This window comes from Bos indicus, chromosome 7, assembly GCF_029378745.1.
Source record: "Bos indicus isolate NIAB-ARS_2022 breed Sahiwal x Tharparkar chromosome 7, NIAB-ARS_B.indTharparkar_mat_pri_1.0, whole genome shotgun sequence".
In the NCBI taxonomy this organism is placed as follows: Eukaryota; Metazoa; Chordata; class Mammalia; order Artiodactyla; family Bovidae; genus Bos; species Bos indicus.
In genome coordinates, this window is record NC_091766.1 from 35,396,350 (window position 1) to 35,468,438 (window position 72,089).

The window sequence follows — 72,089 nt, forward strand, 5'->3', positions numbered from 1 at the left end:
ACTTTATAAGTGATATCATGTGATATTTTTCTTTGCCTAACTTCACATGATATGATAATCTCTAGGCCCATCTATGTTGCTGCAAATGGCATTATTTCATTCTTTTTTATGACTGGATAATATTCCATTGTGTATATGTATGTGCAAAAAATATGTGTAAACATATACATATGCATGTATACACACATATATATGCCACATTTTCCTTACGCGTTCATCTGTTCATGGACATTTAGATTGCTTCCATGTCTTGGCTATTATAATAGTGCTGCTGTGAACACTGGGGTGCACATACCTTTTCACGTTAGAGTCTTCATCTTTTCTGGATATGTATCCAGGAGTAGAATTGCTGGATCATATGGTAACTGTTTTTGTTTTTTAAGGAACCTCCATACTATTCTCCCTAGTGGCTGCACCAATTTACATTCCCATCAACCATTTGGAGGGTTCCTTTTTCTCCACATCCTTGCCAGCATTTGTTATTTGTAGACTTACTGATGATGACCACTCTGACAAGTGTGACATGATACCTCATTTTAGTTTTGATTTTCATTTCTGTAATAATTAGCATTGTTGAACAAAATCTTTTCATGTGTCTGTTGTCCATGTCTAAATCCATTTTGATACCAAACTATATGATCTCATGTTATCACTTCAGCAGCTTTTCTGAGGTAACTCTCCAGTACTCTGTCCTTTACCTGCTTAACTGTGTTGTGTCTGCTCCCTTAACCTTTGTTAGGTTATAACTGACTGCTCATTTGTGTGTAACCCTGACTAAACTGTATGGGGCTTCCCTTGTGGCTCTGCAATGCAAGAGACCTGGGTTTGATCCCTAGGTTGGGAAGATCCTCCGAGAAGGGAATGGCTACACACTCCAGTATTCTTTCCTGGAGAATTCCATGGACAGAGGAACCTGGAGGGAAACTGTCCATGGGGTCACAAAGTGTTGGACAGTCCTGAGTGATAGAACGTAAACTGCTTACTCTTTAAAGGCAAACACTATATCTCATTCTTTCTTTTATCCCCAGCTTCTAAAACAGTACCCAACATATAGCAGGTATTCAACAAATATTTTTAATATTACTAATGAATATATGAATGAATAAACTTCTAACTAGGGGACACTTTATCATCCAAAGTTCTAAATACCTTGTTTGGTTACCATTCTGGCATCATCTCTAAGTTTTGTTTTGTGCTGGCTTCTGAGATACTAAGACTCTTTGGAGGGAATTTTCTACACCAGTTCCTTCTCAGTACTATCGTTTCTTGGGTTAGATAGTGGAGGGCTTCTGCCTGAGACTTGAAAACTCTAAAGATACCTCTGGTTCAGTATATGAATCAACTCTTATTCAAGGATTACCAGATGAAACAGTGTAACAGAAAGCCAAATCTGAAATGTCATACATGGAAAGCAAAGCAAACAAAACTCTGATGAATGTAGTGTTTCGTAGGTTATACTTCATGATTACTTTTCTATGAGAAGAGGTCCTTAGGTGATTATGGATTACTGGGAAAGAAATATACAATCATATTTTCAGTACCAATTCCATCTATCTTGCAATAATTGAATTTAAGGATAATGAATACTGTATTGTAAACATCCTGTGACATTTTATATCACTTTAATGCCTAAATTCCCTTGTTTCAAATAAATAAAATACACTGCCCTGAATACTGGGAAAAAAAAAAACATTTCAAAACAGATTCTCCACTACCTACTTTAATAAATTATTTCACACTAGGGATGCATAAAATAAGTACCTTTAAGAAACAGCAGTTTTGTTTTAATGAAGTTTTATTTATTTATTTATTTTACTGAACAGAAATGTGCTGCTTTACCAGTTTACACTTGGGATTTATTTATCCTTTTGAATTAGTCAATTTATTTAAATTTTCTGCTAACACTGTGAATATAAATTTTATTAATGTTTTATTGTACTTTTGTTTTAACTTCAGGAATGATGGATCTAAAATGAGAACTCTGGGTGGTTGTACATGCCTCTTATGATCTCAGTTCAGTTCAGCCACTCATTCGTGTCTGATTCTTTGTGACCCCATGGACTGCAGTATGCCAGGCTTCCCTTTCCATCACTAACTCCCAGAGCTTGCTCAAACTCATGTGCATGGAGTCATTGACGCCATCCAACCATCTCTTCCTCTGTCGTCCCCTTCTCCTGCCTTCAGTCTTTCCCAGCATCAGGGTCTTTTCCAGTGAGTCAGTTCATTGCATCAGGTGGCCCAAGTATTGAAGTTTCAGCTTCAGCATGAGTCCTTTCAATGAATATTCAGGACTGATTTCTTTTAGGATTGACTGGTTTAATCTCCTTGCAGTCCAAGGGATTCTCAAGAGTCTCTTCTGACACCACAGTTCAAAAGCATCAGTTCTTCGACTCTCAGCTTTCTTTGTAGTCCAACTCTCACATCCATGTATAACTATTGGAAAAACCATAGCTTTGACTAGATGGACCTTTGTTGGCAATGTCTCTGACTTTTAATATGCTGTGTAGGTTGGTCCTAGCTTTTCTTCCAAGGAGCAAGCATCTTTTAATTTCATAGCTGCAGTCACCATCTGCAGTGATTTTGGAGCCCCCCAAAATAAAGCCTGTCACTGTTTCCATTGTTTCCCCATCTATTTGCCTTGAAGTGATATAACTGGATACTATGATCTTAGTTTTTTGAATGTTGAGTTTCAAGCCAGCTTTTTCACTCTCCTCTTTCACTTTCATCAAGAAGCTCTTTAGTTCTTCTTCTTCACTTTCTGACTTAAGAGTGGTGTTTTCTGTGTATCTGAGGTTATTGATATTTCTCCCTGTAATCTTGATTCCAGCTTGTGCTTCATCCAGCCTGGCATTTTGCATGATGTACTCTGCATACAAGTTAAATAAGCAGGGTGAAAACATACAGCCTTCACATATTCCTTTCTGGATTTGGAACCAGTGTGTTGTTCCATGTCCAGTTCTAACTGTTCTTATGCTGTAGCTGGTTCTAAAAGAATCTGTTTAGTCCCACTGCCTCTTTCAACCAGTGAGCATAGCTAAAGGAAGTTAATTAAAGAACTTTGATCCTGAGTGCATAGGTCAGTTTGCCAAAGTGATTTTCACTGAACAGCTGTTTCACTGAACTAAAGTTGTACTTTAGAACTAAAAGAGTAGTTTCACTGAACTAAAACTGAATAGTTGCTACTTCTGTGGGTGAAATGTTACTTTGATACAAGTATAGCAACAGAGGAAGGGAATTTTAGATTAACTACTGTGCTTCAGTTTCTCAGTAGCTGAAGGCCACGCTTATAGTCAAGGCATAGAGATAGGACCAAGTCAGGCTGTACTCTCTTTGACAGAACTGTTTTAAATGCATGGGAATTACTGACAGAGGGAGCACAGGAGACTGAAACTTCAAAGGTAGAGAGACATTTTGCTTCCATTTCTGTCTGGTGGGTTTCTTCATCCCATCCAGGAAACTGGGCTTCAGATCATATTATTTAGCCATAAAAAGGAATGAAATTGTGCTTATTTGCAACAACATGAGTGGAGGGTATTATGCTTCGTGAAATAGACAGAAAAAGAAAAATACTCTATTTACCACTGATATGTGGGATCTAAAAAAGAAAATAAATGAATGTAACAATATAGAAAGAGACTCACAGAGAGAACAAATTAACCTGTGGGGATAGAGGAGGTTGAAGAAACAACATAGGGATAGGGAATTAATAGCTACAAACTACTAGTACAAAATAAACAAGCTATAAGGATGTATTTTACCACACAGGGAGTATCACCAATATTTTATAATAGCTTTAATCTAAAAATGTTGAATCATTATGTTGTACAACTGAGACTAACATAATAATGTGAATCAACTATAATTTTTTTAAAAGTTACAAATCAGTCTGTAAATAAAGGATCCCAGTCATATATGTTATTAGGTATACTAAGTTCGAATTCTGGAACAGAAGCTAGAACAATTTAATTTCTTAAAAAGACCTCAACAAATATACTCTTGATTAAATTAAAGCCTGCTTTAATGAACCTATTTGAATCATTCTTTATGACCACACATGTATTTTACATGTACATTCATACTAATATGCACACACAAACACACACACCTTATTCAGTTAAAGTTATATTAAAAGGAAAGACTGTGTTTGTAATGACAGGCAAGCTATTTTTAAAATGTCTACAAGTGCATTCACAATCTTTCGAGTCAAATCCATATGACAAATGATACTTATAAAAGAAATATCTTGCAAATGTTTATGCCCTTCTCTCTGTAGTTGTAAAAGTGCTAGCCAATGTTTAGCAACTGGCCATAGTTTATGGAAATGTTAGGCAAGCAAGTCTTCTGCTATTATTGGCCAAAGTAAATACATACTTTATTACCAGTGCTTCAAACTAACATTTTCATAAAGGTGCATTTACCAAGGAGTAAACATCTGCAGTTAGAACCTGAGACAGGTATGTGACTGGATAAAGTAGATTTTTTAAATTTTATTTTGTCATTGTGTGATTTATAGGCATATTTTCATGTTGTATAAAAGAGTGCATATAAAACTTTAAGTTACATAGCAGGGTGTTTGTTAATGATTCACTTTCTCTTGCATATCAGAGATGAAAATGATAAAATTGCTAGGCTTATATACTTTACAATCAGCCATCCTTAAGGAATTATTCCCCAAACGTACATTACTATGATCATCATCGAGCATGCTAGATAATTTGAGTATGATTTTTGCAAATAAATGTTTTTTATTTTTAAATCTGTCTTACAAGTTTTGGTAAAATTAGCCACTTGTGCATCATTTTACATTTCTATTAAATCTTGTCCAGATGATGGAATAATTCTATGTTTTCTTTGCTTCATTGCCACTTCTGAGACAATAACAAGATGGAGAGATTTAACAGCTAGAATATTTAGTGAAATATAAACCTTTCTAAAGTTTTGATGTATGAGAATTGGGCAGTGATTCCATTTTTCCCCTCCCTGACCAATCAAATGATAGAAAAACAATAACAACTGTTATTCTTTATAAAATACAAATCATACTTAAATCTCTGGTTCATTTTGTGATATGTATAATGAAAAGAACAGAAACTAATTTAGGATTAATCACATGTCATGAATTTCTAACTAGAATAAAATGAGGAAATAGTACATTAGGATAGTAGGTAAGACAACTGCTATTTTAAGTCCACGTTAATTTTAGAGAAGGTATATCACTTTGTGGATTAGATTCTTGTTTCATTGCTATGGAGAAATAGCTAATGAGTTAAAGATTTAGCTTAAAATCTATGGACTGGTTTGGGAATTTCCATATTCCTGGACACAGAGCTCTATTTTCTATTTTAAACTCACTTTCTTAGCCCACAGATAGGGAACCTGCGATGTTATCAATGAATTACCTACACTTAAAATATTGAGTCAGTTGCCAATGTTTATTACTCTGGGGAATTACCTCTGCCTACCTTTTTTCCTAAGAAAGGAAAAAAGCTCTTTCTCTGAAATGTGTTTCTCTTGAAGTCAGCATTAAATCTGTTGATGTCAATGCCTCTTATGATTCTAATAAATTATGACCCAAAAGGCAGTAGTCTCTTTCAATGCATGCTAATTCTTGCATCGTGTATCTAGTTCATCTAATGCTATTGAAACTCAGTGAAGAGTTAGGACTGAGAAGAAGGGATGCCTATGAATGTGTCAGTAATTGCTTAACACCTGCTGACATGAAAAATAGTTGGACTGGTGGTGGCTTGGCAGTTGAGCCTCCAGGTAAAGATGCTTTCAGCTAAAAAGTAGTAAAGCTGGGATGACACCTGAAAGCCTGCAACTGTGTTGGATTTGGAATGAACAAGAAGCATACAGATTCTGTGTGTGTGTGTGTATATATAATGCTTTTTGTTCATGCCTCCTTTATTGTGATGAAGTCAAGCCTTCTTCCCTTCTATTTGTGACTTTTTATTCTAATGATGCTTACCTATGCCTGAAGAGAGCATGAGCACTTTGTTCTCAAGTTTTTGAAATAGCAAGAGAAATGTTCTTGTTCTACTAAACTCAAACTGACAATTATAATCCCTTAGAACAATACTTCTCCTGGGGAAAAAGCATCACAATAGAAATTTTCTTCTGAATATATAGCTAAAAAATGAGTGAATCTTCACTTATGTTCAGCTTTTCTTAGTTCATTCATCATCATCCTCATCATCATTATCATCATTATTATAATGATGAGAATGACCCTATGAATGTAAAAGAACAACTTTTCACAAACGAAAAAATACCAGAAAATTTTGACTGAGGATGTATTTCTTGTTTGATTACCAGTGGAATCACAATGAAAAAAAGAAAGGAAATTCTTCCTCCCTTACGGAGCATGGCTTTGTGTTCTAAGTAGGGCTAGCAGGCTGTTTCTGAAAGTTGGACTAAACTATACCTGGGAAATGAGTCACCATGTTACCCAAGTCATAGAAGGAAAAAGGGTGATATATTCAATTGAAAAAGTGTGTTCTCCTATGGAGGTGAGTGTCAGAATGGGGAAAGGGCCATTTCTAGGATTTTTCAGGTGGTACAGATTAGAACTCTGGCCAGATGCTGTGTCTTTTGTAGATGGGTGACTGCTGAGTAGGTGTTTGGAAGACCTGGCAATTAAATAATGTGACCTTGGGCGCCATGCCCATAACTTGAAAGGGATTGCTGAGTGGGCACTGTGGCAACAACTCAGAGGGATGGGGTCTGGGAGATGGTGATGGACGAGAATCCAAGAGATGCAGTGTATCACAGGACCTGAGTAATGCAGGAACACTGCGGCCTGAAGCCAGGGTCCTCCTCTCTGAGTTTTCCAGGATATCCTCAGTCCAGGAATTCACATTGTGTGATCTGATGGAGACTGAAAGGAGCTCAGGTAATGCCTGAGTTCGGGCTTTGTGACGATCTTGATTTATAGGCTGTTAAAGCCAGATTTTCTTTACTTTAGAAAAATGGAGATCATTGGCCTTTCTTGCTCTTGGAATATTGTGGGGTAACTAATACTTGCTATATTAAGAACAATTTCATTAGTATCCTGCTGTGTGCTTATGTACACTTCATAATGCTTGCAAAAACCTTGTTAGGTAAGTTTCTCTTGATTTTCTTAGATATCCTTATATGTCTATTATGCTACTCATTACATCAATACTGTAGTTATATAACCAAAACCTTATTTATTTGGGAAATATTTATTGTTTGCCTACTAACATGTCGAGCACGGCTCTAGGTGTTTGAAATAAATAAGAGAAACAAGGTTCCTGCTGTCTAAAATGTGAAGAGGCTAAACCAGAGGCATTTTGATAAATGAAGGACCATATACTATTTACCCTATTATTCACAGGTGCCTGGAAGTAGAATAAGGCAATTAGCATTTTTTTGTGCACTTATTTTTTTCCCTTTGGTAAGCGTGTTTGTATTATATATAGAATACAGCCTTAACAGTAAAATAGTTGATTGGAACAATTCCAGGACAGCCCTAGTGATCAAGGGATGAGAACTGTGGAAGCTCAATCTCTTTTTAACTGTCAGTTATATTAGCTTTGTTCTTTCCTGCTACACACAGTCTCTGTTCTTGTTGGGACATTTTTAACCAGCATTTCCATTTTTGTTATCTTCCAGTTTCATGATCTGATAGGCAAAGAGACATTTGTCCCAGCAGTAACTGTCCTGACTTTGGGACAAATGCCCCACCCTGGAAATTTACCAGGAGAATGAGGCCCCTCTTACAGATCTAGCTGGGTCTAGTGAGCACCTCTACGTTTAGCACACAGGGCTAGCTAGTTCCCAGAAGGCAGAGCCTGAACTGGGTATACACCAGGTAGACTAACACAGCTACCCCACATAAGTCTTGTAGCAATTCTCTCAACAAGTATATCAGATTCCATATTTTACAAACACTGAGTTTTGTCTTAAGGCCATTAAATAAGTTCACTACATTCACTCAGCTTGTGGAGGTGAGATTCAAACCCTGCTCTGCCAGCTAGAAACCTGGTGTGTTTTTGCTATGCTGTACTATTTCCATGCGGAGAAGGCAATAGCACCCCACTCCAGTACTCTTGCCTGGAAAATCCCATGGATGGAGGAGCCTGGTGTCCATGGGGTCGCTAAGAGGTGTACACGACTGAGCGACTTCACTGTCACTTTTCACTTTCATGCATTGGAGAAGGCAATGGCACCCCACTCCAGTACTCTTGCCTAGAAAATCCCATGGGTGGAGGAGCCTGGTAGGCTGCAGTCCATGGGGTCGCTAAGAGTTGAACATGACTGAGCGACTTCCCTTTCACTTTTCACTTTCATGCATTGGAGAAGGAAATGGCAACCCACTCCAGTATTCTTGCCTGGAGAATCCCAGGGACGGCGGAGCCTGGTGGGCCGCCGTCTATGGGGTCGCAAAGAGTCGGACATGACTGAAGCGACTTAGCAGCAGCAGCAGCAGAAGCTTCTCTAAGGTGTCCCAGTGTAAGTATCTTCAAAGAGGTATGCTCCTAAGATGCAGTTTACAAAAACTCAATTTCAGATGATTTATCCAAGAATAGTCTTACTTGTAGAACTGATCGGCATCCTGGCAATAAAGCAAAGGCAGTGACAGAATGGAAACAGGATCAGACTGGACATTCCTTGTGGAATATCTTCAGGAACCCAAACAAATATTATGTGTTCCTACTTTCTTTCAGTGTATTATATCACAGACCAGAAAACTTTTTTTCAATTAAGGCATTTCCCATAAAGCCTAAAATGTTTCAGGCTTTGTGGGCCATAGCGTCTCTGCTGCAGGTACTTAACTCTCTTGTAGTACAGAAGTAGCCTAAGCACACATAAGCAACTAAGCATGGCTGTGTCCTCCAAAAATTAACTTAGAAAAACTGGTAGGAGACCATATTTAGCCCACAGCCCAGTTTGCTGACCCCTCTCTTACATGTAAACAATTATTTCATCCATGTCATCTCCATACTGCTTTAACTATTTCCCATATGCAGTCCTCTGTATTAGATAGAAAAGAATGTGAGGGTGTCAGTAGCTTTGGGAGGTTATAAATCTAGCTTGAAAGACTGGAAATAAAGCCATAATGTCTCATAAGTAATGCAACATAAAGTTTTTTTAAAAAAATTAAGGGAGAGATCTCTTCCAGAGCATATGGTCATATGAGAAAGGAGGATCTAAACAACAAAACTTGAAGAATAGATTCTATTTAATAAAAAAAAAAAAAAAAAAAAGCACAGAGAGTGATAAATGTGTGAAAGTGAAAGTCATTCAATTGTGATGCTTTGTGACCCCATGGACTGTAGCCTTCCAGGCTCCTTTGTCCATGGATTTCTCCAGGCAAAAATGCTGGAGTGGGTGGCCATTTCCTTCTCGAGGGGAATGTTTCCAACCCAGAGATCAAACTGGGTCTCCTGCATTGCAGGAAGATTCTTTACCATCTAAGCCACCATGGAAACTGTATATAAATGTGTGTAAATGTATCAGTTCAGTTCAGTCATTCAGTCATGTCTAACTCTTTGTGACCCCATGAACCATAGCACCCAAGGCCTCCCTGTCCATCACCAACTCCCGGATTCTACCCAAACTCATGTCCATTGAGTTGGTTATGCCATCCAACCATCTCATCCTCTTGTCCCCTTCTCCTCCTGCCCTCAATCTTTCCCAGCATCAGGGTCTTTTCAAATGAGTCAGCCCTTCGCATCAGGTGGCCAAAGTATTGGAGTTACAGATTCAACATCAGTCCTTCCAATGAACACCCAGGACTGATTGCTTTAGGATGTACTGGTTGAATCTCCTTGTAGTCCAAGGGATTCTCAAGAGTCTTCTCCAACACCACAGTTCAAAAGCATCAATTTTTCAGGGATCAGCTTTCTTTATAGTCCAACTCTCACATCCATACATGACCACTGGAAAAACCATAGCTTTGACTAAATGGACCTTTGCTGACAAAGTAATGTCTCTGCTTTTTAATATGCTGTCTAGGTTGGTCATAACTTTCCTTCCAAAGAGTAAATGTCTTTTAATTTCATGGCTGCAATCAGCATCTTCAGTGATTTTGGAGCCAAAAAAGATAAAGTCTGACACTGTTTCCACTGTTTCCCTATCTATTTCCCATGAAGTGATGGGACCAGATGCCATGATCTTTGTTTTCTGAATGTTGAGCTTTAAGCCAACTTTTTCACTCTCCTCTTCCACTTTCATCAAGAGGCTCTTTATTTCTTCTTCACTTTCCATCATAAGGGTGGTGTCATCTGCATATCTGAGGTTATTGATATCTCCTGGCAATCTTGATTCCAGCTTGTGTTTCTTCCAGCCCAGGGTTTCTCAAGAGGTACTTTGCATATAAGTTAAATAAGTAGGGTGACAATATACAGCCTTGACATACTCCTTCTCCTATTTGGAACCAGTCTGTTGTTCCATGTCCAGTTCTAACTGTTGCTTCCTGACCTGCATACAGGTTTCTCAAGAGACAGGTCAGGTGGTCTGGAATTCCCATCTCTTTCAGAATTTTCCACAGTTTATTGTGATCCACACAGTCAAAGGCTTTGGCATAGTCAGGGGATGGCAAAATACAAAAACAGAAACACAGTAAGGATATGCTTAATAAAAATTCATTATGACTTGCATCTTGAACAGTATGAAGAAGTTGGGTTCAGATTGTGTAGGATTTTGAGTACTAGGTTAATAAATTTGAGTTTTATTTTTAAGCAATGAGAAATTTGTGAGGACTTGAAAATAGCAGGGGAGTGATGTAAACTTTATAGTAAGAAGATGAATGTACAGTTTGTGAATAGTTTGAATTGCAGGCAGAGAGTTTAGAAGTGCAGAGATAGGTGGGAAGTAATTAGAATTGTCCAAATGAATGGAGTGACTAATTGGATCAAAATATTAGGAAATGTAGACATCTTTTACTACTGTAATTATGTAACTATTGCTCACTTAATACTGTTGTATCATGATTGCTCAACAGAAAACTAATAGGATTCGATATCACCAAAGTGAAAGTGAAGTGAAGTCACTCAGTCGTGTCCTGACTCTTTGCGACCCCTTGGACCACCAGGCTCCTCCATCCATGGGATTTTCCAGGCAAGAATACTGGAGTGGGTTGCCATTTCCTTCTCCAGGAGATTTTCCCAACCCAGGGATTGAACTCGGGTCTCCTGCATTGTAGGCAGACGCTTTACCATCTGAGCCACCAGGAAAGTCATATCACCAAAACTACCATTTAATAGGAAAACATCTAATCACTTTTTAAAACCCAGATGTGTATCAGAATTATCTTGGAATTCTTTGAAAAATACAAATGCCTATGTATTGCTGCTTTTTTTCTCCAGAGCTCCTGATGTGTTTCTAATGAGCAGCCATGTTTAAAAACAGTTGGACTATAGGATGATCTTTTACTTTTATCTAGTTTGTTTCGTTTCTCCTATACATATTCTCAGAAAAAAAGTTATGACCAATATGGATAGCATATTAAAAATCAGAGACATTACTTTCTCAACAAGGGTCCATTTAGTCAAGGCTATGGTTTTTCCAGTAGTCATATATGTATGTGAGAGTTGGACTATAAAGAAAGCTGAGTGTCAAAGAATTGATGCTTTTGAACTGTGGTGTTGGAGAACTCTTGATAGTCCCTTGGACAGCAGGGAGATCCAACCAGTCCATCCTAAAGGAAATGAATCCTGAATATTCATTGGAAGGACTGATGCTGAAACTCCAATACTTTGACCACCTGATGCAAAGAGCTGACTCATTTGAAAAGACCTTGATGCTGGGAAAGATTGAGGGTGGGAGAAGAGGACAACAGAGGATAAGATGGTTGGATGGCGTCACCAACTTAATGGACATGAGGCTGAGTAAACTCTGGGAATTGGTGACAGACAGGGAGCCTGGTGTGCTGCAGTCCGTGGGGTGGCAGAGTTGGACACAACTAAGTGACTGAACTGAACTGATGCCTGCTGAAAAAAAAAATGTTACCTGAAATCATAAATTCTTCCATGATACTGCCTTTGTTCCTTTTTTATTAATGTTATATATATATACATATATATATATATACACATATATACACATGTCAGTTAATATTACTCAAATCTTCTTCAGTTGCATTAGTTTATAATTATTAAACCTAAATTCAAGCTTAAAGTATAAGGAAGTGAAAGTAAAATACACACACATATGTATATATAATACAAAAGGAAAAAACAGAAAGAAATGAGTATAAAAGACACCTGAGCATTAGAATGATTGAGTATAGTGAGTTAAGAAAAGAAAGAGGTCAAGAAACATTGGGTTGACCAAGCCTGAGTAACTTGGAGAAAAGTACTCTTATTTAAAGAAATTGATAAGTCAAGAAGTAAGGCCAACTTTGGGAGAAATATGATTAATTTAGCCTTGACTATATGACACAAAGTGAAGAAAGAAAAAAAAATTGAGTCCAATGACATGAGGTGTTCTGCTCATGAAGGAAATTTCTTATCACTGAGAGTTGCATAATGGGAATATGTAACTGAAATTGCTTAACTCTTTTGTATTAAATTACTAGAACATGACTTATAATAGCAGACTCACAATTACACTACCAATCTTCTTCGACCAAACATCAGCCCTAAAGAGTAGTAATTCTCTTGTTTATTTTATAAGAGAAAGTACAGAGGAGAACAGATGTGATGGAGAATATTGGTAGCAGAATTAAACCATGGTCTTCACATAATATATTTTATTAAATGTCACTGATCATTGTTTTAAAGATTAATGGCTAACTCCTGGTTTGAATTACAGTACATTTCATTACTGATAGTGATCAAATGATGCAAAATTGTAAAAGCTGCATCACTCTAAATCAGGTTTAATAAACGCAGCATATGTTTTGATGAAGAACAAAAGAGAAACCAAACTAAATCATGAATATCCTAATTACTGGCTAACATGGGAATAAAATGCCAGGTTGGATTTCAATATCTCTATTTTTAATTAGAAGTCATTGAAAATGTCAGTTAGTAATCAAATTTAACTCCAAATTGAGGATTAGGGACACTCATTTTTTAAAGTGATAAAAGGATATTGGTTAATGAACGCATACAAAAATGACATTTTAAATGCCTAACTGCTTAATCATTAATAGCATTTCAGTAGGATACGTTTTTCTTATGCTGAAAAGTTTGGAGAATATCCCAGATGTTATAAAAATTAATCCTAAGACCACTTCTGTGTCATGATTGAGCCCCCAAAGTATCTGTATTTTGTAGCGTGAAGCTTTCATACAGAACAGTTTGATAAATAAGGTGCCTGATGCTGATTTTTCCTAGAATCTCACAAAAGGCAGAATTTAAGGTACATGAGAGAAGCTCTGCATCCATCTCCCTGTTTTGGTGCTTTATTTTAGACTGTTCCAGACGTACAGATCACCTACAGAAGATGATCTATACATGGGAAACATAAAGAATTTCACTTTACATTTGAAGGTCAGCAAACAATGGACATTGGTGAAAGTAGAGAGCAGGGTTTTCTTCTGAGTTAAGTAATATGTTCTTAAGAAAATGAAATGTGCAAAAAAATCAATAGACTTGAGGCTATCAAGGAAAAGGGGGCAGAGTAACATGGTGAAATTCCTTTCATCTCAGTTCATGTTTGGAAGACACCAACTACTGTGTACAAAGATAGAGAGGAAATTTTATTCACAAATATTCTTAAGTAGAATACTGAAGAATTTTGACAAGATGTGTTTTGAAATGTCTGAGTGTGCAGAGGTTGTATTCAGAGATAAGAAACTAAAGGTCATGTGAATTAAAGGGGACTACTAAAGTGTCCTCAGAGAAGGATGGGTCTTAAATTGTTTTGGACATCATTGTGACAAATTTGGATGTATGTGTTTGGGGAAGGGGGCTTCCCAAGTGGCTCAGTGATAAAGAACCAGCCTGACAATGCAGGAAATGCAATAGTCGCAAGTTCAATCCCTGGGTCAGGAAGATTACTTAGAGGAGGAAATGGCAACCTACTCCAATATTCTTGAATGGAAAAGCCCATGAACAGAGGAGGCTGGTGGGCTACAGACCATGGGGTTGAAAGAGTTGAACAGGACTGAGTAACTGAACATGTATGTCTGGGGGAAGATGCTGTGGTGTATTTTAATTACACTGTGTTACAGGGTGGAGACCTAAGTTCCCAGGATAAATACAAAGGGCTGAAGCAGGAGACTAAATACTATGCAAGTTAAAAGTTTATAGAAGAAAAAGAAAATCCATGTCTGAGTAGGGATGTCAATCGAGGGGATAACAGAATCATTTAATAGGATTTGAATTAAAATATTTCTTTCATTCTACAATTTTAAAGGCTCTTAAAATTACAACATGCTTCATGTGTTGCATTTCTTATTTAAATGAAGAAGTGGGTAAATTTTCTCTGCAGGTTGGTGTAGGGCCTGGAAGGAATCATCAAGCATTCATGAATGAACGGATGATTAACCTGAGTGATAGTAAGTGTTTACTTCTCTGTTCTCTGCTGGGTTCGATCCCTGGGTTAGGAAGATCCCCTGGAAAAGGGAAAGGCTACCCACTCCAGTATTCTGGCTTAGAGAATTCCATGGACTGGATAGTCCGTGGGGTCGCAAAGAGTCGGACCAGACTGAGTGACTTTCAATTTCACTTTTCTTTACTGAAAATAAATTAATGATAAAGCTAAAACTCCTTACTAGCTTAAAAACTCAAGTGTGTGATGCTAAACACAGAGAAATACAGTCCTAATTTTACGAATCAATTTAAATCACAACACCCAACACACAAACACAACCACCTCACAGTGTAAGAACTGCATTTGGTATTTCATATTATTGAATTAGTATGGTGCAGGGATGGGTGCATGGTTGGATATTCCTGAGCCAAATTCATAATGAGAAAGAAGCTTCTATATTTGGGCTAGGAAGAGACGATTTAGGAAGTGATCGGCCCTGCTCCTCAGGAAGACTCTTCCACTAGAAGCTCTTAATTTTCTCATCTTTCATCAAAAATTTTGAACTTACTTATTATTCCGTTCAATCAGATAGTGTAAGCCAGCTGTGGGTGCAGTACAGCCGGTACTACAGTTTCTGTAGTACTCAGTAAATATTGCTTCTTTGGAGCCAGAAATTCAGCCAGTGTGGGAACAAAGTAATTTTATAATCATAACTGTGAGTGCCAACTACTTAAGCTGTGGTCTGAGGTTGTGACTTTAAAGTAGGCAAGTTTGGAGAAGCAAAAAATTTTTCAAGTCAACACTGAATGATTTTTGTCTCTTTCCACCTAGCTATTCAATGTGGTGTTCTGATTTAAGGAGACTTCCAAAAGTAAAGGGATGGTTTGCTGAAGAAACTGACCAAATATAGATGGATGTAGGTCTTTATTGGCAGATATGAAATGGAGGCAAGAACAGAAAACACAAATGAGGGTGGAAATTAGCTACTGATTTAGCAGGCTATGGAAACTGGATGGGAAAGACAGGGGTGCAACTGGGAAGAGAGTCTCTGGAAACAAGTGCAGGTCTGGGCAGGAAGACTGACAAAACAAGGAAAGTTGTTTCACCGGTATACACTAACTACAAAGTTTATTAATGGGGTTAGTGATTTAAATGCCAGTGCTGTGTATTCCAGTCCCAAAGAAAGGCAATGCCAAAGAATGCTCAAACTACCACACAATTGCACTCATCTCACATGCTAGTAATGTAATGCTTAAAATTCTCCAAGCCAGGCTTCAGCAATACATGAATCATGAACTTCCTGATGTTCAAGCTGGTTTTAGAAAAGGCAGAGGAACCAGAGATCAAATTGCCACCATCTGCTGGATCATCAAAAAAGCAAGAGAGTTCCAGAAAAATATCTATTTCTTCTTTATTGAGTATGCTAAAGCCTTTGACTCTGTGGATCAAATTCTGAAAGAGATGGGAATACCAGACCACCTGACCTGCCTCTTGAGAAACCTGTATGCAGGTCAGGAAGCAACAGTTAGAACTGGACATGGAACAACAGACTGGTTCCAAACAGGAAAAGGAATACGTCAAGGCTATATAGTGTCAACCTGCTTATTTAACTCATATGCAGAGTACATCATGAAAAACGCTGGGCTGGAAGAAGCACAAGCCAGAATCAAGATTGCCAGGAGAAATATCAATAACCTCAGATATGTAGATGACACCACTGTTATGGCAGAAAGTGAAGAGGAACTAAAAAGCCTCTTGATGAAAGTGAAAGAGGAGAGTGAAAAAGTTGGCTTAAAGCTCAACATTCAGAAAACAAAGATCATGGCATCTGGTCCCATCACTTCATGGGAAATAGATGGGGAAAGAGTGGAAACAGTGTCAGACTTTATTTTTCTGGGCTCCAAAATCACTGCAGATGGTGATTGCAGCCATGAAATTGAAAGATGCTTACTCCTTGGAAGGAAAGTTATGACCAACCTAGATAGCATATTCAAAAGCAGAGACATTACTTTGCCAACAGAAGTCCGTCTAGTCAAGGCTATAGTTTTTCCAATGGTCATGTATGGATGTGAGAGGTGGACTGTGAAGAAGGCTGAGCACCGAAGAATTGATGCTTTTGAACTGTGGTGTTGGAGAAGACTTTTGAGAGTCCCTTGGACTGCAAGGAGATCCAACCAGTCCATTCTAAAGGAGATCAGCCCTGGGTGTTCTTTGGAAGGAATGATGCTAACGCTGAAACTCCAGTACTTTGGCCACCTCATGCAAAGAGTTGACTCATTGGAAAAGACTCTGATGCTGGGAGGGATTGCGGGCAGGAGGAGAAGGAGAAGACAGAGGATGAGATGGCTGGATGGCATCACTGACTTGATGGACATGAGTTTGAGTGAACTCTGGGAGTTGGTGATGGACAGGGAGGCCTGGCGTGCTGCAATGCATGGGGTCGCAAAGAGCCGGACACAACTGAGCGACTGAATTGAACTAAACTAAACTGTGTATTTCCTCAGAGAATCTGAGCAGTCCAAGTACAGTCTGCAGGGGGTTCCTTGAGGTGCCCCCAATCCATCCCAGCATCAGAATCTTTTCCAATGAGTCAACTCTTCGCATGAGGTGGCCAAAGTATTGGAGTTTCAGCTTCAGCATCATTCTTTCCAAAGAACACCCAGGGCTGATCTCCTTTAGAATGGACCGGTTGGATCTCCTTGCAGTCCAAGGGACTCTCAAAAGTCTTCTCCAACACCACAGTTCAAAAGCATCAATTCTTCAGCACTCAGCCTTCTTCACCGTCCAACTCTCACATCCATACATGATCACTGGAAAAACCATAGCCTTGACTAGACGTACCTTTGTTGGCAAAGTAATGTCTCTGCTTTTGAATATGCTATCTAGGTTGGTCATAACTTTGCTTCCAAGGAGTAAACGTCTTTTAATTTCATGGTTGCAGTCACCATCTGCAGTGATTTTGGAGCCCCCAAAAAATAAAGTCTGACACTATTTCCCCATCTATTTCCCATGAAGTGATGGGACCGGATGCCATGATCTTCATTTTCTGAATGTTGAGCTTTACACCAACTCTTTCACTCTCCTCTTTCACTTTCATCAAGAGGCTTTTTAGTTCCTCTTCACTTTCTGCCATAAGGGTGGTGTCATCTGCATATCTGCGGTTATTGATATTTCTCCTGGCAATCTTTGATTCTGGCTTGTTCTTCTTCCAGCCCAGCGTTTCTCATGATGTGCTCTGCATATAAGTTAAATAAGCAGGGTGACAGTATATTCAGAACAAAATACTAACTGACCTTGGGAGGAGAGGAGACTTGCTTATTTCACATCCTAACCAGAAATGTAGTCATCGTTTTAACATGCAAAACAATTTTACTAGTTCTATCCTGGTTTATCAAATATAGCAAGTGTGGCATCTGAGCTCAGATTATTCAGGCTCTTGAATTTTCCTGGAGAATCATTTGGGTGAGCGTCAAATTAAGTGTAGCCTCATTAATAACCTTAGCAGCCACTGTGGTCTCTAGAGTAGTTACACTAAATGTATTTACATATAAAAGTGATTATTCTTTAGTCTCTATGGGGATATGGAAATGTGCATGGCTAATGCCAACTATTAGGCCTGTATTAGATTGAAGTTATATGATACTGAACTATTTCAGGATTTATACCGAAACTTGGAATTACATTTAGTGTTGACAAGTAAATGCTACTGTTATTCCACATTAGATAACATCTTTAGCACATGTGGATGTAATTACTCTACTAAAACATGCTGTTTTATAATTTGGACATTGGAGAACATCACTTTAACCTTTTCCCAGCTCCAAACTCCTTTGTTTTGAGAGAAGGCAATGTAAAGAATGACGCAATTGATTAGAAAAGTGCATAACTGGCACTTGAATACAAGTGGCTTCTTTCCATCAAGGGAGTTCATTATTTGCCACCATTCAAAGCGTGACATAAAGCCAATAAAGCACTCTGTGCAATTTTCAGTCACTCCTTAACAAGTGTATAGCTTCTGTATGTGAGCCAGGGCCACAATATTTTCAGGGTATATGTGCTATTTGGAAATTTATTAGATATGAAAAATACTTTTATTTGTCTAATTCACACTTGCACTTTCTGATTTTCTGGCCTTTTGGGGGGGAGTTCTAAACTAGTGAAGACAACCTAGCCAGTAGCATTTATCTTGCTCCATGAAAATTGGTGCTTCATTTCAAAATAGTACTAGATATGAACAAATTTAAGACTAATGCTGTGCAAAATATCCAATTTTGCAGTTCATCTCCTAGTAGTACCCTTTGACTTTTGTAATAGTAGACAGATCCTGTTTCACTCTATGTCCCTGAAAGTCTCTGGGCTGTTTTATTTTATTTTTTTTGAATCAGTAATTCATATCTTTCTGAACTTTGCTTATTGACTGTAGGAAGAAGTAGATATCATGCATTATGTTGTCTAGTACCATGATCAGATTTGTTGCACTCCCTTTCTTAAAAGAGTGAACAATATCTTTCATCATGTGCAAAGTGAGAGCATAGCTTATATTTAATCACTGTCATATACTGTGTCAATTATGGTAGTTTTTACAACTTTATTTTTGCTTTCTTTATAGCTTTTAAAAATTGCTTGGAGCCAATTTAAGAAAAGTAGGAGAAGACCACTTTTGTATACTGTTGGCATTGATTTAATAAGTTATTTATCTCATGGTATACTTGAAGGACATTGATTATGGTTAAATCTCATTGATGGGACAGGTGTAACAGAAGCAGAGTTCTGTAATATGACATTGATAGTTACTGTATATACATTAAAAACAAGAAAGTTATCACAATGTAGGCTTGATATTACAGAAAAAAACATATATCAAATGCACTATTCTCTCCAAATTAAAATAACTGTTTATAGACACATCACACTGGAATGCATATTCACACACATACAAATTGACACTGCTAATCATTTCAAATTATGTCTTAATAGTTTTATTAGAGATATGAAATGATGTTAACTGAAGAAGGTTGTGAGAAAGGTGGTGACTGAAAGAAGTGGTAGAAGAATAAAGAGACAGATCAAGCATCCTTGAGATCCTTTGAGAAATATTTAGCATCCTATTGAGGTCTTGTCTCCTTTATTGAATGTGACTCCTTAACCTGGATTCCTAGGCAATCTTTATTGTGGTATTTAGATTTTTGATTTCTTTTGTTAGGGTTTTGGTATTTTCATGTATAAAGATTCTGTACAAATTAGTTTGACTTATACACGAGTATTTCTTTTAGGGGGTACTATTGTAAATAATCAGTTTTTAAGAATTTTTCAAGGTCTAGTTTTTCACTGCTGGTGTATATAAGGATGGAGCTTCCCAGGTGACACAGTGGTAAAGAGTTGACCTGACAATGCAGGTCGATTAAGAGAATAAGAGATGGTTTCGATTCCTGAGTTGGGAAGATCCCCTAGAGAAGGAAATGGCAACCCACTTCAGTATTCTTGCCTTGGAATCCTCATGGAAAGAGGAGCCTGGCAGGCTACAGTCCAGGTGGTCACAATAGAGTTAGACATGCCTTAGCGACTAAAACAACATCAACAAATATAAAATGATACAAAAATAATTGGCTTTCATCCTAGTTTATTGGTTTCTGGAGGGTTTTGGTAAGTCAACTTGAGGAGTGGCTTAGACACTAATGTCCTCTGGAAACAAAGATAGTTTGATTTCCTTCCCTATTTGTATACCTTTTATATCCTTTCCTTATCTTTGTTACCAGCTGGTACTTGAAGTACAGTGTTAAATACCAGTCTTAAGAGAAAATAAGCTTGTGATAGGTTTCACATGATTCATTTAATATGCTGCTGAATTTGGTTGGTAGTAAGGCATACCTTGAACATATAACAAGTTCTGTTCCAGACCACCGCAATAAAAAGCAAATATTGTAATAAAGTGAGACACACAAAATTTTTGGCTTCCCAGTGCATGTACCAGTTATGTTTACAATACTGTAGTCTATTAAGTGTGCACTAGAATTGTGTCTTAAAAAGGTATATGTCTTAATTTAAAAATAACTTACTACTAAAACATGCTAACCATGATCTGAGCCTTCAGTGAATTGTAATCTTTTTGTAGTAGTAGAGATCATTGATTACAGATATTAGGACAAATATCTGTGAACATATTTAATAAATATGCACAGAACAAATGTAATAAATGAACAAATGAAATAAATGAGATGTTTGATGAAAAATGAAAAAGTTTGAAATATTGTGAGAATCACCACAGTGTGACACAGAAATGCAAAGTGAGAAAATGCTGTTGGAAAATTGATGCCCATAGAATTGCTCCATGCAGGGTTACCACATACCTTCAATTTGTAAAAACATATCATCAGTGAAGTGCAGTAAGGTGAAGTGCGGTGAAATGAGGTACCTCTGTGTTTTGCTGAGGATTTTTGCATCAGATCTTTATAAGATTTATTGGTCTGTGAATTTCTTTTCTTATAGTATCCTGGTCTGGCTTTGGTATCAGGGTAACGAATGAACGAATGTCAAGTCGCTCAGTCGTGTCTGACTCTTTCTGAGCCCATGGACTGTACCCTGCAAGGCTCCTCTGTCCATGGGATTCTCCAGGCAAGAATACTGGAGTGGGGTGCCATTTAATGCAACCTCAAAAAATGAGTTAGGAAGTGTTTACTCTTCAGTTTTTTGAAAAAAATTTAGAAGGAATGGTGTTCTTCTTTAAATGTTTGGTCAAATTCACCAGTGAAGCCATCTGGTCCGTGGCTTTTGTTTGTTGGGAGATTTTTAATCATAGATTCAAATTTCTTATTAGTCACAGTCTGTTCAGATAAGTCTTAGTGTGTTTTTGTGTTTCTGGGAATTTTTAAATTTTATTTAGGTCATCCAATTTGTTGGATTAAAATTGTTCAGAGTACTCTCTTATAATGTTTTTATTTCTGCAGTATTAGTGGTAATATTTGCACTGTCATTTCTGATTTTAATAACAGTTGATCTCTGCTTTAGTCTAATAGAAAAAATGAAAAGTTACTTTAATACGATGAGCTATATAGGCATCCTATTGCCACTGTAAAAAATTACCACAAACGTAGTGGATAAAAGCAAAGAAAATTTAGTGTTTTATAATTCTAGAGATCAGAAAGCTGAAAAATATTTCAGCAGTTTAAAATCCAGGTGCTCCTGAGAAAGAAGAATGGAAATGGAGGAATCAACCTACCTGACTTCAGGCTCTACTACAAAGCCACAGTTATCAAGACAGTATGGTACTGGCACAAAGACAGAAATATAGATCAATGGAACAAAATAGAAAGCCCAGAGATAAATCCACACACATATGGACACCTTATCTTTGACAAAGGAGGCAAGAATATACAATGGATTAAAGACAATCTCTTTAACAAGTGGTGCTGGGAAATCTGGTCAACCACTTGTACAAGAATGAAACTAGAACACTTTCTAACACCATACACAAAAATAAACTCAAAACAGATTAAAGATCTAAATGTAAGACCAGAAACTATAAAACTCCTAGAGGAGAACATAGGCAAAACACTCTCTGACATACATCACAGCAGAATCCTCTATGACCCCCCTCCCAGAATATTGGAAATAAAAGCAAAAATAAACAAATGGGACCTAATTAACCTTAAAAGCTTCTGCACATCAAAGGAAACTATTAGCAAGGTGAAAAGACAGCCTTCAGAATGGGAGAAAATAATAGCAAATGAAGCAACCGACAAACAACTAATCTCAAAAATATACAAGCAACTCCTACAGCTCAACTCCAGAAAAATAAATGACCCAATCAAAAAATGGGCCAAAGAACTAAATAGACATTTCTCCAAAGAAGACATACAGATGGCTAACAAACACATGAAAAGATGCTCCACATCACTTGTTATCAGAGAAATGCAAATCAAAACCACTATGAGGTACCATTTCACACCAGTCAGAATGGCTGCGATCCAAAAGTCTACAAGCAATAAATGCTGGAGAGGGTGTGGAGGAAAGGGAACTCTCTTACACTGTTGGTGGCAATGCAAACTAGTACAGCCACTATGGAGAACAGTGTGGAGATTCCTTAAAAAACTGGAAATAGAACTGCCTTATGATCCAGCAATCCCACTGCGGGGTGTACACACTGAGGAAACCAGAAGGGAAAGAGACACGTGTACCCCAATGTTCATCGCAGCACTGTTTATAATAGCCAGGACATGGAAGCAACCTAGATGTCCATCAGCAGATGAATGGATAAGAAAGCTGTGGTACATATACACAATGGAGTATTACTCAGCCATTAAAAAGAATACATTTGAATCAGTTCTAATGAGGTGGATGAAACTAGAGCCTATTATACAGAGTGAAGTAAGCCAGAAGGAAAAACACCAATATAGTATACTAATGCATATATATGGAATTTAGAAAGATGGTAACAATAACCCTGTGTACGAGACAGCAAAAGAGACACTGATGTATAGATCAGTCTTATGGACTCTGTTGGAGAGGGAGAGGGTGGGAAGATTTTGGAGAATGGCATTGAAACATGTATAATATCATGTATGAAACGAGTCACCAGTCCAGGTTCTATGCAAGATACTGGATGCTTGGGGCTGGTGCACTGGGACAACCCAGAGGGATAGTATGGGCAGGGAGGAGGGAGGAGGGTTCAGGATGGGGAACACATGTATACCTGTGGCAGATTCATTTTGATATTTGGCAAAACTAATACAATATTGTAAAGTTTAAAAATAAAAATAAATAAATAAATAAAATCCAGGTGCTGGCAGGCCTGTGTTCCTTTCATTTTTAAGAAAAGAATCCATTTTCTAGCCTTGTCCATCTTCTAAAATGTGTCCTCACTCCTTAATCCATAGCTCCCTTCCATTTTCAAGGTCAGCAATAGCTAGTGTAGTTTTTATTCTATATGAGTGCTCTGAAACTGACTGTTCTTTTTCTTACCACATCCACTTTTAAGAACCCTTGTAATTACATTGGGCCTGCCCAAATAAATCAAGATAATTTTCCTATTTTATGACCATCTAATTTGCAACCTTAATAGTATCCGAAGTGATATTTCTCCCATGCCATATAATGTTACATAGTCATAGGTTCTGAAAATTAGAAAATGAATATCTTTGGAAAGGCCATTATTCTGCCTACAATAAACACCATCTTGATTTTTTTTAAGGCCACTTTTTCTATATTTTATTTTCATTCAATTTGAAGGTTAAATATGGAGCACAGGACTGTAATGTACTGGGTAAAGATTATGCTAGCACCTAATCTTTTCTTTCTATTGATTGAAACTTTATGGTTGATTGGGTGGATGAGGAGGGTTTATTCAGGATTCTGACCCAGCTAGCAGAATGGAAGGAGTTCTACTCATAGAAAGGAAGAAACTTTTAGGAGCTGTAGATTTGGTTGAGGGTGATGAGGAGTTCAGTTTGAAATTGAATTTAAGTTACCAAATGAATTTTTCTTGCATAGTTAGATAGGAACATAAGGCTTAGGAAAGAGAAATTTGTGAAGATAAAACTTTAGGAGTTGTTCACATAGAGATGGTAATTAAAATCAGGAAAGTTTAAAAAATCTTATTTTTATTTACTTATGTATTTATTTTTATTTTATTTTTTAATTATATTTTATTTTTAAACTTTACATAATTGTATTAGTTTTGCCAAATATCAAAATGAATCTGCCACAGGTATACATGTGTTCCCCATCCTGAACCCTCCTCCCTTCTTCCTCCCCATACTATCCCTCTGGGTCGTCCCAGTGCCCCAGCCCCAAGCATCCAGTATCATGCATCGAACCTGGACTGGCAACTCGTTTCTTACATGATACTTTACATGTTTAAATGTCATTCTCCCAAATCTTCCCACCCTCTCCCCCTCCTACAGAGTCCATAAGACTGATCTATACATCAGTGTCTCTTTTGCTGTCTCGTACACTGGGTTATTGTTACCATCTTTCTAAATTCCATATATATGCGTTAGTATACTGTATTGGTGTTTTTCCTTCTGGCTTACTTCACTCTGTATAATAGGCTCTAGTTTCATCCACCTCATTAGAACTGATTCAAATGTATTCTTTTTAATGGCTGCATAATACTCCATTGTGTATATGTACCACAGCTTTCTTATCCATTCATCTGCTGATGGACACCTAGGTTGCTTCCGTGTCCTGGCTATTATAAACAGTGCTGCGATGAACATTGGGGTACACGTGTCTCTTTCCCTTCTGGTTTCCTCAGTGTATATGCCCAGCAGTGGGATTGCTGGATCATAAGGCAGTTCCATTTCCAGTTTTTTAAGAAATCTCCACACTGTTCTCCATAGTGGCTGTACTAGTTTGCATTCCCACCAACAGTGTAGAAGTACTTATAAAAAGCCAGTGCCTTACCTAGAAATCAGAAGGGAAGCATTCAAGGACAGATCTATTCCTCTGCAAAGGAGATGGAGAAGGAGTGGACAGTCAGGTAGCACAGCAACATAAAAGAGTGGTATTATGGGTATTTTCCTTGGAAGAAAAGCTATGACAAACCTAGACAGCATATTAAAATGTAGAAACATTACTTTGCCGACAAAGGTCCATCTTAGTCAAAGGTATGGTTTTTTCAGTAGTCATATATGGATGTGAGAGTTGGACTATAAAGAAAGCTGAGTGCCGAAGAATTGATGCTTTTAAACTGTGGTGTTGGAGAAGACTCTTGAGAGTCCCTTGGACTGCAAAGAGATCCAACCAGTCCATCCTAAAGGAAATCAGTCCTGAATATTCATTGGAGGGACTGATGCTGAAGCTGAAGCTCCAATACTTCGGCTACCTGATGCGGAGAACTGACTCTTTGGAAAAGACCCTGATGCTGGGAAAGATTGAAGGCAGGAGGAGAAGGGGATGACAGAGGAAGAGATGGTTGGATGGCATCACCAATGATGGACATGGTTTTGAGAAAGCTCTGGGAGTTGGTTGTTGACAGGGAAGCCTGGCATCCTGCAATCCATGAAGTGGCAAAGAGTTGGACACGACTGAGCAATTGAACTGAACTGATGGAAATGAGAGGAGGAGAGTATCTCTAGAAAGTTGGGACAGTCAAAAGTTCTAAATATCATGTATGAAACGAGATGCCGCACGATACTGGATGCTTGGGGCTAGAGCACTGGGACGACCCAGAGGGATGGTATGGGGAGGGAGGAGGGAGGAGGGTTCGGGATGGGGAACACATGTATACCTGTGGCGGATTCATTTTGATATTTGGCAAAACTAATACAATTATGTAAAGTTTAAAAATAAAATTAAACTGATATCAAAATAAATAAATAAATAAATAAATTATAAAGAAAGCTGGTTAAGCTAAAGCCTGAAAAGAGGCAATTGAATTTAGCTGTAAGCACACTACCTTGAGAAAAGCTGGACTAGTGCCTTGATGCAAATAGTAGCCACATTCAAGTGCACCGAGGTGAAGGAGGTGAATAGTTACCTGAAGAGCAACGAGGTGTGGTCTAAAGGTACAAGGAAAGAACACCGGAGAAACCTGGGCACTTGATAAGGCCTGACTGAAGTCATCAGAGGGCCTTGTTGTGAGAGTACAGGGAAAGAAAGAAACGGGAAGTAAAGACTTGAGTAGAAAAGAAAGATATATCATCAAGGAATTACTCTAAAACAGGAATATCTCTTCCTCTGAAATCAGAATAAAAATGAAAGAATGAGCAAAAATACAATCACACAGTTTCCTTTTGAGAGTCAGTGATTTAGAAGTCTCATTTGATTGTTCACATTTCCTCTGTGAATGAGGATAATGTCTCTGTAAGGAGCATTTTCTCTGGGAGTAAGTAACTGCAGATGAACATGGAAGAGTAGGGTTGGACAGATTTGTGAGGAGTAAGTGTGAAGTAGCTTCCCTCTGATAAGCATGGTGCAAGTCTTTTTACAACATTCAACAACTCCTGTCAGTCTACCAAATTAACTCCTACTACTCAGTGTTATTTCCCTTAAGATATCAACCCCCTTTGGCAACTTCAGTCATAAAAACGATGTGGTAATCAGACATCTAAGATAGTTCCTCCATACTCAACCATAGTGGTAATAAAAATAGTTTAGTCTCTCAGTCGTGTATGGCTCCTTCTGACCTCATGGACCGAAGCCTGTCAAGTTCCTCTGTCCATGGAATTCTGAAGTGGGTAGCCGTTCCCTTCTCCAGAGGAGCTTCCCAACTCAGGGATTGAACCCAGGTCTCCTGTATTGCAGGCAGATTCTTTACCAGAGAATCATTCTGAGATACCTGGGAAGCCCATACTCAACAATAGATGGGAACAGACTGTTAATACATAAACATCTTGGCTCAGTCTAAAAGAGATTATGCTGTGTGAAAGATCTCGGTGCCAATAGGCCACATACTATATCATTCAATTTATGTACTATTTTCAACATGAAAAAACATAGATGTTGAGAACAGATTAGTTACTGTCTTTTGTTAGAGATAGGGAGGAGGGTGACTGCATTTACAAGAGGACAAAAATACAAAATGTCCTTACAGTTAATACTGTAAATATGGTGGTACTTACACAAACTTGCACTTTTGATAAGATTGCATAGAATTATATGAACACAAATGAAAGTACATAAAACTGATTAAATGGGGTTAGTGGATTGCTAACAATATCGGTTTCCTAGTTTTGTGATTGCATGATAGTGTTGCAAAATCTTACCATTGGGGGATGGGGAATTGGTTAAAGGGTATACAGTATCTCTGTAATTTTGGAGCATCTTCCTATTTATCTTTAACAATTTTAAAATAAAAAATATTTTTTAAAGAAATGAGAGCTGCCAATGATCTCCCCTCCTTCCATATATATATATATATATATATATATATACACACACACACATATATATACATATATATATATATATATACACACACATACATATACATACCCTGTATAATCTCAACCTAAGTGTGGACTGGACTTGGTAACTTGCTGAATGAATAGAATATTACAAAAGTGATGGAATATTACTCCTGACATGAAGTTGTAGAAGACTATGACTTCATCTTGCTAGCACTTAAAAAAAATTATTTATTTAGCAGCACCAGGTCTTAGCCACATGTGGAATCTTCAATCTTCATTGCAACAGGTGGGATCTTTTAGTTGTGGCATGTGGGATCTAGTTTATGGCAAATTAACTCTTAGCTGCAGCATGCGGGATCTAGTTCCTGACCAGAGATTGAACACTGACCCCCTGCACTGGGAGCATGGAGTCTTAGCCACTGGACCACCAGGGAGGTCCCTTGCTAGCACTTTCTCCCTCTCTCTTGCCTGTTCACTTGCTCATTCTGATGAAATCAGCTGTCATGTTGTGAGCTGCCCTTTGGAGAGATTCTCATGGCAAGGAACCAAGGAGAGAGTCCTCGGGTTTGTATATGATGGGGGATTGAGCCCCTTAGTCCAACAGCCCATAGAGAACTAAATCTTGGAACAACAAGGTGAGCAAGCATAGAAATGGATCTTCTCTCAACTGAACCTGAAAATTACAGCAGCTCTGTTAGCTCCTTGATGGTGGCCTGGTGAGAGATCAGAACCAGAGGACCCAGCTAAGCTGTGCTTGGATTCTTGACATGCTGTGACATAATGAATACTGTTGTTTCAAGCCGCTGAATTGTAAAGTATTATACAGCAATAGATAACTAATATGGACTTGCATCCTCCTTTAGGGATTTACCTTTGATTGCTATTGGTAGAGAACAAGGTGTAAGCCAGATGCATGGTGAGTTAAGAAGGAGTTTCTTAATAAGAAGAACTTCAGTAAAATGTAGATGCTTCAGTTAATTAATTCAAGCCTTATTTGGAATTTTGGAAGATTAACTAGCAATCTTCTTCTCCAATCTTCAAGTGAGATTTATGTTAAACAGAGCAGTTCTATATTACCCTTTGTTATCAGTAAAACGAATCTCAGACTGTTAGAACTAATCTTAACCTAGGCTTCTTGTTCTCAATTAAGCACTTGAAGAGGGATTACATAAAACAAGTTTTATCCTAATAGAAACAAAAGGATTAACCACCAGACTCACAGATATATATATATATATATATATATATATATATATATATATATATATATATTACAGTTGAAGCTTGAAACACAGAAAAATCTTTGCATAGACAAGGGCTCACTATATTTTTGACCAGTTAATAGGGGGCATTATTGCTTCACACAACATGGCTTAACCCTCCCAACAAATCCAAGATGAGCTTATCCTTCAAGAGAATACTGCTAATTAACAGAAAATTAACTCTATCTTCCAGGTCTCATGTATATTTTATTTCTTTAAGGTTGCTGCTACTGCTGCTGCTAAGTCGCTTCAGTCATGTCCTACTCTGTGCGACCCCATAGATGGCAGCCCACCAGGCTCCCCCGTCCCTGGGATTCTCCAGGCAAGAACATTGGAGTGTGTTGCCATTTCCTTCTCCAATGCCTGAAAATGAAAAGTGAAAGTGAAGTCACTCAGTCGTGTCTGACTCTTAGTGACCCCATGGACTGCAGCCTACCAGGCTCCTCCATCCATGGGATTTTCCAGGCACAAGTACTGGAGTGGGGTGCCATTGCCTTCTCCATCTTTAAAGTTAGGTGTCTGCAATAGCAACCTACAAACATTATCAAATGTCAGGAATAAGGAGACTCAGTAATCATGTGCGTGTGCTCAGTTGTGTCCAACTCATTGGTCAGCTTGAAAGTGAAAATGTTAGTTGCTCATTCTGTCTGACTTTTTGTGACCACATGGACTGTGGCTTGCCAGGCTCCTCTGTCCATGGGGTTTTCCAGGCAAGAATACTGGAGTGGGTTGCCAAGCCCTTCTCCAGGGGACCTCCTGACCCAGGGATCAAACCCGGTTCTCCTGCATTGCAGGCAGATTCTTTACTGTCTGAGCCACCAGGAAAGCCCACTGGTCAGCTTAGGTCATTAAAATTAGAATTTATTAGACAGACAGGATATTTTCGGGAGATTTATCCACTTGGAAAAGAGTACAGATACTAGGGACTATCTCAGATAAGGATGCACTCTGAGAGGAATAAGTATTTAAGTTCTTAATATATGCTACGTGGATCTACATCCTAAAATAAAAATGTTGGATTGTCTAGTTCAGGCTCATTTATTCTTTTTATTGAGAATCTACCATAAGCCAGATCCTGTGCTAGAAAGTAAGGAGTGAACATAAGACATTTCTGAATTAGACTAACAAAAGAGGTAAACTGTAATAGCTTTGTCAATTTCAACTAGCAGCTAGTGTCAGTCTAAAAATGCAAAACATGAAACACTGTTATCTAGTGTATGATATATGCATGAACCATTAATTCAAACTCTCTAAGCTCTTGGTGACAACCTGAGCTTAGCCAAATGGCTGGCATATCGTCTGTCTTGGTCTTGATTGGAATCATCCTTGTTTTGACTGTCTTCAATTGATTCTATGAGCATTTACTACTACTTTTATGGAGGAGTCTTTATGTTTGCTGCAAAAATAATTTCATTTCTCACTCAAAGTTGGTCAGATATTGAAATACTTACTGATTTCAGGGCTTCCCTGGTGGCTCAGCTAGTAAATAATCTGCCTGCAATGCAAGATTCCTGGGTCAGAAAGATCCTTTGGCGAAGGAAACGGCAACCCACACCACTATTCTTTTTTTTTTTTTTTAATTTTATTTTATTTTTAAACTTTACATAATTGTATTAGTTTTGCCAAATATCAAAATGAATCCATCACAGGTATACATGTGCTCCCCATCCTGAACCCTCCTCCCTCCTCCCTCCCCATACCATCCCTCTGGGTCGTCCCAGTGCACTAGCCCCAAGCATCCAGTATCGTGCATTGAACCTGGACTGGCATCTCATTTCATACATGATATTTTACATGTTTCAATGCCATTCTCCCAAATCTTCCCACCCTCTCCCTCTCCCACAGAGTCCATAAGACTGTTCCATACATCAGCGTCACTTTTGCTGTCTCGTACACAGGGTTATTGTTATCATCTTTCTAAATTCCATATATATGCGTTACTATACTGTATTGGTGTTTTTCCTTCTGGCTTACTTCACTCTGTATAATAAGCTCCAGTTTCATCCACCTCATTAGAACTGATTCAAATGTATTCTTTTTAATGGTTGAGTAATACTCCATTGTGTATATGTACCACAGCTTTCTTATCCGTTCATCTGCCGATGGACATCTAGGTTGTTTCCATGTCCTGGCTATTACAAACAGTGCTGCGATGAACATTGGGGTACACGTGTCTCTTTCCCTTCTGGTTTCCTCAGTGTGTATGCCCAGCAGTGGGATTGCTGGATCATAAGGCAGTTCTATTTCCAGTTTTTTAAGGAATCTCCACACTGTTCTCCATAGTGGCTGTACTAGTTTGCATTCCCACCAACAGTGTAAGAGGGTTCCCTTTCCTCCACACCCTCTCCAACATTTATTATTTGTAGACTTTTGTATCGCAGCCATTCTGACTGGTGTGAAATGGTACCTCATAGTGGTCTTGATTTGCATTTCTCTGATAATGAGTGATGTTGAGCATCTTTTCATGTGTTTGTTAGCCATCTGTATGTCTTCTTTGGAGAAATGTCTATTTAGTTCTTTGGCCCATTTTATGATTGGGTCATTTATTTTTCTGGAATTGAGCTGTAGGAGTTGCTTGTATATTTTTGAGATTAGTTGTTTGTCAGTTGCTTCATTTGCTATTATTTTCTCCCATTCTGAAGGCTGTCTTTTCACCTTGCTGATAGTTTCCTTTGACGTGCAGAAGCTTTTAAGGTTAATTAGGTCCCATTTGTTTATTTTTGCTTTTATTTCTGATATTCTGGGAGGTGGGTCATAGAGGATCCTGCTGTGATGTATGTCAGAGAGTGTTTTGCCTATGTTCTCCTCTAGGAGTTTTATAGTTTCTGGTCTTAGGTTTAGATCTTTAATCCATTTTGAGTTTATTTTTGTGTATGGTGTTAGAAAGTGTTCTAGTTTCATTCTTTTACAAGTGGTTGACCAGTTTTCCCAGCATCACTTGTTAAAGAGATTGTCTTTAATCCATTGTATATTCTTGCCTCCTTTGTCAAAGATAAGGTGTCCATATGTGTGTGGATTTATCTCTGGGCTTTCTATTTTGTTCCATTGATATATATTTCTGTCTTTGTGCCAGTACCATACTGTCTTGATAACTGTGGCTTTGTAGTAGAGCCTGAAGTCAGGTAGGTTGATTCCTCCAGTTCCATTCTTCTTTCTCAAGATCGCTTTGGCTATTCGAGGTTTTTTGTATTTCCATACAAATTGTGAAATTATTTGTTCTAGCTCTGTGAAGAATACCGTTAGTAGCTTAATAGGGATTGCATTGAATCTATAAATTGCTTTGGGTAGTATACTCATTTTCACTATATTGATTCTTCCAATCCATGAACATGGTATATTTCTCCATCTATTAGTGTCCTCTTTGATTTCTTTCACCAGTGTTTTATAGTTTTCTATATATAGGTCTTTAGTTTCTTTAGGTAGATATATTCCTAAGTATTTTATTCTTTCCGTTTCAATGGTGAATGGAATTGTTTCCTTAATTTCTCTTTCTGTTTTTTCATTATTAGTGTATAGGAATGCAAGGGATTTCTGTGTGTTGATTTTATATCCTGCAACTTTACTGTAGTCATTGATTAGTTCTAGTAATTTTCTGGTGGAGTCTTTAGGGTTTTCTATGTAGAGGATCATGTCATCTGCAAATAGTGAGAGTTTTACTTCTTCTTTTCCAATTTGGATTCCTTTTATTTCTTTTTCTGCTCTGATTGCTGTGGCCAAAACTTCCAAAACTATGTTGAATAGTAATGGTGAAAGTGGGCACCCTTGTCTTGTTCCTGACTTTAGAGGAAATGCTTTCAATTTTTCACCATTGAGGATAATGTTTGCTGTGGGTTTGTCATATATAGCTTTTATTATGTTGAGGTATGTTCCTTCTATTCTTGCTTTCTGGAGAGTTTTTATCATAAATGGGTGTTGAATTTTGTCAAAGGCTTTCTCTGCGTCTATTGAGATAATCATATGGTTTTTATTTTTCAATTTGTTATTGTGGTGTATTACATTGATTGATTTGCGGATATTGAAGAATCTTTGCATCCCTGGGATAAAGCCCACTTGGTCATGGTGTATGATCTTTTTAATGTGTTGCCGGATTCTGGTTGCTAGAATTTTGTTAAGGATTTTTGCATCTATGTTCATCAGTGATATTGGCCTGTAGTTTTCTTTTTTTGTGGGATCTTTGTCAGGTTTTGGTATTAGGGTGATGGTGGCCTCATAGAATGAGTTTGGAAGTTTACCTTCCTCTGCAATTTTCTGGAAGAGTTTGAGCAGGATAGGTGTTAGCTCTTCTCTAAATTTTTGGTAGAATTCAGCTGTGAAGCCGTCTGGACCTGGGCTTTTGTTTGCTGGAAGATTTTTGATTACAGTTTCAATTTCCATGCTTGTGAACTATTCTTGCCTGGAAAATTTCATGGCTAGAGGAGCCTGGTGGGCTACAGTCCATGGGGTCTCAAAGAGTTGGGCAAAACTGAGTGACTAACACTTTCACTTCACATTGATTTCAGCTGTTATTTTTTATCTCCTCTGCTTATATTTTTAATTTTAATACCTGGAATTAGAACTATTTGGGTGGAGGGATAAACTCAACTCTAATGGCTTAAGTAAAAGCAAAGTGAAGCCAAACAAAAGCAAAACAAAAAAATACCATTTATAGTTTCAAATGGAGAAGACCAAGAGTAGAAATAGCTTCAGGCAGCTACAGTGTTCAGGGCTCAGCCTTGCACTGTCCCATTAGTGTGCTTTATGCTGAGGTAACATGATCCCAGGCACTTTCATGGGGGCATTGTGACACGGGGGCTAGGAAAATTTTTCTGCTACATAGTAAATACTTTTAGATTTTAAGACTAGTCAGCCTGTGTCAGAGCTATGCAACTCTGACATTGCAGTGCCAATGCAGCCACAAGTATTATATAAATAATCGGTATGCTGTGTTCCAATAAAATTTTCTTTACAAAAAGGGTTGTATTTTGCTGAACCAGGGCATGATCTTGTAGTTGCTGTTGTTGTTTACTTATTAGGTCGTATCTTTGCAATCCTGTGGACTGTAGCCAGCCAGGATTCTCCTTCCATGGGATTTTCCAGGCAAGAATACTGGAGTGGGCTGCCATTTCCTTCTCCAGGGAACCTTCCCTACCCAGGGATCAAACTTGTGTCTCCTGCATTGGCAGGTGGATTCTTTACCACTGAGCCACCAGGGAAGCCTGAATGACCTTAAGCAGCACCTATTTTTACATCTCTCCTCCATGTCCATCTCTCATCCGTGTCATCAAAGTTTCCCTTGTGGCTCAGGTGATTGAGAGTCTACTTGCATGTGGGAGACACGGGTTCAATCCCTGCATAGGAACTTTCCCTAGAGAAGGAAGTGGTAACCCACTCCAGTACTCTTGCCTGGAAAATCCCATGAACAGAGGAGCCTAGTGGGATACAGTCCATGGGGCACAAAGAGTCCGACACTACTAAGTGACTTCACTTTGACTTTCTTTCATCCATGTCCAAAAGAAAGTGATTCACCTAACCTATATATAGTTAAATAGTTAAATAAAAGTCAAGGAACCCATACTTAGGTACTCCTCCTGGCACTAAACACAAAGTGAGAAAGAGTGTTTAGCATAAAGCAACAGAGGGTGAGGACAGGCTCCCCATAGTGATTCTCCATAGAATGGGCACAGGGTCAAGGAGAGCTGAGTCCCATTGTCACCTGCATCATTCAGCGCAACCTCCTTTACACCCTGCTGACTGCTCTCTGCCAGCCTGGTGAGATGAGTTCTATGATATTATCCAAATACCTGTATCTCTAAGAATTGTTCTATAATCCACTACATATTTTTCTATGATCTACGAGAGTGTCAAGATTTCCATTTTGAGTTTATTTTTTATGTGTGGTGTTAGAGAATGCTCTGATTTCATTCTTTTACATGTAGCTGTCCAGTTTTCCCAGCACCACTTATTGAAGTGTGGTGCTTTTCTCTATTGTATATTCTTGCCTCCTCTTATATGTTATAGTAAATCATATTAATTTCATAAGATTCTTTCAATCAGATTTTTTTTTCTGTCAAAATCCCAAAGCAGAGGTTTATTTCTATATACATAGCGGAGGGTTAAGTGAGGTACCTGGTAAGGTACTAAATAAAAGTTACAGCCATTATAAAGCAGATCACCAAATCCTTACCAGATTTTCTCTCTCTCTCTCTTTTTTTTTTCCAATTAACTCTGATATCATGTAAGCCTGATTCCTCACCCCATGTCAGTCTCTCCTCTGAAATTCCACCTCCCCATACTTCTTTTCTCCCTCAGACTCTGACACCCAAATCAAAAAAAAAAAAAAAGAAAGAAAGAAAAGACTTCCAGTGTGCTGTACATATGAGAATTCTGACATGTGCCCATGATCTTAACACTATATTTGAGTCTTCTTTGAATCTTATGTCTTTTTTGGAGTTCTGTACCTTGTATTTTCTATACATGTATAATCATATGAATCAGCGGGATTATGTGTTAGAATGTAGATTCCTGGTTCTTCCTTCAGACCTACTAAATCTGACCCAAATCAGGAGAGGACCCAGTGAATTGACATTTTCAGCCACTGTCCCAGGAGATTCCAATAAACGGGCAAATATTACTTTATATAATTCTGCTTTAACTTCCACCATATTTCACTAGCAGTATATTTGGATTATAATTTATACCTAGTCTTTAAAAATGTGATACAATTGTTGACATTTTCTGATATATCAGAGAGTAGTCTTCCAACATGACTGCATATTAGAATCACTTGGGAGCTTTGGAAAATACCGGTGACTCGATTCAATCTCCTCCTCAAGATACTGACCAACCACATGGTAACCACCACTGGTGTAAGAAATGCATACACTAAAACTTCTGTGCAAGTTGTTATTTGTCTCCCCCCCCCCTCTTTTTTTAGAATCAGACTTATTCAGCACTGTATAATTAACTGAAAAATTATTGCAATATCCTTTGCCACTCTAATTTTGGAAAGTTCTAGACAGTGATTTGTTCAATTAAAGGAGGAAAACAGTGAGCTCTAAGGTAAAAACAAAAAACATGGCTCCACAGATAAAGAATGAAATGGTATCTGCCAATGAGAAGGACTACTGAGTTAGAAGATATGAATGGGATGAACAAGTTATATCTTTTCTGTCAACAAGTTGAAAGACAGTAACTCTGGGGGTGGATGTGGCGGGGGGGTGGATAGAGAGGGGAACTGCCGGATGAAGTCATGGTTTTCAGGATGCTATTTATCTTTGACATCACATTAGTGTCCTTTGAGAGCTATCAAAATCCTGATGCTCAAGATACGCCCCCAGGCCAATCACGTCAGATTTGGGCTATTGGAATCTAGGAAACGTACATGTTTTTGAAATTCCCCAGGTAATTCCAGTGTGAAGCTATGGTTTTGGAATCCTATTCTCATGATAAGCAAGATAAATTTGACATGATTTGCAGGAATTAAAGGAAAATAAGGAAAGGTAGTTATTTTGACTTTGATGCTAGGAATCCAAGAGATTCTGACCAGGAAAATAGAAATTCTATTATCCTTTGCTGTTTAGTTATGTATTTATATGGTTAAGGAAAATAAAATTCATTTTGTTTTTAACTTCTAGTGTCAATTTGTAGACAATGCTGTAATAGAAATTCTATCTTAGGTTGATTATTTCTCATTCATCACTTGGCAGGGGTTTACATATTTTAATATTCTCTCAAAATGTTTTTGAAAGGTAAACAATGAATATTTATAACATCATGTGTTTTGGACTAATATAAATTAACAGTATCCCCTCACTTCATTCTATCCCTGGCTCAAATGTAAATTCCTCAGAGAAACCATCTCCAACACATACATACTCCAACCGCATATGAAATAACAGCCTCCATAACATTCTTACTCTTATTCCCCTTAATTTTTCTTCATGGCACATATCAACACCTAGCTTTTTATGCATCCATTTTTGTTTCTCATTTCTACTTTTCTGAAAAGTATGCTTAGTAAAAGGAAAAAAAAAGTTTACTGCTTATATCAAGCAAGAATGGATATTAGAAAACACTCAATAAATATATACTAAATAAATCAATGAATGGAACTGAAAAGTCTACAAGAGCATGGACTATGTCTTATTCCTCTTTTGTTCCACTATCAGAGTTTTTTTCTTTTTTTAAATACAAATTTATTTTAATTGAAGGCTAATTAAATACTTTACAATATTGTATTGGTTTTGCCATACATCAGCATGAATCTGCCACAGGTGTACATGTGTTCCCCATCCTGAACCCCCCTCCCACCTCCCTCCCCATACCATCCCTCTGGGTCATCCCAGTGCACCAGCCCTGAGCATCCTGTATTATGCATTGAACCTGGACTGGCCATTCGTTTCACATATGATATTATACATGTTTCAATGCCATTTTAATCTAGTCACAAATATCCACAATTCCATGATAAGAGAGAGAATAGGTCTGTTCCAAGGGAGAAAATTTAGTTGATTTAACTGAGCTAAGACTTCTTCAGTCAGTTAGTTCAGTCGCTCAGTCGTGTCCGACTCTTTGTGACCCCATGAATCGCAGCACACCAGGCCTCCCTGTCCATCACCAACTCCTGGAGTTCACCCAGACTCACGTCCATCGAGTAAGTGATGCCATCCAGCTATCTCATCCTCTGTCGTCCCCTTCTCCTCCTGCCCCCAATCCCTCCCAGCATCAGAGTCTTTTCCAATGAGTCAAAAGACTTCTTAAATTTATATAATTATACTCATTAATACTCAGTTATTTCCAAAGCTCTGGATAAGGTAGCACGACATGTAAGTCTTGCTGCCTGATACCTATGATACCGACCTTACTGTCTGTATTCATTTCTGCTTCTATTCAAACCACTGCCTCCTAACCAAGTTTAAAGTGAGATTAAAAAAAAATCTAGATAAAAGATTTGAACATCAACCATCCATTATATAAGAAAATGTGCGATTCACAAATTGTTAAAAAAATAACTCATACAAGTAGTTAGCGCATTTCAAAATTTTATTCAGTTCATTAATACAAGATGACAAAGGTGATTCAATGAGGATATGAGAAATTCAGATTTATAAGGTCAATGGAAAAAGAAATTTGGATTGAGATGGCTTGGTCTGATAAAAAAAATCTCATTAATATCCTACAAGGCAATAAGCTGTAACCTTTGGATACCTTCTCTATCAAATGGGGGAAAAAAAAGTCACACCTGGTTCATTTTCCACAAATCAATCTCTGACTTTACAGGGTTATAAGACGTATGAGCCTTAATCAACTGTGAATAGTAAATCAAAATTATATCCCATGAGAAAATCAGATGACCCTCAGGAAGTCTTATTATAAAATACTGTAGTAAAACATTTAAAGAAATTATGTAACTCTTTTTGCATTATTTCCAAGATATTGTTATTTCCCAGAACAAGGTAACTAGTCCTAAGTGCTGTGCTGGATAAATATACTAAGTGAAATAAGTCAGACAGAGAAAGACAAATAATGTACAATATCTCTTATATGTGAAAAAATTAAACTTACGAATATAACAAAAAGTAAACAGACCCACAGAAACAGAGAATGAACCAATTGTTCACCAGTGGGGAGAGGTAAGGGGGGAGGGACAATAAAGGACAGGAACTAAGAGGTACTAATTATTATGTATAAAGTTAATAAAGTCCAGAGATATATTATACAACACAAGGCATATAAAGTTTATAATAACAATAAATGAAATATAACGCTTAAAAATTGTGAATCACTGTTCAGTTCAGTTCAGTCGCTCAGTCGTGTCCGACTCTTTGCAACCCCATGAATCGCAGCACATCAGGCCTCCCTGTCCATCACCAACTCCCGGAGTTCACTCAGACTCAGGTCCACCGAGTCAGTGATGCCATCCAGCCATCTCATCCTCTGTCGTCCCCTTCTCCTCCTGCCCCCAACCCCTCCCAGCATCAGAGTCTTTTCCAATGAGTCAACTCTTTGCATGAAGTGGCCAATGTATTGGAGTTTCAGCTTCAGCATCAGTCCTTCCAATGAACACCCAGGACTGATCTCCTTTAGGATGGACTGGTTGGATCTCCTTGCAGTCCAAGGGACTCTCAAGGGTCTTCTCCAACACCACAGTTCAAAAACATCAATTCTTCAGTGCTCAGCTTTCTTCACAGTCCAACTCTCACTTCTATACATGAAAACTGGAAAAACCATAGCCTTGACTAGACGAATCTTTGTTGACAAAGTAATGTCTCTGCTTTTGAATATGCTATCTAGGTTGGTCATAACTTTGTTTCCAAGGAGTAAGCGTCTTTTAACTTCATGGCTGCAGTCTCCATCTGTAGTGATTTTGGAGCCCAGAAAAATAAAATCTGACACTGTTTCCACTGTTTCCCCATCTATTTGCCATGAAGTGATAGGGCCAGATGCCATGATCTTCGTTTTCTGAATGTTGAGCTTTACGCCAACTTTTTCACTCTCCTCTTTCACTTTCATCAAGAGGCTTTTTAGTTCTTCTTCACTTTCTGCCATAAAGGTAATGTCATCTGCATATCTGAGGTTATTGATATTTCTCCCGGCAATCTTGATTCTGGCTTGTGTTTCTTCCAGCCCAGTGTTTGTCATGATGTACTCTGCATAGAAGTTAAATAAGCAGGGTGACAATATACAGCCTTGATGTACTCCTTTTCCTATTTGGAACCAGTCTGTTGTTCCATGTCCAGTTCTACCTGTTGCTTCCTGTCCTGCATATAGTTTTCTCAAGAGGCAGATCAGGTAGTCTGGTATATACCTGTAATTTATATAATACTGTACATCAACTGTATCCCAATTAAAAAATGCATTAATTTTAAGAGGAAGAAAATTATGTTGAAACAGCAGGAATGCTATAATATTTAAGTATTTTGGGAAAAAAGAGTCCAAAGTCATCTCACTTGAAAAGCAGTGGATATAATTTCTTTTTAATTACATGTGACTCACCCTTCTCACGGAGAAGGTAATGGCACCCCACTCCAGTACTTTTTCTTGGAAAATCCCATGGATGGAGGAGGCTGGTGGGCTGCCGTCTATGAGGTCGCACAGAGTCGAACATGACTGAAGTGACTTCACTTTCACTTTTCACTTTCATGCATTGGAGAAAGAAATAGCAACCCATTCCAGTGTTCTTGCCTGGAGAATCCCAGGGACGGGGGAGCCTGGTGGGCTGTCGTCTGTGGGTCACACAGAGTCAGACACGACTGAAGCGACTTAGCAGCAGCAGCAGCAGGAGCAGCAGCACCCTTCTCAAGTGATAGAAAGATGAGCAAAACATTTGAAAGTATTCTCAGATATGTTGTAAAACACATAGTGCTGCTTCTTTTAAAAATTAATTCAGTCATTTATATATAGTTGTATATAATTGCCTAAATTTCATTGGAAGGACTGATGCTAAAGCTGAAACTCCAATTCTTTGGCCACCTCAGGCAAAGAATTGACTCATTGGAAAAGACTCTGATGCTGGGAGGGATTGGGGGCAGGAGGAGAAGGGGATGACAGAAGATGAGATGACTGGATGGCATCACCAACTCGATGGACATGAGTTTGAGTAAACGCTGGGAGTTGGTGATGAACAGGGAGGCCTGGCGTGCTGTGATTCATGGGGTCGCAGAGGGTCAGACACGACTGAGCAACTGAACTGAACTTAATATGCTACTAATAGCCAATTTTTAATGATAATTTTAACTGGAGTATAATCTATAAAAAGATTGAATCACAATATTTTACACCTGAGGCTAATATAATATTGCAAGTGAACTCTATTTTCAATTTTAAAAAAGTAAAAATTTGAAGAAAGCTAAAAAAAAATCAGGTTTCTGGGCCACAAGAACAGGTTTTATCCAAGGTACTACAGAGCACTAAGACTTTTTCTGTTTTGGAGGACTTGCCTGGGCATGATTTCCATCATTTCCTTTGTTGAATCCTGTTGTCTTGGGCTCTGTGAAGCCCAGGGTTTAGTGCTGATGCTTCCACCTTGAAGTCTTCCTACTCTATTTGTGACTTATACTAACACTAATCAGGCTTCACTGCTAGCTCAGATGGTAAAGAATCTGCCTGCAGTGCAAGAGACTGGGGTTTGATCCCTGGGTCAGGAAGATTCCCTACAGAAGGGAATGGCAACCCATTCCAGTATTCTTGCCTGGAGAATTCCATGGACAGAGGAGCCTGGCAGGTTACAGTCCATGGGGTCACACAGAGTCAAGGATGACTGAGCAACTAACACTTTGACTTTGAATCATGCCACACGTGCAAGTGCTTGGTCAGTACTATCTTCTAATGGTTACATGAGTGTAAGCCATGTCTTTCTCAAAACACTGCATGCCACTTGAGGTGTACATTTTACCCATCCTCTGTAGAGTCAGGCAACGGGATTTAAGTGACTATAAGGCCTCCTAGAGCAGGACCTCGACTCATCCATCTCTGGTCTAATTCTAAAAAATGCGCAGAAAACCACTGCCCCTTGTAAGGCCACATTAAGGGGAAATTACAGTAAGTAAATTATTTACTGATAACTTTCTCTTTCCTCATCTCTTCCACCTTCTAGTCCTTCTCTTCTTTCCCGCCTGATACCCAGCAGTTTCCTTTGTTCTTAAGGGCAGTTAGTGTGTCACCTGCTTCCTCTGGAAAGTGCTTAAGTCTCTGAATCTCTTACTAAGTACAATAATTGCTATTTCCTTATTGGTTGCACCTCTTATGAAAATTTATATCTATATTAGGAAAAATGTTAAGTGTCAAGTATTTCATATGTTTGGCAGAAGGTTTGTTATTATTTTATAAAGACATCGAAATACAAAATGGGTTGCTTAGCATCATGAAGTGGGTCAGGCTGGTATAATAGCTCTCATCCTTAACCTAGGGTTAATTCTGCTAGAAATGTATATTTTGCACAGAATTTGTGGGCTCTGTAGTTAGGATGCCTGAGACTGACTTTGAAGCTTGTCCTTGACTATCCCAGTGATTCTGAAATGTGGTTTCTGGACCAACGCCATCAGCATAATGTGGGAATTTGTAGAAATGGCAAATGCTTACACCCCACACTCTAGATCTTCTAAATGATTAACTCTTGGAGTAGAAACATATATTCTGTGTCTTAGCAAGTTTTCCAGATTGTCCTCCTTGATAAAGTTTGGGAACCAACAGACTACACTATGTGTGTCAGCCTGAATAAGATGTTTAACTCCAAAAGACTGTTCCATACATCTGTGTCCCTTTTGCTGTCTCGCATACAGGTTTATTGTTACAATCTTTCTAAATTCCATATATGTGTGTTAGTATACTGTATTGGTGTTTTTCTTTCTGGCTTACTTCACTCTGTATAATAGGCTCCAGTTTCATCCACCTCATTAGAACTGATTCAAATGTATTCTTTTTAATGGCTGAGTAATACTCCATTGTGTATATGTACCACTGCTTTCTTATCCATTCACCTGCTGATGGGCATCTAGGTTGCTTCCATGTCCTGGCTATTATAAACAGTGCTGCGATGAACATTGGGGTACACGTGTCTCTTTCCCTTCTGGTTTCCTCAGTGTGTATGCCCAGCAGTGGGATTGCTGGATCATAAGGCAGTTCTATTTCCAGTTTTTTAAGGAATCTCCACACTGTTCTCCATAGTGGCTGTACTAGTTTGCATTCCCACCAACATTGTAAGAGGGTTCCTTTTTCTCCACACCCTCTCCAGCAATTATTGCTTGTAGACTTTTGGATCACAGCCATTCTGACTGGCGTGAAATGTTATCTCATTGTGGTTTTGATTTGCATTTCTCTGATAATGAGTGATGTTGAGCATCTTTTCATGTGTTTGTTAGCCATCTGTATGTCTTCTTTGGAGAAATGTCTATTTAGTTCTTTGGCCCATTTTTTGATTGGGTCGTTTATTTTTCTGGAATTGAGCTGCAGGAGTTGCTTGTATAGAACAGTCTTTTGGACTCTGTGGGAGAGGGGGAGGGGATGATTAGGGAGAATGGCATGAAAACATGTATAATATCATATAAGAAACGAATCGCCAGTCCAGGTTTGATGCAGGATACAGAAAGCTTGGGGCTGGTGCACTGGGATGACCCAGAGGGATGGTATGGGGAGGGAAGTGGGAGGGGGGTTCAGGATGGGGAACACGTGTACACCCGTGGCGGATACATGTCGATGTATGGCAAAACCAATACAATATTGTAAAGTAAAAAAAAAAAAAAAAAAAGATGTTTAACTCCTTCAAGTAAATCAGCACTCTCATTGGTAAAAAGGGGTTAGTTAATAATACTACCACTATTTTGGCCGGAGTCCTAAGGAATAAGTAAAAAAAAGTCCATGTAAGTATCTTTGAATAGTTCTTGGCATAGAAGAACTATTGAATACATCTTATTTACTAACTGTTATATTCTGACCCTTGAGCCATCTATTATCAATTGCCTGGAACCTCATATGGCTTTGCCACTCTTCTCAACTTTGTCTCCTTTAATGCATATTCTTAAAAGTGGAGGAAGAAGTTCTAGAGAGAATAAATCAGTCAGTTTGGGGTCTAGGTAGTATGGATGCTACTAGTTCTATATGTTATTAAAATTCTCTAACTCTTAGTTCCTCCACCATGAAATTGGGATGATAATTTCTCTGTGTGATTGTTGAGAATACAATCTGACTAAAGGTGTAAAGCATCTATAGTAGGGGACATATTGGGTGTCCCATACACATAGCTGCTTCTCCTTTATTCACTCTTGTTTTGACTCTTGACTCTTTTCCCTCTCATTGTAATTATTTGTGTTTTGTTTTACAAGACTCTAAGGCATGATACTGGGCTTCCCCAGTGGCTCAGTGGTAAAGAATCCACCTGCAATGCAGAAGACACAGGTTCAATCCCTGGGTCGGGAAGATCTCCTGGAGGAGGGCATGGCAGTACACTCCATGGAGAGAGAATGGAGAACCCCATGGACAGAGAAGCCTGGAGGGCTACAGTCCCTAGGGTCACAAAGAGTCAGATACAACTGAAGTGACTTAGCACACAGGCACTCAAGGCATGATACAAGATGGAACCCAAATTTTTCAAGTACTTATTCCCCTTCTCAATAGATCCAAATTAGGTGCTTCCTATCTAGTGGTCTTTTAGATCAGGTTTTCCAAGAAACAATATGATATCAGAGTTTATATGCAGCAAGTTTATTGGAAAGAGTTTTCAGAAACAGTACCTGTGTGGGAAAAAGGACAGAAAGAATGTCAGAGGAGAAGTTGAACCACCATGTAAACACAACTGAGGTCTAAGCCAACCCCAAGGGCAGTTATGAAGTTGAGGTGGTTCTTCAGGAGTTATCCTAGATTTAAGCAAAATGCCCTAGCTCTTACATCCACCAATGAATATGGGCTGCTTAGGTGAAGGGACAGATGAGTGCCTGGGCCCAAAAGGGGTCCAGGGTGGCCCACCTAGTATCCACTATACTTAATCTTATACCACTGTTTCCTGCTTGCTTCACAAAGTAAGTCAACTTAATCTTGAAAAGTTCCTCCAGAAGTCTAGTTGTTCTCTTTCCCTGGAAAATCTCAGGAAAGTAAGATTAATAGATGAACTATGACTTTGATGATGTAGCCAGTCTCAGGCCTGCAACTGACACACATCATCTCCCTTCATTCTAATTTCTTCCCATCGCAATACCTCCACTGGACTTCATGGCTTTAATAGTAGAGTATTACAGATTCTGGTCTCTTAGAGATCTGAGAATCTGCTGTTGTGCTTGCGGACTTACCAAATTCAAACTGATGTCTCCATTGGGTAACAGTAGCCTCATGTCCTTCTAAAGTGGTCATCGTTTCCTTATCTTCTGGTCTCTTGGCAAGAAGAGGTGGCAGTCATAGCTTAAAATTTAATGGACTACTTATTGTGCCCCCTGTTTGAAGTATTTCCCCTGGGAACAAGGAACTCTAAATCCATAGAGCCTAAAACTGAAAAAAAAACACAAAGAATTCTAGTGGGTAACTTGGAGTTATGGCAAGTGGGCCATTGCTACTTTGAACCCTTCATCTGGAACCAATATCATTCTATCTACCAAAGACACAGCTCCTTGTAATAGTTTTAGATTTAAGAAGTATATCGCATCATGCAGATTGTTGTCTCATCTTTGCAGTGTGTTTTCTCTATGTTGGTGCTTCAGACATACTTTGAAGTTGCTGTTCCCTTGCTCTTGCCATTGCTCTTATGGCACCTTTGGGTGCTACAGTATATGATGGCATGAGTGGGCCTCATGGTCATGGTACTACTATTGTACTCTTATGATAGAGATCCTTTGATTTAAGGTTAGATGCCATGGAGGTGGATTAAAAACTCTGTAAGATCTTGGGTAGTATTTCTGGCTAAGGCAAAACATAGCCATTATATAGCTCAACCCCAGAAATATTAATAGATACCCATCTTGGAGTAGAGGGAGTCCAATGTAGTCAACGTGCCACCAGGTGCCTAGTTGTATTCATGAAAGAATGGTGTTATATCTGCAACTCAGAGTTAGTCTCTATTGCTGAAAGGTTGATATTCAGTAGCAGTGGATACTATATGAGCCCTGATGAGGAGTATAGGCAGTTGAGCCCATGAAGAGCCTCCACCCTGCCACCATGGCTATTGTATTCACAAGTCCATTGTGCAAGCACTGGGGTGGCCAATGGCAGAAGCTGACAGATGGCGAATGGTTGAGTCACTCGTCTATAGTGTTTAACATGTGACACAATAATCTTCACCATTCACGCACTGCCCCATAGGTGCATGGATGTGGTCTTTCCCCAAAATCCTTGTTTCTAATATTCTGATCTTTTCTTCTCAGGACGCTGGCCTTCTTCCTAAGCCATTCCCTGCTGCCCAGTAGTCCAAGTTCATTACTATGCTTATTACTGCCCATTGGAGGAGTTTTCTCCACCAGTGTTTTCCTGAATTGAGCTACACTTTACTATCAGTCATTTTGAGACTTGCATATACATATTTTACTGGCCTATCCACAATAAGTGTTGGAACTTTTTCTTCCGCCATTCTTCATGCTGGCCCATCACCTTATTCTTAGTGCATCTAATATAGTACTGCTCCTGATCTTAGGCTCAACCTTTAGATTCTCTGTCCAGGCCCAGTATCATGCCAAGAACTGTTTTTCAAATGGTGTGTATGTTCCTATTACATAGTAGACCTATGTGATATTCTGTGAGATATCCAGATAGTTCAAAACCACTTGTACTATATTATTGCTTAAGTTGGGAAAGTTGACATAGCCCTCATCATATTATAATACTTTACTGGTGTCTCTAACTTTCACACTAATGCTCAAGTTGATAATCACCCTTAGCCTTCCTTTTTATTAAGTGCAATCCTAGTCTTCAACAACAGTCATCCAGTTCCAATATACTTGCAATGATTGCTTCTGAATCTTTTGAATGCCTGATATAGTATGTTCATCCACCTTTAACTGACAGACTATTGTAACTCAACTTCTGTGAACACTTAACACTTTCATGATTGTAGCATGCCAGGAGTTACCAGTATATCCCTTACCGCTAGCAACTGGGTCTTCATTGTGTGCAGTGTGGAAGATAGTAAATCTCATTATATTTAAATGTACTTTTCTATAAAGATTTTGAAAGAAAATTCAAGAATAATAGAAATAACTTTTTCCTTGAAACTTCTGGAAACATGTCACCGATAGATCATCTCATCACTGCCAAATATTTTGTGTATTGTTTTACAAACAAGCATATTATCCTATTTAAGCTCAGTACAACCATCATAATCAGAAAAATAGCAATGAAACATTACTACCATCTAATCTTCAGACTCTATACAAATTTTATGAATTGTACCATTAATTAGGCCCTTATAGCAAAAGTATTCAATACAGAATGATATACTGCATTTTGCTGTCATATTTTCTTCAGTTTTCTCTAGTCTAGAATAGTTCTTTCCTTGACTTTCTTGATATTGATATTTTTGAAGATTATAGGCAATTTATTTTGTAGGATGCTTCTCAGTTTGGGTTTATTGGATGTTTCTTCCTCATTGGATTTGGGTTCTACAGTGTAATTTGGAATAAATGTCAGAGTGATGCTATTATTCATTATCATAACAAATTTGATTTGTCCCATTGCTAGTTGAATTATTTGAATCCTTAAAAGGATCTCCATTATAAAACTACTCTTTTATTCTTTGGTGTTAATAAGTATTTCATTAGGAGATACTTTTGCTCTAAATACATATCCCACTTTAAACTTTTAATTAATTAATGAATATCACTATATACTCATGAATTCATATTTAGTCATTGGTTTTAATTTGTTGTCACTGCTACTCATGCTGATGCTCAATTTCTTCCAGATTTTGCCAGTGGAGCCCCTTCAAGCTGATTTTTTTGCTCTATACATTTCATCTGGAGAAGGAAATGGCAACCCACTCCAATGTTCTTGCCTGGAGAATCCCAGGGATGGGGGAGCCTGGTGGGCTGCCGTCTATGGGGTCGCTCAGAGTCGGACACGACTGAAGCGACTTAGCAGCAGCAGCAGCATACATCTCATCATCTTGAGTCCTTCCTTATTTTGTCTCCGAAAGGTGTTCCACATTTATCTGTTGTACATGCTCTGTGTCAGTCCTGGAATTAGTCATTTCTCTAAGTTGTTCTGGTTCTTTTATGTGGAGAATTAAATTTAGGAGCAAAAATGTGTGTGGGTGTTAAGTATACACATTGCTATTGGGGTATCACATTGCTATTGGAGTGTCACTATCAGGCCCTCTCACTAAACAGGGCTAGAGAATGTGTGTGGAAATGTATACATTTAAATATTTAATATGTATTTATATATAAATATAAAATTGCAACGACATATATTATAAATATATATTAAGTATATAAATATATATTTCTATATATATTCTCTAAAATATATATAAAATTATAAATATATATTATAACACAGATGCATACTCAGGCTCCCCAGGTGGTACAGTAGTACAGAATCTGCCTGCCAATGCAGGAGACTCAGGAAATGAGGAAATGAGGATCTTTCCCTGAGTTGGAAAGATCTCCTGGAGCAGGAAATGGCAACCCACTCCAATATTCTTGCCTGGAAAATTCCATGGCTAGAGGAACCTGGTAGGCCATAGTCCAAAAGGGTTGCAGACAGTTGGACATGACTGAGCACACATACATAATATCATAACCATTATATCACTATATAATTATATTTATATAGAGAGTATATGGCACCCCACTCCAGTACTCTTGCCTGGAAAATCCCATGGATGGAGGAGCCCGGTGGGCTGTGGTCCATGGAGTTGCTAGGAGTCAGACACGACTGAGCGACTTCACTTTCACTTTTCACTTTCCTGCATTGGAGAAGGAAATGGCAACCCCCTCCGGTGTTCTTGCCTGGAGAACCCTAGGGACGGGAGAGCCTGGTGGGCTGCTGTCTATGGGGTCGTCCAGAGTCGGACACGACTGAAGCGACTTAGCGTTAGCATTAGCTTTAGAGAGTATATACTCATATACTCAGTGCATTTGCTTATTTGATCAGCCCCTCTCTATATAACTAATTTCCTGCCTCCTTTCAACAATACCCAGGCAGACACCCTACCTAACTCACTTTGGCTGATTCCCGAGTCCAAGCTTCTGTTGTATCACCCCTTATACAAAAACCCTCCTCACTGGGTTTCTAAAAGCATTACTGGACTTGAATTGCTGCATTAGCCCTGGAGGGATTTCTTCTTACTCTTCCCCAGCTTCATTTGTCCATGCTGGGCTGACCTCCCACAGCTCCAAGCTAAATCCCTTCCCACGTCAGACATCCTGTTCAGACCAACCTCCTCATGTCTTCCTCACCCCACTGAGCCTCTGACTCTTCCCCTTGTGCCATCCTCTGCCTGAATGCTGTGTTGAGTTCCTGCATTGCTCATATTCTAACTCATGGTGCTTGGGACCCCTAGTCCTTACGTCTTTCTCATTTTGCTTCACTGTCAGTTACTGCCTAGTTGAGGGTCCATATTCAAGGAACACTTAAGAACCAACACTCCTTGCCTAGGTGCCTGGAGTGACTTATTCTGAGATGAAAAGTTGCTTACAGGAATTTTCTTGTTATTCCTGAAATAACCCCTCTGAGGGACTGAGAGAGGCATTCACGGTCAGAGGAGACTCTGCAGCTTTTGTTTCTTTAGCATTATCCTGAACCAAAGTATGCGTTTGAGGTCTTTGACCTGTCACACCAGCCAGTCATTGAATGCCTGCTGCATGCACGGAGGTGGGAACTTGAGGGTGATTAAGTCTTCCTGAGAGGAGAATTTGAGCAACAAACCACAATATCCACTAGATTTGGCTTCTGAAGCTGGATCATGATACAAAGAATCAATTGAGTTAGCTTTCCAAAAATAAAGATTCTTAGACTACATCCCCAGAGAGTGTATTTCAATAATACTTGGACAGGGCCTAAGGAATCTTTTTTTTTTTTTCTTTTTTTAAGTCTCCAGATGATTCACTATTTGTCCTATTTAGCTACAGTTGGACTTAGTTAAATACAATGATTTTCTGTGGCTGAGATTTTTGTTTTCATAGTAGGCAGAAGGCACTTGAACTTCACAGCTTTCAGTTCCCAGAACTGTTCTCCTTGGTTGCACTTCATGCCCTCTCTCCTGATGATTGAGGGACAGTGAGTTGTTTTCTGTGGTCATGAAATGATATTGCTTCAAAAGTGACCACATTTGCCATTCGCATCACACAAGAGAAGATCAGTGTTACGTGTTTCAGTGTTTTTGTGTCGGATTTAATGTAGTACATCAAATATTCTGTAGTTGTTAAAAAAATAAAGCTGTAGATTGCGTGTTGTATAGTTCCTACTTCTGTACATGTTGAAAATCATGTCACTGATGCTTTCAGTTCTGTGTTATTGGTTCAGCACAAGACATGTTTGGTGATAGCCTTTTTCTACTCTCAGAAGGTTCTTATGAATGTCAACCAAATGGGCCAAAGAACTAAATAGACATTTCTCCAAAGAAGACATACAGATGGCTAACAAACACATGAAAAGATGCTCAACATCACTCATTATCAGAGAAATGCAAATCAAAACTACTATGAGGTACCATTTCACACCAGTCAGAATGGCTGCGATCCAAAAGTCTACAAATAATAAATGCTGGAGAGGGTGTGGAGAAAAGGGAACCCTCTTACACTGTTGGTGGGAATGCAAACTAGTACAGCCACTATGGAGAACAGTGTGGAGATTCCTTAAAAAACTGGAAATAGAACTGCCTTATGATCCAGCAATCCCACTGCTGGGCATACACACTGAGGAAACCAGAAGGGAAAGAGACACGTGTACCCCAATGTTCATTGCAGCACTGTTTATAATAGCCAGGACATGGAAGCAACCTAGATTTCCATCAGCAGATGAATGGATAAGAAAGCTGTGGTACATATACACAATGGAGTATTACGCAGCCATTAAAAAGAATACATTTGAATCAGTTCTAATGAGGTGGATGAAACTGGAGCCTATTATACAGAGTGAAGTAAGCCAGAAGGAAAAACACCAATACAGTATAGTAACGCATATATATGGAATTTAGAAAGATGGTAACAATAACCCGGTGTACGAGACAGCAAAAGAGACACTGATATATAGAACAGTCTTATGGACTCTGTGGGAGAAGGAGAGGGTGGGAAGATTTGGGAGAATGACATTGAAACACGTAAAATATCATGTAAGAAATGAGATGCCAGTCCAGGTTCGATGCACGATACTGGATGCTTGGGGCTAGTGCACTGGGACGACCCAGAGGGATGGTATGGGGAGGGAGGAGGGAGGAGGGTCTAGGATGGGGAACACATGTATACCTGTGGCGGATTCATTTTGATATTTGGCAAAACTAATACAATTATATAAAGTTTAAAAATAAAATAAAATTAAAAAAAAAAAAAGAATGTCAACCAGATGGGAGTCATCTTAGACTAGACACAACCCCATAGCATGGATGCCAAGACATCTCCAAGCCTCTTAAATAGAGAAACAGCAGGAGGGATCCAGTGTCCTTGTGACTTTTTAGAAGTTCTTTGCAGGGAAAGCTAAGGTATGCATGATAGCACTATATGTAGATCCTTTATTCTCAGAAAATTCACTGAGCAGAATGAACAAGGTAGGAGCAGGGGAGGGCTCCTGGAGGATTCATTTCCACAGCTAGGTGGATGTCTGAAACTGTGGCAAGTCTAGAGAAACTAGAGATCTTTGAGCGAAAGTTCTAAACAGTATGAGCAAGGGTAGAGATTTCCATGCTACATCTCTACATGATTAAACCTCATGTTCTCTCTGTGGTGATGGTAGTCCACCACCCATAATCCTCTAGTACCAACAGAGTTATTTTGAATTTTATGACACTTCATAAAACATATCTTGGAAACATTCTGAAAAGCTTTCCTCCATGAGGATAACCCTCCTTCCTTCCTATCTTCTCCACTTTGTAGCATGGTACAGGTTCTACTGGGTCTTCCCTGGTGACTCAGTGATAAAGAATCTACTTGCTAATGCAGCAGATGTAGGTTTGATCCCTGGGTTGGGAAGATTCCCTGAAGAAGGAAATGGCAATCCATTCCAGTATTGCCTGGAAAATTCCATGGACAGAGAAAGCTGGCGGGCTACTTGCAAAATAGTCGGATATGTCTTAGCAACTAAACAACAAAAATAACAGGTTCCAGAGAGCAAACTTAGAGTATTATAGAAGCATTATAAGAGAAAGCTCATGCAGTATGTATTAGTAGTTAATTAACATCAGTTTTTTGTTAAGGCTTCCAAAGAAAGATTTTCAAACTAAGTCGGGAGATCCCCCTGTATGTTATGAAATTTTTATCTAGATATATTCTTGAGAACATGCAGACCTTAAAAATAATGACCTATGTTTCCATCATAAAGAGATCTTTATTCCATCCATCAGCTATTCAATGCATTGTGAATTTTCTTTGTGTGTTATTTCTCAGTATAGAATTGTGGAATCCAAAGTGTGATATACATTATTCATCTATTATGCTGAAAAGATAAATGGCAATTGACATTTTGTACACATCAAAGTTTCTTATTTCTAGTCATTCATACAGTGAGTATTTATTTGGTTTTTATTAAAGTGGAGGCACTATGTGAGATGCTGGGGAGAGTGAAGATGTTTAGATCCAAGGTTCATTGCTGAATGGCTTTTGAATCTCCTTTGACTGTCCTTAAACATCAAAACAATATTTTCTAAATAATTTTTCTAAAGTGAAATAAGGTAACTAAATTATAACAAGATGTAATTAAAAAAAAAAAAAAAAAACTTTTGTTTTCCCGCAGTAATTAGGAAGACAAAAAGCTGATTGAAATCAATTGAAAGGAAAAACAACTATCTTTACCAATTTTCCCTCAGAATGTAGCAAAAATTTTACAGAAAAAGATGAAAATTAATCCAGAGGGATTGAAATATGTGAGGTTTCACAATAGTTCTGAAAAGTCAGGGTTTTATAGTGATATCTGTGACAGATGGAACTGAATGAGGATTAGAAATAAGATTCAGTTCAGATTCAGTCAGGGAAATATACTAGAGAATACTATTGATGAAGTGGAGAACATCACATATAAAGAAACACGTTCCAGATAAAAAGGCTTTAAAAAGCTCAGTTTTGAATATCAGATCTGTTAATTTTCTCTTCCTGTGTAACAAGCTACTATAAACTTAGTAATGTAAAACAATACATATATACTACCCCATCATTTTTGTGGATTAGAAGTTTGGATTATTGGATTAGAAATATACAAGCAACTCCTACAGCTCAACTCCAGAAAAATAAATGACCCAATCAAAAAATGGGCCAAAGAACTAAATAGACATTTCTCTAAAGAAGACATACAGATGGCTAACAAACACATGAAAAGATGCTCAACATCACTCATTATCAGAGAAATGCAAATCAAAACCACTATGAGGTACCATTTCACGCCAGTCAGAATGGCTGTGATCCAAAAGTCTACAAGCAATAAATGCTGGAGAGGGTGTGGAAAAAAGGGAATTCTCTTACACTGTTGGCGGGAATGCAAACTAGTACAGCCACTATGGAGAACAGTGTGGAGAATCCTTAAAAAACTGGAAATAGAACTGCTTTATGATCCAGCAATCCCACTGCTGGGCATACACACTGAGGAAACCAGAAGGGAAAGAGACACGTGTACCCCAATGTTCATCGCAGCACTGTTTATAATAGCCAGGACATGGAAGCAACCTAGATGTCCATCAGCAGATGAATGGATAAGAAAGCAGTGGTACATATACACAATGGAGTATTACCCAGCCATTAAAAAGAATACATTTGAATCAGTTCTAATGAGGTGGATGAAACTGGAGCCTATTATACAGAGTGAAGTAAGGCAGAAAGAAAAACACCAATACAGTATAGTAACGCATATATATGGAATTTAGAAAGATGGTAACAATAACCCTGTGTACGAGACAGCAAAAGAGACACTGATGTATAGATCAGTCTTATGGACTCTGTGGGAAAGGGAGAGGGTGGGGAGATTTGGGAGAATGGCATTGAAACATGTATAATATCATGTATGAAGTGAGTCGCCAGTCCAGGTTTGATGCACGATACTGGATGCTTGGGGCTAGTGCACTGGGACGACCCAGAGGGAGGGTATGGGGAGGGAGGAGGGAGGAGGGTTCAGGATGGGGAACACAGGTATACCTGTGGCAGATTCATTCGATATTTGGCAAAACTAATACAATATTGTAAAGTTTAAAAATAAAATAAAAATTAAAAAAAAAGAAGAAGAAGTTTGGGCAAGGTCAGTTGGGTCCTCTGCTCACGTGCTCCTCAGATTGCAGTCAAGGTGTTAGGCAAGCCTGGGATCTTGTCAAGGGTTGGACAATCTTTTGGAAATTTATGTAGTTGTTGGAATTCACTTCTTTGCAGATGTAGAGCTCATGGAGGCTGTATCTTCAAGGCCAGCCCTTCTCTTTTAAAGGACTCGGCTGATTAGGTCAGGTCTACACAGGATAAGGCAAAAGGAGAAGTGGGGGCAGAGGTTGAGATGGTTGGAAGTATCACTGACTGAAGGAACATGAATTTGAGTGAACTCTGTTAGATAGTGGAGGACAGAGAAACCTGGCTGACTATAGTCCATGGGGTTTCAGAGTCAGATAAGATGTAGTGACTGAACAACAACACAGGATGATCTCTAGTTTGATTAATAACCTAATCAGTCATGTGATATCCTAAGTTATGCCAGGGAAGGGTATTATACAAGATATGCAAATCAGGGTCTGGGGAATCTTAGAATTCTACCTATTGGACTATCTGAAACATTTTTAAGGAAAAGAAACCACTAATTAAGTTCTAGGTAAATATGGGATAAACTCTTTGGAATTTGAAATTTTTCTGCTTTTACTCAGTGAATGTCTTGACTGTTTTCACCCAAAGCAACCAGCTCAACATGTGATCAATCCATCTTCAGTTTCAGCCAATCTGCCTAATCTAGGTGTATTTGTCATCTGTCTGTGAACTGTAGACAGTATCCAAAGAGTTTTCTCTAAGGGCTAATTTCCCTTCAGAGTAATGAGAAGGCCAGTAGGAAATTCAGCATATAATTAGCAGATGCTGACTGTGATATACTCATTCTTTGAGTGATTCAGTGCACAGTCTCTGTTTCTGGCTCCATACCCTTTGACAGCTGATCCATGAACCAGAGAGTAAAGCTGTCAAGAAATCAGAATAGAGTGACTTCTCTTCATGCATAAAGTATTGCCATATGTTGCCAGAGAAATCAATCAGAGATTCCTGTTTTTTGTTTGTGTGTGTGTGTGTGTGTATTTCTACCATCCTTCCTTTCACAGTGAACAAGTCTTGAGAGAGTTTTATCCTCCTTAAATATGCAGCAAAAGATATACCAGTTCAAGGAAAATAGCAATCTTTATGTCTCCTTTGACCACTTGCTTCTTTCCATATATTGTTGACAAGTGGCATATCTCAAATTCCTTTTCCTACTCCCTTCTTCACATGACTAATTTCTACACATGGCCAGTACCTCATAATGTGATGGAATCAAACTTTACTTCTAACTAAGCCTCAATTTTAATGCTGTCAGGCAGCTTTGTTATAAGAAGACTGGACTGAGCAGGATTTCCATAGCTCAGTTCAGCATAATCTAATCTGTTTCCTGGCTGCAGTGTTACCATACAAAATGGAGATCAGGCAGAATTCCAGGAGCCAGAGTCATAACACCTGGCAGCTAGCTGTTTTGCCAGAGCACCAAGGAATGATGGAATTAAGAAGTGCTATAGTCAGCTCACATAATGAAGATAAAAATGATAATTAGCCTTGTGGTAATTTGAATTATTCAACTAAATCTTAGTTTCGCTGTAAGATGGTTCTAGCAATCGATTGTGAACAGTTGAATCTGTTGGGATGTTGTCATTTTAAGAAATGGGAAGGGTAATGGCATTTTTTTTTTTTCAAAATGAAAATAAATTAACGTAATTTTACATGTAGAAATTGCTGTCCATGTAGAGCCTGAGCATTAGGCATGGTCCCAAGTAAAATTCAGTAGAAATGAGCAAACCACAGCTCTTAAGCAACCTGAGCACATCTTGTCCTAACTTAACCACAGCAAAATTATCTGTTATAGTCATGTATACCTAAAGGTGAGCTGACATTATGAAAGTAGCCATCTTATGCTTTTTATAATTTGTGGTCTTCTTTTCTTAAATATTGCTAAAAATTATAACTAACAGCTTAACTTTCAATTAAAGCAATTGATAAAAACACTCATATATATTTTATCTGAGCCGTAACCACTAAAGGATCTGATGATGGGTGAGTTTGTTTTGTCACACTGTCAATCTGAGTTCTAATTCATCACACACTAATTAATCACCAATTCCATATCTTTCAACAAATTCTCAGCATCTGTAGGATTTGAGTGGGAGCCTCAAGCTCAAAAAGGGGTTTTAGTAATCAGAAAATAGAACTGAGTCTTTATTAGAAAATTGTTCAGATAGGGATCTAAAATGACTCTGAGCAAATCCATGCCCATTCAATGGTTGTTGAGGGAAGTTCAGTGGTAAGTGATTTTAAGAGGTCATCTATTATCAATGGAAGTGTGCATATAAATAATCTTTCTGGGGCCAAAATGTCACGTATATATTTACCAATAAAGAGCACAAAGAACCCAGACACTTACAAATACCAGAGGAGGAAAAATGATCTAAAGTAATTATTAGATAATTTCCACAAATTGTGAGTCTATATAATTTCATGATTAGTAGCAGGGCTCTGAATAAGAACTGACTGAAATTCTATAGTGTCTCTGCAATTTGCTAATTGTGTATCCTTGACAAGTTTCCTAAACTTTCTGTGCTTCATTTCTTAACGTGTAATAATGGGGACACTAAATAGTATCTTCCCCATCAGAATACTGGGAGAATTAAGTGGGTAAATACATGTAAGATGCTTAATAGAATGCCTGAAACATGGCATGTGTGCATGAAACACGATGCGTGTGTGTGCTTAGTCACTTCGGTCGTGTCTGACTCTTTGTGCCAGCATGGATTGTAGACACCAGGCTCCTCTGTCCGTGGGATTCTCTAGACAAGAGTAATGAAGTGGGTTGCCATAGCCTCCTCCAGGGGATCTTTCCAAACCAGGAATTAAACGTGGGTCTCCTGCATCACTTGCATTGCTGGTGGATTCTTTATCGCTGAGCCACTGGGGAAGCACAATAATGACATTTAAATGTTAGCTGTTATTTTCATTATGTGTAGGCTCTGTTTTTCTTAGAACCTTCAAGGACCATGTGTTGTGTGCCTGGCGTGAGGCTAGGATTCAGGAATACAACAATGAATGAGAAAAGGCCATGTCCATACAGAGCTTACCTTTTACTGGGGAAAACAGTAGACCAGTGAGTACTCCCAAGCTAGCACATATCAGAATCACACGGAGAGTTTGTTATTAGCAGATGTTGGGCCCCACCCGTGGAATTCCTGAATTAGTGTGTTTAGGGTGAAGTCTGAAAACACACATTTCTGACAAGTCCACAGGTGATGCTGACACTGCTGGCTTGGAGGCCAAATTTGAGAACGTAGCCTAACAGATAATTTCAATATAATGGAGTTAATTTAGATGTAGACAGGGTGTCACTGTAATACTGTCACTTGGACTAACGCGGGGATTTCAAAGACTATAACAAGATGATGCCCAAGGTGATTCCTGAAGGCTAAATAGTAACCAGATGAGCATTAACAAATGTGGAAAAACACAAGAAGCCCTGTTGCATGTAGGAAGCTTTCTATCACCCTTTTAGGAATACTCCTTTATTATCCAAATATGATTTACTCTCTTTCTAAAAACATTTAAAATAGTTCTTTGATATTTATACTTTCATAAGGCAGCCCAATGTGAAATATTTTTGCCTTGAAAAGTGGATTTAAAAAATATAAACTAAAAGCAATATATAATCTAAATTTTGATCTGGAAGATTAAATTCTAATATCTGTATCTCTCATTCATATTTTTTCAACAATAAGTTTAAAATTTTGTTGGCATGTATTTTTGTAACTGTTAAAGTTTTGTGTAATTATGAAATGTGAAGCAAAATATTATCTTATTGCTTGTAATTTGTGTCTGTGGCATAATGGTGTAAAGTAAGTGTTCAAAATAGGTGCTCATTTTTGTGACTAATGACTTTATTGTTTTGTAAAAACAAATTGCATTTGTTTTGTATCTATTTTATTGTTTTATTTAATTTGTATTTTTTGGAAAATAAAGGGTAGATTTTTAAAAGCAGAAAAATAAAAGGGTAGATTCTACCACAAATTTTCACCATCCAGGGGTAACTAATATTAATATTTGGTATCCTAAAATTCAGATATTTCTGTATTGAAGACTCAAGGCAAGAAGCATGGAAATATTTAAAATATTAGCTTATACGATGTATTATTTTCTTTTAAATTATATTAGTTTTATCTAAATTTATCAAAGTAAAGCATTGAAATGAAACAAACATTGCTAATATTTTGAGAAAACAGTAAATTCCTTCAGTATAAAAAATATTAGGTTTTGAAAGATTCCTGTAAGATTCAGTAAGTTCAGTCACTCAGTTGTGTCCGACTCTTTGAGACCCCTTAGACTGTAGCATGCCAGGCTTCCCTGTCCATTACCAACTCCCAGAGCTTACTCAAACTCATGTCCATAGAGTTGGTGATGCCATCCAACCATCTCATCCTCTGTCGTCCCCTTATTCTCCTGCCTTCAATCTTTCCCAGCATCAGGGTCTTTTCCAATGAGTCAGTTTTTCGCATCAGGTGGCCAAAGTATTGGAGTTTCAGCTTCAGCATCAGTCCTTCCAAGGAATATTCAGCACTGATTTCCTTTAGGAGATTAGGAAAAGGAAAAAAAAACTTTTTTTCTGAGAGTGTAATTATTATACTGCTTCACATTTAGAGTATATTTATTGAATTTTACATATGAATGATAAGGAAATTAGTATACTTTATCCAACCTTCTTCATCTTCACCCTTACTCTGATTTCTGTTACTCACATTACTATTTTTCCATGGTTGATTTTTTTATAATATTTATATCATCTTTGCATTAGGTAGTAAACTTTCAACAATTAGTCAAGGAACGAAATCACAGTGGCTTACATAGTTAGAAAGGGTTATCACTCAGATGTGCTGGATGGATCTAGAGTTGACTGAAAACGTCTTCAGCTTTTGCCACTGTGTGGATGTTGAGTTGTCCTCTTGTCTCTGTCTGGGTCCCAAGATAGGGACCAATAATTCCAAATGGCACATTTGGGTGACAACACCAAGCAAAGAAGTGTTTACTTCTGTTTGTCTCTGGTCTTGGCTAGGGTTGTAAAGAGAGTTGAGGCCACCTCAACTTCCACCTATTGTGTATGACATTTTTCCTGCTGCAGATCCTATATGGTTTTTTATTCTCTTGCAACTTCAACACCTTCCTGAAGATCTGTTTTCTTGTGTATTTTTTGCCAATTTTTGGCAGGAAGGACCTGATATGCTACATTTATTTCTTTGTGACTAGGGACAAGAAGTGTGCTTACTGGACACTTGTTCCCTTATCGTTGCCTTTATCTCTTTCTTTCTTTGTCTTTTTGTCTGTGTTTTTTCCTTCTGTTTCTAATTTCCTCAAGGCCATGTATCAATACTGTGTGTTTACATCTTCAGTCATGTTCATTTTTAATCTCTGCAATAGAGGATAACCCTGTGCAATATATTTGTTTTTCTTTTCCATTTCTTTTCTAATTTCTAGTAGCCAGTTTTAATTTCTTTTATATATTGAAATCTCTTCTTTGAATATTTGTTTCATTTCCTTTTCCCTAAGGAAAAAAATTTTGTGATATCAACTGAGATGATAATCTATTTCTTTAAAGTCATTGTCTATTTTCTAAGATACTTCTTCCTATGCTTTAGAGTGTTCCTCTACTTTTTGTGTGTGTTCTTTTCTTCTGTTCTTTCTCTAGGATTTTGTTTTTTGTTTGTTTTATGTTTGCTTAGTAGTTCTTATGTAGGGGCCAGTGACACTTTTCCATCTTTGAATGAGCCAGCTACCTCCTGAAGGATAACATGGGTGGAAATAGGGAAAAGGGATGAAACAGTGAACAGCTTCCAATGGCTTTATGTATGGAATATTTTCTCACCATTGCTATTATAAATATTTACTATAACATTTCACCTCAATTTTTATTGTATTTTTTGGAATTTTTTTTTCTGCATCATCTGAAATCTGAACTTATTGCACATGGGGAGCAAAGGGAAAAATAGGCATATTGTTATGAGAAAGTGATCTAAATGCTGGGTCAATATATAAAGCTTGTTTAATAGGAATTGCATAACAATGGTATTATAAGTGCTTTGAAATAAAGATAAAAAAAAAAAAAAAAAAAAAACACCCAGGGAGTCTCAGTTTTATGAGGCCTCAATTGTACACAAATTGGGAAAATTTAGAGGAAAATCAAGTCAAATAAAAAATTAGCTGCAAAAGTGAACATTGATTTAAGATGAGAAAATACATTTTAATAAACTGCAAATTTTAAAAAGCCACCCAATATCAGTAAAATTATAAAACCCAGAAAAAATTATATTTTAATTAATTAAATGCCTAATACAACTTTATAGCATTTCTTTCCTATTTATTTTTGGCTTTCAATTTGATTGTCATTTTGTATGATTGTGATTTCATATGAATGTGATTTAATAATGTTTTCTATAGAGCATAGAGAGAGAATTTTTGATTATTTTTGATTTTTTTTTTACATTATTGATAACTCAAAAATTTTCTTGCAACTTCATAACTTACTCTAATGTCAGGTAAATACTATTACTGTCAAATATTGGGAGAAAAGCTTTATCAAAAGTTCTTTTTTTTAAATGAGATATAAGAATGAACGAACTTTCCACAAGCTAGCTCTTTGTGCTCTATTGCTATGTATTTGAAACATTTTCCCCTCATTATCCTCATTCTTTTGGTGCTAATCTCAGTAGGACATATTAATTGCTCCATAAAAATTCTGCTTTGCATCTTTGGTCTCAACAATGAGGGAGATCCTATTGTAGGTTGTGAGAATTTCCTGGAAGTCATACCTATACCACAGTGGCTAGGAAATGCTAACATATATACTTGGACATGACTGTGATCCATATGCGCAGATATAATTAAATCAGACTCAATTGTTCCCAGCTCAACTACTTCATAGCCACTCCAAATGTGATCCGACATGAGTAGAAGTATGTTGGAGAGTAAACTGGAACAGAAAGTGACAACAATCTTACCTAATTTTGGTTAAGGTGCCTTGTGTTTGCAAATCCTACAAAAACATATAGAATGTATTGCTAGAAGGGGTCCATGCAAGGAGGAGACTCTGACATTTCAGCTTAATTACCATGTTGGTTAATTCACATCTGAACTAAAGGCAGACATGAAAGTGACTTGATATTTGACTTGATATTTGAAACCAATTCAGGCAAGTGTAAATGTTATAAAAGAAGATCGTCATTACCACTCATATTAGGATAAGCAGATGTCCTCAGAATACACAAGATGAATCTTTAGGGAAAAGTCCTGTGCAATTTTGTAAATTGAATAATACACTTAGGGAGTTTACAGTAATGTTCATAATTTTATGTGAGAAGTATTTACAACTAATTATCTTTGGTAGAAGCAAGAATAAGAGAGGAAGTCATTCCCTCATTTCAACTGATTTTTGAGTAACAGATCTTTAAACTTCCTGTCAAAAAAAGATTTTTAATTGTTATTTTATCATTTAAAAATTGTCATTAAAATATAATCTAATATTTAACCTTTATTTCCTCCATTTACTTTTTCTTCCATTTAATTTTAAGTGCCTCAAGGGAATGGGCACTGCTTTATCATTTTTTGTTTATTTATTACCTCTAGTGCTAGATTTAAAATTGTTCTTGTATACTTGCTCAGTTATGTCCGACTCTTTGTGACTCCATGAACTGCAGCATGCCAGCCTTCCCTGTCCTTCAGTATCTCCTGGAGTCGGCTCAAACTAATGCCATTGAGTTGATGAATCCATCCAACTATCTCATCCTTTGTTGCCCCCTTCTCCTCCTGCCTTCAATCTTTCCCAGCATCAGGGTCTTCCAGCGAGTTGGCTCTTCGCATTAGGTGGCAAAGCATTGAACTTCAGCATCAGTCCTTCCAGTGAATATGCAGGGTTAATTTCTTTTAGGATTGACTGGTTTGATCTTGCAATCCAAGGAACTCTCAAGAGTTTTCTCCAGCAGCACAATTTGAAAGTATCAATTCTTTGGCGCTCAGCCTTCTTTATGATCCAACTCTCACATCTATACATGACTACTGGAAAAATCATAGCGTTGACTGATGACTTACAATGGTCACTTAATAAATATTGCTTATCTGATGGTATGATATTTCTGCATTCATTTTCATTTATATTTTTTATTTTCTGTTATCATAAATCTAATGACTTTGCTTAACCCTTTGCTTGGTCTCTCCATGATACTGATTTTTCTGATCATACTCACTTTAGATAATTTTGAAATATTAAAAATATAAAGGCAGAGTTAACAAACATGTTGAATATCAATCACTGTTCTTATTTTAGAATATTTTCTCCAATGTTTTCCATATGAATTTTACAATGTAGAAATCATGTACATTTAAGATATGGCCTGTTCTCATCAAATTAAAACCTGTGCATAATTTGAAAATTCAAAAGCTAAAACAATTATAGTAAAAACCTTCACTCCCCCTTGAATCTCTGTTCCACTCCCCAAAATATCTTCACCCTTGGGCCATTTCTTATAGCATTTGGTATTTGCTTCCCATATTTCTAAGACAGAGGAAAATATTACACAACTCCTGATTTCTCGGTTTTTTTTTTTGGCATTATGTAGTAAATCTTTGGTCTGATTCAGTAGGGTTTATTTTGTAATCCCTCTCTTTTTCTCTTGCTCCAATAATTTGATGGAATTGTAGCACAAATTTTCTCACAATCAGTGTTTACTATGACTATATAAATACCTCTCATTACTTAACCAAGGACCAAGCAATTTGATTATTTTCCTTCCTATATAACTTCAAAAATAATTCCTTCTTTTCTAGTTTCTTGATTTCAGTGGAATTATCAACTTAATTAAAATACTTAACTCACTTGTTCCATGCTAATACTTTTCTTTCTTCAAAAGGGTAAGGGCAAATCATTACTATTACATTTTGTTTTGTTTTCTGTAGCCCCTTCTTGCAGCCCTTTTTCCTCCTCTAGTCTGGGCTGCTCTGTAATAAGAATTTGCTAATACCATTTTCATCTTTATTTTGTTAATGGTTTTCTTTAAATCTAAAATTAAAAGGTTTATGCCACTATATCTTTTCCACTGTAATGTCTTTCAGTATTTTTTGGCTTTCAAATTACTGTTACAGGGAACCACTATTTATTAATCATGTAATAGCAGAACTGCCCTGGACGAAATGAGGATAAGGCCTGGAGCCTGATTTAGGCCTCCTTCCCTACTTATCAGTTTATTGCCTCAGCCTAAAATTGCCCTTTAAAACCCACTCTGCACTAATGGATGGAATTTCTTAAAATTGTGCTTTAACGTGTGCACAATGTTACGTTTTCTCCATAGAGGCTGTTGGACAGATGTTGTAGGAAGAAAAATTTCTTTGTGGGTTCAGCAGCTGGTCACTGATCATCAGCAGTATATTCTCTACCAGTTGCCACTCAAGTTGTCCTGCAGGCTTGTTTCCTGTTCACTTATTGACTTTGGTCAAGCTCTGAGCTGGACATGGCAGTGTAATTATCCAGCATCCAGTGGGCTGCAGCCGTGCCTTCTCCAGTGAGGTTTGATACTCAGCCTTGGAGAGGAGACCTCTTTTCCAAGTTTCCCGTCCTTGGATACTCTCAGCAATGCAGTGCCATTTAGCATTCTCCTTCCATCTTAGAATTACTCTATAATCATGGTTTAATAATTTGTTGTATGAAACTTACCCTGTTTAAATCACTGAGTGGTTTCTGTCCCCTGGTTTGACCTAGATTTATATACCTCTCTCTTGAACTTTTAAATCCTTCAAGGAAATCAAAAGCTCCCAAGAACATTTTGAAACTGGTAATATAAAAATATATGTCTATTTATTTGAATTATAATGTATGCATAGAGCAAATTCATTCTGAAAGGGGGATTCAACTAAGGTTTCCTAATACTAAGTAAACCTTTATTTCAATTAGACTGGCATAGCTGGAGCTTGAACTCTTTTGTTGAAATCAGTTTTCACATACCCAAAATAGCAATATTCTAAACAAGGACTCAGCAGACCAAACTTCTTGTATATGCATTCCATGAGAATAGAGCAAATGCTTAATGCAATGAGCTTCATTTTCCAAATCTGTTATAGAAAGAAGTTGAGCTTGGTTTTATGATGCTTAGAGTTCTTAATCTTTATCCTGGAAAATACTCCTAATGGTTCCGTTACACTCTAAATTCTCTCAAAGGTAGTTCACTCCCTTCTTCGTGAAATATTTTAAACATTTTACAGAAAAGAGATTCAAGTCTAAGACTCCTATCACCACAGAAGGTGACTCAGTACAGCCTCAGGAAATGTGAAAGGAGAATTACCAGATGAGTGAAAATCCCGCTGCTGCTTCCAGTGCTGGTGGAAGGATGGAGTGGATTTTCAGTTTTTTTTTCTTTTTCCCTGAGATTTTAATCTTTGTGCTGAACTTCGCTAGGGGATTTCCAACGATGATGGAGTGACCTCAGCGGGATAAGGATCCTAGAAGCTTTTCAGAATGGGAGAAAATAATAGCAAATGAAGCAACTGACAAACAACTAATCTCAAAAATATACAAGCAACTCCTGCAGCTCAATTCCAAAAAAATAAATGACCCAATCAAAAAATGGGCCAAAGAACTAAATAGACATTTCTCTAAAGAAGACATACGGATGGCTAACAAACACATGAAAAGATGCTCAACATCACTCATTATCAGAGAAATGCAAATCAAAACCACAATGAGGTACCATTTCATGCCAGTCAGAATGGCTGTGACCCAAAAGTCTACAAGCAATAAATGCTGGAGAGGGTGTGGAGAAAAGGGAACCCTCTTACACTGTTGGTGGGAATGCAAACTAGTACAGCCATTATGGAGAACAGTGTGGAGATTCCTTAAAAAACTGGAAATAGAACTGCCATACGACCCAGCAATCCCACTGCTGGGCATACACACTGAGGAAACCAGAATTGAAAGAGACATGTGTACCCCAATGTTCATCGCAGCACTATTTATAAGAGCCAGGACATGGAAGCAACTTAGATGTCCATCATCAGATGAATGGATAAGAAAGCTGTGGTACATATACACAATGGAGTATTACTCAGCCATTACAAAGAATACATTTGAATCAGTTCTAATGAGGTGGATGAAACTGGAGCCTATTATACAGAGTGAAGTAAGCCAGAAAGAAAAACACCAATACAGTATACTATTGCATATATATGGAATTTAGAAAGATGGTAACAACAACCCTATATGTGAGACATCAAAAGAGACACAGATACATAGAACAGTCTTTTGGATTCTGTTGCGGGGGGGAGGGTATGATTTAAGAGAATGGCATTAAAACATGTATAATATCATATAAGAAACGAATCGCCAGTCCAGGTTCGATGGACGATATAGGAAGCTTGGGGCTGGTGCACTGGGATGACCCAGAGGGATGGTATGGGGAGGGAGGTGGGAGGGGGGTTCAGGATGGGGAACACGTGTACACCCGTGGTGGATGCATGTTGATGTATGGCAAAACCAATACAATATTGTAAAGTAAATTTAAAAATAAGTAAAATAATAATAAAAAATTTAAAAAAAGAAGCTTGTACAGGGTTTCTATAATGATGCTTCAAAAAATTATAAAAGATCTTTATTTAAAAAGGATTTTTTTCTTATCATAAAATAGGAAAATTTAAATGTGAAAGTAACAAACATCACCCTTAAATCTGCCATCCACAAAGAGGCACTGTTAATTTTTGGAAATGTGTTCTGTAATTTTGCCTGATGTATATATATTTGACTATAGCTTATGCTGTATGCCAGGTGTTATTCTAGATGCTGAAAATAGCTAGAAGTAAATATATAGAAGAAAATACATGGTAGTAAATCAAAGCTTCTGTCCACAGGGTACTCACATGTGCGTGCTTGCGTGCTCAGCCACTTCAGTCGTGTCTGACTGTTTGCAACCCTATGGAACATAGCCTGCCAGGCTCCTCTGTCCATGGGATTCTCCAGACAAGCATGCTGGAGAGGGTTGCCGTTCTATTCTCAAGGGGTCTTCCCAACTCACTATATAGGTAATTTTGCTTTCTGCATCTTAAATTGAATACTTTTTGTAAACAATTTTCCAGCTCATTAGATAGTTTCGATAGAACATGAATGATATTTAATTTTATTCGGTCATATAATTTTTCACTTATTTTTGAAAAGTTATTTCAAACTTATATGATCATTCTGCAATAAGCATAATTATGCAGAGATTGTTGTGTACATTCTTTCCTTAAGATAAATTTCTAGAAATAGAAATCCTAGGCCAAATAAATAATATTTTTGAGGCTCTTAATAGATCATCAAGTAACCTTGTGAAAGATTTTAAAAATTACAGCAGTGGTCCCCCCTGCCTCCCGCCACACCTCCTTGCTAGAGTGTGTCTGGGCAGGTTATCTGGTGTTTGTTTCTCTGTACCTCCTCTCCACTGTGCTCCACAAGACTTTGTGTCCTGGGAGTCTGACCTGGAAATCTCCATTCCTCTCTGGCCTCTTGCTGAGTTCAAGCAAAGTAAGCACCAGCTGGAGATCAGCAGGAAGGAGGAAAGCGAGGTCATGGATTTATTCTCTTCTCTTTCTTCCTGCTGGGTTGCTAGTGGCTGTAGGATAAAGGCCATAGCTCCTACCAGTTGCCCTGAGTCGCATAGACCTCCCTCATTCCAGGGGATATTGGCAACTGCTCTTTTCCCTTGCTCTTGCCAGCCTAGATGTGGCAGTCGCTTCCACTATTCCCATTGTAGGGATGATTTTCTTTGTTACTGTTTGAAAGCTCTGCTCATACCTTTTATAAATGTTCTCTTAATTTAAACTCCCTTTGATTACTCAGTTTTAGTATACTTTTTCCTGCCGGAATCCTGACAAACATAATGCCAATTTAAATGCAATTCTTTAATAAAAGGTGGATAATGTCAATATATGTAATTATTAACCAACTAAATGTCATGCAATTATATTTTAATTTTAATGCTGGTTACTCTAGAGATGAATATCTTTTCTAAGCACAACTTTTTTGTTTCCTATGGGGGTTTGTGCATCATCATTTTTCTTGTCTTTACTGGGGTTGCTATTTTTTCCTCATTGATTTTACTGAGTTCTTTACATATTAAAGACACTAATACCTTTTTATAATGATTCAAATATGTTTTATTCAGATTACCATTTAGCATCAGTTGGTAAAACTGGTATATATAATAATGCCAAAATTTTGCTTTGCTTTTGGAGCCAAATCCATCATCTTTTCCAGTAATCTTTCAAAAATAAACATTATGGTAATAGAAATTGTGCTAATGCCATGAGTACTTTAGACTACATGGGCATTACATGGCTGTGACAAAGATAATTATCTCAGAAAGTTTAGAGAAACTTATCTAGGTTTCCCTTGCTCATCTTTCTCTATCTGGTGACATATTACTTTATTGATTTATTTCCCAATCATTTTGTCCAGTTCTTTTGGTCTGTATAAATGGTTCAGATTTTTGTTGTCAAGATAATACCTGCTTTTTGTTTACTAACCAAGTCACACATTTTCTACTATGTTTCTTCTGCAAGTTTTGTATTAGGCGTCTGTGATCCATTTTTAGGAAATTTTTGATTGTGTCCTAAAGTTAAGATTGAATTCTGTTTAATTTTGTTCTTTTGCACTTGAATATCTGTTGTTTCAGCACCATTTATTGAAATATTGTATCTACTGAAAGAACTTTATTAAAAGAATTAGTTATTGAAAATATAGTTTATGACAATGTCTCCATTATCTGTACTATGAACACAACAATACAAAGTTGTAATTTGGCATTAAACAGTCAAATGATTATAAAAAAATGCATCAATGAAAGGAAATATATATACACAAGAACATATATATGGGTGTATGTATATGTCTGTGTATATATATATATGTGTAAATATATATATATATGTGTGTGTGTGTGTATGGAGATTTATAGCAATGCTTTCACTTTCATTAAAGGATAGTTTCATCAGATATATAATTCGTAGGTGATAGTTTTCTTTTTTGTCTACAGTGTTTCTGATTAGAATTTGACCATCATTATTGTTGTTCTCTATGTGATGTGTGGTGATTATTTTTCTTGCTGTATTCAAGATTTATTAGTTTGGGACTGGATAATTTTGGTGACTTCTATTTGGATCTGCTGTTTCTTAGTTTTGCTGTCTCAAATCTATCTTCGGGCCCATCTAGTGAAACCTTCCCTTCAGGTATTTAACTTTTAATCTCTTGAATTATCATGTGGTTCTTTGTGTAGTTTAAATTTTTCTGTTGATAACCTCTATTTGATGTCATAGTGATAACATGTCCTTTATTTAGATCAGCAGTTTTGAAACATCCAAAATGGTTTCACTGAGCTGAAGAAGCAGAGGATAGATCATTTTCTATTTTGTTTCTTGAGTATGGGTATAGGTCACATTTATTGATTTTTGATTGAAAAACAACACTGTCAATAGTATGTTGGAGCAACTCTGGATTCTTCTTTTAATTTTTGCAAAGTTTTGGGGTTTTGTTTGTTTCCTTAGCTTGCCTCAACTTAAATGGCAGAATTCATCTTCCTATAGCAGTGTATAACCACTGATATCTCCGCTCAATTCTTTCTCTGCCTTCCTAAAGATATCCCCTGTATCTGTGTCATGGAGTGCTCAGCTACTGACTTGGGCAGAGGTTATACATGCTCAGACATCTTAAGGCTGCAATGTTTTTCCTGTCTGCTATGTATGAGGAACATGCTGAAAGTTTTTAAGTTCTCAAGTTTCCCCTGGCTTTAATTTTTGTTGGGCTGCCTGACTTTCCCACACTCGTGTGCAATTTATTGATCAGACAAAGCTGTGGGAAGTTTATTATCTCAGCTCTTCTACTGATCTCTCAATCCATGACCTCCTGGTTGGTTTACCACCTGCCCTGAACCAAGATCATGACCTCTGATTTCTGCTTTCTCAGCTCAGTAAATTGATGGTCTGTTTGAGTTCTACCTCCCTGCTGTATGACAGGAAGTGCTCCCTGGCAGAGATCCAGAATGTGTATGGCAATCTACTTTGTATCTTTTCTTTATCTTAAGTATCACAAACCTTTGTTGCCTATTGTTTCACATCTTAAGACACTTGCCTCATATATGTTATGAGTTGCTCTTTAGAGTGAAGGACAAGTTCGGTGCCAGTAACTCTGAACATGACATGATGGGAAATTTAGTGTATAAATAATTAAAATCATGGAATGTCAGTTTTATTTTAGACTTTTGAAATAGTCTCATTATTTTCAACAGTATAATGCTTTGCATTGGGTAAGTATATATGTATTTTTTATTCTCAAATGAGCATTATCCCACCCCTTTTGTCCATTTCCTAAAATCCACATATTTCTAGATAATATTAACTTTCATATCACCTCAAGACTCTGAGGGGCTTCCCAGGTGGCGCTAGTGGTAAACAACCCACCTGCTTATGCAGGAGACATAAGAGAGGTGGGTACAATCCCTGGGTCAGGAAGATCCTCTGGAGAAGGAAATGGCAACTCACTCCAGTATTCTTGCCTGGAGAAGCCCATGGACAGAGGGGCCTGGCAGGCTACAGTCTATGGAGTCACAAAGAGTCAGACACAACTAAAGTGACTTAGCACCCATGCACATAAGACTCTGGGGAAATTGTTAGAGGTGATAACTGGAGCAGAATTTGAGTTGTAACATTAACAGCACCACCAGTAACAGTATTATCAAAACATTTATCAAGGATCCAGTATATCTTGGACATACTTTGAAAGCTGGGAAATCAAATACCTGACAAGGCATAATCCTTCTTCTAGTGTTTGCAGTTTATTAGGGGAGAAAGAAAATACATATTATAAGATAGATGATAATTGAGGTCACCTAATATTAAAGATGGAGAAGGCAATGGCACTCCACTCCAGTACTCTTGCCTGGAAAATCCCATGGATGGAGGAGCCTGGTGGGCTGCAGTCCACGGGGTCGCTAAGAGTCAGACATGACTGAACGACTTCACTTTCACTTTTCACTTGCATACATTGGAGAAGGAAATGGCAACCCACTCCAGTGTTCTTGCCTGGAGAATCCCAGGGACAGGGGAGCCTGGTGGGCTGCCGTCTATGGGGTCGCACATAGTTGAACACGACTTAAGTGACTTAGCAGCAGCAGCAGCAATATTAAAGATGTTTTGACCTAGTAGTGAAATATGAAGTGGCCATATAGAAAAGGTCATGTGGATTTCATGGGAAGAGATTGAATAGATAAAAGAGGTCTTAAGTACCCTTTATTAGGGAGTAGGCTTCCCTGGTGGCTCAGGCATAATGAATCTGCCTGCAATGCTGGAGACCTGGGTTTGATCCCTGGGTGGGAAAGATCCACTGGAGAAGGAAATGGCAACCCACTCCAGTTTTGCCTGGAAATCCCATGGACAGAGGAGCCTGGTAGGCTATAGTCCATGTGATCACAAATAGTTGGACACGACTGAGTGACTAACACACAACACAGGCAATAAAATAAATGAATATTGTGAGAAGGTTTTAAGATAAATGAGACAATACCAAACACTTGCTATAAACAGTAGCTAATGTGCACCTTCAACATTGCAAGAAAATAGGGGATGGTCGTGACTGTGTGTAGTAGAGTGTAAATTACCTTATAAAAGAGGAACCACAGCTCAACTTCTGCTGCCTATTGTTTTATTACTTAATGGCAACCCACATATTACCAGACATCCCCAGTTTTTCAAAAATCTTAGAAATCTAAAGTCTTTGTGCAAAATCTCCTAATTTTTAAATGTCAGCAACCAATAAAACATTTTCTCACCATGGAGGCCACAAATATCATGTCTGAGAATGAATTTGGTGTTCAGGGTACCGCTCTGTGACCTCAGAGTTCACACATTCTGAAAGATGGATTAAGTCTATGGCAAGAAAATTTGTCTTAAACATGTTTTCTGCTAACAATAATGACTTTAATGGCTTGACACAGTCAGTTCTGCTACTTCCCTGTAGCATTTGATGCTTGCTATTACAACTTAATAAGCATAAATTAATGGAAATACCTTTATATGCTTTCGAAAACAGATGCATTTGAATTTTATTTAGAAATTTATGACTAAAAGTTGTAAACAGAATCATTATTTTTATGTACTTAGTGTTTGGATTCAGGGCTCTTTGGGTTTAGAAAATTAACATATTTTAAAAGGGAGAAAAAAGATCCCTTGCAAATACCAACTCAGTGTGGATCAGTAGATTACAGTGTCTCCACAGGGGCCCCAAGCTCATCACTGAGTATCATAGCCAAATATTTTACCAATTTAAAATGCATGTGATTTACCAGCTAGATTGCAGCACCTTCGGTAAGCCATGGAATCTATAGTCTCCATATCTGTTTCAACATTTTTAAAGTGTGCTTTATCCTCAGTTAACCTAATAGAGAATAAATCCTTTAACAGCAATAATGCCCTAGAAAATAGATGCACTGCTTGAACTGCCTTACAGCTCAGTTTAGACCTCGAAGTATATATCATTTGAGATTCAAAGCACAGTCACAACGGGGAAAAAGGAGAGAGAGAATTTTGTCAGTTTCTTCCATTTCTAGAAGAATATTTAAAACAACATTTTGATTATTATTTAAGTGTAAATGAATTACAACTACATTAATATTGCTTTCTTCAAAAAATATGGAATTAAATACAAGGCAAGATTAAATGGAGAAGTTAAGGGTTCCTGCTGAGCTATCTGAGTACGGATGAAGTCCCATTCCTAAGCAAATACAGCCATCATTTCAGGACAGTTATCTCTTGTGTGTGCCTCTTTGTGTGTGTCTGCAAGTATTTGCACATCTTTGTGTGTGTGTGTGCACACGTGTGTGTGTATCTGTGTGTGTTTCTTGCAGCGGTTTATCTAGTAAATTAGCTAAATTAATTTTGTTAACTGTTTTAAGTAACATCTCTGCAGTTGTTAACATTTTAACAGATTCTGGTCTTGACTTCATTTCTATTGAGCTTAGACACTAGATAAGAGTGATATAAGCATAAGTAATCAGTGTAACTCTGACCTCCATTTCTTCCCTGGTGGCTCAGATGGTAAAGAATCTGCCTGCAATGCAGGCTAGAGCCCCAGGTCAGGAAGAACTCTGGAGAAATGAATGGCTACTCACTCCACTCATTCTTGCCTGGAGAATTTCATGCACAGAGGAGCCGGGAGGGCTACAGTCCGTAGGGTTGCAGAGTTGGACATGATTAAGCAACTGTCACTTATTTCTTTAATTGTAGACTTTTGAAACTTAATCTTTTCTTAATTGTATCTTGTTAATCAAAGCCCTAAATGATGAATCATGCTTTTAATTAATTTCTTTTTCAGTAAATCACAAAATTACTTGATTGAGATTTATTTTTTGGTTTTATTCTCTTGATTCTTTTTCCTTTTGTCTCTTTGTCTTTGTTTCAAAATTGCATTTAAATAGAAAAGATTTGTTGTTGTTCATTCGGTCAGTCATGTCTGACTCTTTGTGACCACATGGACTGCAGCATTCTAGCCCTCCTTGTTCTTCACAATCTCCTGGAGTTTACTCAAACTCATGTCCACTGAATCAGTGAGGTCATCCAACCATCTCATCCTCTGTTGTCCTTTTCTTCTCCTGTATTCAGTCTTTCTCAGCATCAGGGTCTTTTCCAATGAGTAG